The 72,089-nt window shown below is 40.0% G+C and overlaps 1 protein-coding gene and 1 non-coding gene across 2 annotated transcripts; one reads left to right on the top strand and one right to left on the bottom strand.

Annotated features, from left to right (window-relative positions):
* Positions 1-37,236: 37,236 nt before the first annotated feature.
* LOC137719945 (uncharacterized) lies at positions 37,237-60,537 on the bottom strand (the record flags this gene model as incomplete). The annotated part of the gene is made up of 9 exons (XM_068458923.1): positions 37,237-37,329; positions 37,469-37,560; positions 38,112-38,369; positions 40,447-40,549; positions 40,657-40,794; positions 40,865-41,053; positions 56,848-57,779; positions 57,900-57,993; positions 60,184-60,537. Coding segments are annotated over 9 exons (2,253 nt in total), but the record flags the coding sequence as incomplete, so codon positions are not given.
* Positions 60,538-61,489: 952 nt separating this feature from the next.
* LOC137721609 (small nucleolar RNA R71) lies at positions 61,490-61,600 on the top strand. Its single transcript, XR_011066680.1, has one exon. It is a non-coding gene; the product is annotated as a small nucleolar RNA R71 (small nucleolar RNA).
* Positions 61,601-72,089: the final 10,489 nt, after the last annotated feature.

Below are 72,089 nucleotides of genomic sequence, written 5' to 3'. Positions count from 1 at the left end.
TAACCGTCCCGACACCAAATTTATGGGCCGACGATTGAACCGGGGGCATTTTCACCTCATTTGTCACATCCCAGCTCGGGCGAGACCACTTCCCGGGCCCGCTCCACCACCGTAGCACGATATTGTCCGCTTTGGGCTTACCATTCCCTCACGGTTTTGTTTTTGGGAACTCACGAGCAACTTCCCAGTGGGTCACCCATCATGGGATTGCTCTAGCCTCCTTCTCGCTTAACTTCGGAATTCCTACGGAACCCGAAGCCAGTGAGCTCCCAAAAGGCCTCGTGCTAGGTAGGGATGGGAATATACATTTAAGGATCATTCCCCTGGGCGATGTGGGATGTCACATCATTTCTCTGCAGATTTGACATTTTCCAACTCAAATCTCATGGCCGGAGTTTACCACACTTCCACTACTCAAGGAGACGCATTCCGTCCAAACTCTTCCAACCTAAATGGCGAACAACATTTGTCTCTACAAGTCATAGAATTGACGAGCCCCCTCGCACAGCGGATGAACTTGGTGAATCAATTATTGCAGTGCACCGAGATGCAACGTGCCCCAGACGAGGTGTCCTGAAGTAGGACAAAGGCAAATGAATAACCTCTCCAGCAGCATCTCGACATGCAGCCACTCAGCCAACCACGAACCGAGTGTTCCAGCAGTGTACACTTCCAACTAGGCCCCCGAGATAGCGTATACTCCCGTCTTAGCGAGCGAAGGAGTGTGCACTCTCGATTAAGCCCACAGACGAGCATACACTCACGGTTGGGACCATATTCCGACAATCAACATGAGCAACCTTCTAGGTGAAGTGTTCATTCACGGTTAGGCCTACAAGGAGCATCTTCCACCTCATATTGGAGTAAGTAGCACGACAGATGAGGAGAAGCAGTCACTTAATTCGGCTTGAGTTCAATCGACAACATGCAAAGAATTCCCTCTCCTGCAAGGAATGAACCACATACACCGCCACTGTGACATCGACGAGCAGAGAAAGTGGAAGAGCAACCTAGACCAGTAGGTCAGGATCAGGGGCAATCGAAAGCTCTGCTGCCCCATCAAAGGCAAATTTAGGAAAAAGTAGAGAAGCTCTTGAACGAGCGGTTACGTGATTTCCAACGCAATGAAGTCACTGACGAAGTGCTACGATTAAACATAACCAACATGAGCAGGTCACCCTTCACTGACGAGATAGAGCAAACTGAGCCTCCACACAAGTTTAACATGCCACACATCTTTCAAAGGAGATGGAGACCTGGAGAGGCATTTGAAGCATTACCGAAGTGCAATGGTTCTTTATCAAAACAATGATGGCCTTATGTGCAAAATATTTGCCACCACTTTACAAGGTGAGGTGCAAGATTGGTTCTACACCTTACCGCCACGATCCATCCGGAGTTTTGATGTTCTTTCCTTGGTTTTCACCAAAGAATATTCGTTTTACCGCTTGATCAAGAAGAAGTTCAACCACTTGTTCAAAGTGAAGAAAAACCCAAAGGAGTCGCTTCGCGACTACGTGAAGCAGTGTTCTAAAAATTGACCTAGGCGGCGCTTAGGCATTGGACGACGGAGCTCCGATCTGATTTCGACCAAATCATTCACTTAAGACGGAAAGGATTTAGGTGGCTGTCTAGGAACTCACTAGGCGGTCTAGGCGGTGCTAGGAGCCACTCTAGGCGGTTGCAAATCCTAAATGCGCAGCAACTCTGAATCTACAAGTTCCGATCTCGGCGAGCTTATGTAGCTTTGTCGTCTGTGAGTAGATGAAGGAAGAGAGAGTATGGGCAGAGAGAGAGAGAAAGGGTATTTGACATTTCAGCCGTGGCGGTGCGACCGTGTGAGCTGTAGTTTCTGTTTCACTTTATGGTTCTAATTCTTCTGAAAGAGATAAGGAAGACGAAGAAGTGAACAAATTTAATGGGAAATTAGGAAGGTGTTTTACTTTATTTAGGCTCTACCTTGGGTAATGTGAGAGGTGGAGTGCACGTTCAATGGATTTTAATTACATAACAACCCACTACGTGGGCTTTTATCTTTCAAAAGTTTATATATATTAATGTTTTATCTAAATGCCATTTAGTCTATACCCAATCTAATGCAAGGATCATAAACAAGAATAATTTAGTCTATCATCCAAGAATACTTCTCATTATGATTATATGCTTACCATTTTTTAAATATTGAACTTATTGGATGGATGTACTTTGTGTATTAGTTTTGTATTTTATCATTATTTTATTATCCATACAAGTATATTTTTTTTAGTGTAAATAAGCACTTATTTAGAAGATATATAATAAATTTACATAAATCCGCCTAGGCCCTTGCCCTTGGCCGACTAGCGCCTAGGGTTTTTCAGAATCTTGACGTGAAGAAACTTAAGGCAGAGAAGGAGAAAATAGTTGGATGCAACGACTCAATAGCAAGTGCAACCTTCCAAAAATGACTCCTAGCAGACTACCCGCTGTTTAAGGAGTTAATCATGAAAGAATATCTAACTATGGCAGACTCTTTCGCTCTGGCAAAGAAGCATGCTCTCTAGGATGAGGCTCGGCAAGCAGATAAGGCGCTTGAGCAACCATGGAAAGAGTCGGCAGTGGTTGAAAAGAAGGAGGATAAGAAGCAGTACAACCAAGCAGGCAGGAGGCTAAGCGTAGGGATCAACCCATGACTAAAGAAGGTTTAACATCCAAAACCTACTATGGGTTCTCGATCCTAATCCACCAAATCCTCCACGACATCAGGAGCGAACCATGGTTCGAGCTACCAAAGCAATCAAATAGAGATACTTCCAAGTTGGACCATACCAAGTACTACGCTTTCCACCAAGGTCCTGGTTACACAATTGACGACTGCTACACTTGGAAGAATTACCTAAAGAAGCTCATGAAGGAAGGCAAGGTTGATAGATACTTGGACAAGCCGGCTGCGCAACCTAGAAGGAATGCGGATGCTGACGAAGAACCACCCAACAAGACGATTCGGATTAACGGCATCTTCGCTGAATCTCAGTGTTCTAAAAAGCAGCCTAAGCAGCCGCCTAGGTAGTAGTTGTCTGTCAACCGATGCGATTTGCCTATAATCGGACCAAAAAAGGGATAGCTAATTAGGCGGCAGTTGGACGAAGTTAGGTGGGATTAGGCGGCGCTAGACGAAGTTATGCGGGGCTAGGCGGGTTTATGTGGAAATCGAAATCTGCAAAAAAAAAAAGAGTTGCAGAGCAGCAACAACTCGCTAAAGAAGACAAAGCCGCCTTCTTCTTGAAGTTTCCTTTTACCTAAACGGGGTCGTTTGCAAAAGATATCGATTAATTTTGCTAACTTTTCGTTTGTATACCTTGGTTTTCTAAACTAACTGTACAGAATCTCGACCCCACCATTTTATTCTTTTTCTAATCTTTCTAAACCCACCTTTCTTTTGTCATTTGATTACCCATTTTCCCTTATTTTTTCCTTCAACGTTCTTTTTTTCCGTTTATTTATCCATTTATCATTTTTAAAGATTATTTATTTATCCTTTGTAACTTTTATTTTCCTTCTTTATTCTATTTTGTATTTTAAGACTCTACCATATTCTCTTTAAATTAAACTCTCACATTATATACATATTGTGTTATTTCCTTAAAAAAAATAACATAAGTATTATTTGATGTTTATTTATATAATATATAGTAAAATATAATTAAATCTAGGCTCCCGCCTAGGTGCTAGACCCCAGTCTGTTGCTCGACTAGTGCCTAGCGTTTTTTAGAACTTTGATTATCTTATCTATGGATTTCATACAAGTATAATTTTTTTATAAGTGTCAATATGCACTTATTTACAAGATATATAACAAATTTACCTAAATTTTCCTAGGCCACCTAGGCGTCTACCTAAACCCCGCCTAGCCGCCTAGGCGTTAGGTTCCAGCCCATCGCCCGACTAGTGCCTAGCGTTTTTTTAGAACCTTGCTAAATCTGAGCACTTGGGGGCTACCAACAATTCAAAGAACATGAACATCCAGGAGGCTCTACTAGTCTCGCAAGTCCAAACAGTCGACACCCGACCTGGACCCATCATTAGCTTCATTGAGTAAGATGTTGAAGGTGTCGATTTCCCCACACGATGACACACTAGTGGTATCTGTCCAACTAGCCCATACCATAGTCGACAGAATGATGGTTGACAATAGAAGCGCAGTCAACCTACTTCAACTCTCAATAATTTAAAGGATGGGCTTGGAAAGCACAATCATATGTGATAGGAGCATTTTCATGCGACTTAAATGGCTTGTTCTCGTGCATTTACGTTATGTTTCTTTAGTTATTTTAGTACTTTAAGCTATTTTCGTGTGTTTGTAGGTCGAAAGGGCTAAAGGAGCAAAAAGATGCATTTTGGAGACTTTTGGAGCACTTTTGGGCTAAGGACGGATAGCTTATGCTTGAAGCCAAAGTGTTGGACGAAATTGAAGACCTAATTGGAGCCAAAGTGTTGGAACCTTGTTCTCTTTAGTTTTAGGACATTTAAACCTTTCCTAATCCCAATCATGCCATGCATAACACACATCCATTCTAACACATTGTCATTGCACATGCATTTCCTTCATTAGTTAACCCACATGCACTTATCACTTATCATCACCACATATCATATCACTTAATCACTTATCACTTATCATCACCACTTAACCACTTATCATATCATAACCACATATCATATCACTTATCACTTATCACTTAACATATCATCCACCTACTTCACCTACAACATCCACTTCACCTACAACATCCACCTACTTCACCTACAACATCCACCTACTTCACCTACAACATCCACTTCACCTACAACATCCACCTACTTCACCTACAAATGACATAGCCATATGTTCCCTCCACTACTCCTATAAATACCCTTGCATTCATTCATTCATGGACATCTCAATTTCATACACAACACACCACAAACACATTCTCCCTTCCCTAGCCGTGAGCTTCCCATCTCTCCCCTTATAATCCAAACACCATTTTTCCATTCCACACTTCCATCCCCCAAACCAATTATCCCTAGACCTTATGCTATTGTGCCGCAACAAAGAAGGAGAAAGAAGAGAGGAGAAGCCTTGGACGTTTTGGCTATTCAAGCTTGGATTGTTGGAGCGTTTCTAGGTGTATTCAATCTTTGTTTTCAATGTTTAATTTATATTCTCTTTGTTCTGTTGTAAACATGAGGAGCTAAACTTGTTTTAGCTAGGGGAGACTTTGAAACCATGATTATATTTGCAATATGAATTGATTAATTCCAGTTGTGATTTCATAAATTGTGAATGCAATTTACTTAACCGTTTGATGGATAACTTATTCTTGTTTGTTGATTAAGGGTGCACACTTAGTTTGCATGCATGAATTTGGGGCTAGAATATAAGGGAGTTTCACATAATCGTTACAAACTTATATTCACAAGTAGTTAAGGTTGTTTTCACAATCATGTTAAGTAAATTCCTAGCATGAGTATCATGATGTCATAGTTACAAGTGCTTTGTCAATACTTATGATTTTCATAGAACGTAATGATCTTTGATTGTATCTCTATTATGATGTCATGTAGGGGACTTTTGAAGAATGCTTTGGGTTGTCGTATGATGTCATCCAATCCAATAACTTAAGGAAAATCTGAGGGTTAATTAGTGATGTCACGGTTAATCTAGGGTGTTGAGGTTCATGGTTTATCGAAAAGCAACTGGAAATCAATTTGTATGCAAGTGTGTCATGTGTGGAGAAGGACCCTTTAGCTAGCTTCCCATCCATTCATTTCCGTCAAATCCATATTTACAATTTGTTTTAATTGCAATTTGTTCATTTAGTTTAATTTTGTCAAAACCTAAATCCCCCTTTACTTTAATGTCAAATTAGTTAGAAATCAATTTAGTTTGTGTTTTTAAAAGTTTTGAGTCTTTTGAACTTGTTAGAATCTGTTTAGTTTATGTTTTAAAGTATTTTTGAATTCTTTGAGTCTAGTTTAGTGTTTTATATTGTTTTTACGTTTTTAAGTCAGTTTCCAAGAGATTAACAATCCCTCCTAATCCCCGGTCCAGAACGATCCCTACTTATACTTATACTACAATTGTCAAAAAGAGGGTTTAATTTATGCGCGTATAATTCTCGCATCAAATTTTGGCGCCGTTGCCGGGGATTAGCAACTTTGCTAATCCCTTGGTTCTTTTCTTTTTTTTGGTTTAGTTGTTTTCGTTTTAGTTTCTAACTTAGTGTTGTTTTCTTTGTTTGTTGTTACTTTTGATATTTGATTTAGTTCTCTCTCTTTGATTTTAGGTACTAGAGAAGTAAGATATGGATTTTGCTAGCATTCAAGCTCAATTGGCAAATCTTACTTCTAAATTGTTGCCGTATGCCGAAAGGACCACAATGCAGAGTGTCCCTACATTTGGTGCTTCATATAGGCAAGGATTTCAAGCCAATCAATGTCCACAAAGAGATTGGAGGGATCATTCAAACTCTATATGGTGGGAAGATCAACAAGTTCAACGTGAAGCATATTGGCAACCATATGAGGAGTTCTATTCAAGACCTATGCAACCACCACAACTTCATATGCAATATGCTCAATTAAATTCAAGTTCGCCAATAGATTATATTCAAATTCTTAATGAAATAAATTCTTTGGCGCAGGGGTCACAAAATCAAGCCAAGGAGGCTCAACAAGAAGCATATTGGCAACCATATGAGGACTTCAATACAACACCTATGCAGCCACCACAACCTCCCCCACAACAATTCCAATCAAGTTCAAGTATGTCCATGGATAATGATAAAAATTTTCAATTACTAACCTCTTTGACGCAGGACGAACAAAATCAAGACAAGAAGTTGGGTAAATTGGACGAGCAATTTGGGCAGATTATGGAGTTCATGAAACAAATTCAAGAGCAAAGTGAACTTTCCAACTCAACTATTGAAAACTCGAAGGAAGATTTTGAAATCCATAATGCTATCACTTTGGGAAGTGCTATGGAGGTTGGAGCTGACCTAAAAATGTCCAAACATAGCCTAGAAGTGGATGAACAGCTGTTAATTGAGGAGGAGAAAGAAGACATGCACACGGCAAGGGTAGAACAACCCTTGCCGCAGCCCCCTAAGCCCTCTAAACCACCCACCACCAGTAAGGACGTCCCAATTCCATGTTATTCTGATGTTATTCCACCCAATGTCCCTTTTCCTAGCAGGTTTTTGATTCCCAACCAAGAAGAGAGTAAAAAGGACATCGTGGAAGCCTTCCCAAAGGAGCAAAATGCTATTCAAATTCTTGGTGCAACACAGCAAGTTTTAGATGGTGTTGAATTCTTCAAAGGACTTTGTACACCAAGAAGAATGATTCAAGAGAAGGTAGTGGCTGGAGAAGATGTAGAAGGCATCAAAGAGGACATATTTGAAACCACAATTCCCAAGGAAGTTGGATTTTATGACACAGGACAAGTCATAACTTTCGAAGGGGTGTTTATTCTGGAGTTCATTTTGGAGCACACAGGTAAGCCGCCTCCCCGAATTTCAATTTTCTTTTATACTAACATGTGGTTAATGATTCAGGCACCCAATCTGGAATTTAAACTATTATCGGATCATTTCAAGTATCACCGCCCATTCAAAGATAAATTCCATGCCGTTTGATTTTATTTATGTGTAAAAAAAAAAAAAAAAAAAAAAAAAAAAAAAGATACTAAACATGGAGAAAGGTGGAGCTTCACAAAGGTTGTTTACGTGAAGCCCCACTACGAGGCGCAGAAGCGGAAGGCGCAGAAGCGGGAGGCATAGAAGCGAGAGGCATCGGAGCGGAAGCCATCGGAGCGGGAGGCATCGGAGCTAGAGCATTCCAGGCCTCAATACTTGGCCAAGCGCTGGATGACCCAGGAAAAAGGTGCCTCTGGAGATAAGACGCAAGCCTTTGACGGTCATTGTGAATTCGACCCTCAGATTCTTGCAGCTCATCAAGCTTCCTCTTCATGCCCGTCGAATAGTTGTTGGCAAGTACGTGCAAACTTCTATTCTCATGCTTAAGCAGTTTGATCTCCTGCTTGAGACTTTCCACCTCTGCCATCAATGATTCCACCTGACGGGAGCGGGCAAGCAGGCGTTGGCCCATGTTGGACACAGAACTCGCACACTGAACACTAAGTGTAAGGGACTCTTGAACGGCCAACTCATCGGACCGTCCTGACAGCAGCCTACTATCTTTTGGTGTGAGGAGGTTCCTAGCTACTATTGTAGCTGTTGTGGCGTCCTGCATCACAGAGTCTTCACCTGAAAGAGGACCGTTAGAAGATAAGAAAGAAGGGCGCCATACGTTACCTTGACGCGGCGCGCCCGTATCACTGCTAAGGCTCAATTCCAAGCTAAGGTTCGATGAGTTTGCCATTTTTTAAAAGTGTTCAAAGAGAAGGGATGGAGTTAAATTTCAAAGGGCCGGAGTCAATTTTCAAGAATGGGAAATCTTCAGAGTGTGTTTGTTGTGGTGATCGATAGCTCAATAAGAAGCCAAGGCGACGCGTCCACCGATTCAAAAAGCCGGAATTTCCGGCGTAATTTAGGCGACGCTTTCTCAGCTTTTCAGAAGACGTGTTCAACTTTGTCAAAAAAGTTCTTCTTTTCAGACAACACGTGGAGGCCATCATCGCAACTACACATCTTTAGCCGACAAGCGCAAAGTTCGGCGACGCTTTCTCAGCTTTTCAGAAGACGCGTGCAGCTTTGTCAAAAGGAGCCGCATCTGCACTACCACGTGTCGTTCAGAAAGCGAAGGGGCGTCGTTCAGAAATCGAAGGGGCGCCTGCTCAGAAATCGAAGAGGCGTGTTCAGAGATCGAAGAGGCGCCATTATTTCAAAAAGCCGAATTTGCGGGATCAAAACGTTTGTCGACAAAGGTAAAAAGTACCACCACTTGATATTATCTCTATATATGTCGACCTTCGTCTTTTATGGCAGGGCAAACCTGAAGAAAATGCCCAACTCTCCCTCACCTCTGAGGGCGCACTCCCAGCAAAGCCTTTCGAAATACTCAATTCTTTCTTCTTCCCCAAAGATGATACCAGATGCCTGGAGTACATATGACCCAGGAGGAAGCAGCACAACAAATACATGTGCTGATTCATTCACCGCTTCTTCAAAAGCAAAGGTATCTCATATCATCAAGGTCAAAAGCAAAAGTATCTCATATCATGCTCTTTCCCTGTCTTTTTCTTTGTCCTTGTTCTTACTCGCATGGCAAAGTAAAAGAAGCAATCAGCCGGCACTTGGAGTCAGTCTTCCATTCTGGAGCCAACTGCCTGGAATCTATTCCTGATTGCTTACCTAGCGTTGCTCTCGAGTAGTCATCTTCAACGGTTGATACACTTCCAGAGAAGGGACCACTTCTGCAAAGAGGAGCGAGTAAGGCAAGTGAAAATGATACATTGAAGCATGTGGAGACAAACATAGGCTGAGTTATCCTCCAACCCTTTTCAATACGAATTGGAAAGATTGAACAAAGAAACAGACCAAAGGAGTAAGCTCAGACCTTCGGGGGAGACCAAAAGAATCCTGCTGCCCAGTTCAAGAGTAGCACAAAGGAAAATCAACGATGGGAGGAGCCCCTGTGGAATCAACAACATCAAGCCTCAATGAAATCAACAAGGAGAAGATGGAATTTACATTCCACAACCAGATTTGCGTCTCTAAACTCTTCTCTTTGTTATTTACATTCTGCCATGTTTAGTATGTTTAAATGCTTTTTGTGTGTTTACTTATGCTTTGTATGATTTTAAGCTTAAAACATTGAGGACAATGTTTGATTTAAGTGTGGGGGTAACTAATGTTGTTAATGCAAATTCGTGGGATTTTATCGCCCATAACTTTAAAGGTTGTTCCTTACTGTTTTAAGGTGTTTTTAAGATGTTTTAGAGTGTTTTAGTATGTTTTGTTTTTATAAATCCGAAAATCACATAAAAATTTGAAAAACATGTTTTGAAAAACCTAAAAAGAGTGTTTTGAGTCGTTTTTGTGTGTTTGTGTCTTAGGGTACCTTCCAACACAATGATGAGGATTTGGTTTGTAATTGCATGACTGTTAAAGAGAATTATAAACATGGATGAAAGTTTGATTTACTCTTGGTATATGTTTGGTTATGGTTATAATGTATGACTTCACATGCAATCATAAAAGAAAAATTCGTTTTTGTAACATGCTTGAAGGAAGGAACTCAAACAAACGCTACAACCCTGTGAGACTCGAGCCATTACTTTCTTTGGAGAGTTATTTTCTGTGATTCTTTGTTTTCTAAAGTTGTTGCATGATCTCATTATTCCTTGCTTGGTTGCTACTTAGAATGCAATTGTATCATGATAGAACTAAATGCTAGAACTTATATCCGTTTCATTCAAAGCATGATATTGATTGCATAACATATATCAAGATGAAGTTGTGTAGTTGCCACCATAGCCAAATAGCCTTACTTCCCATATTTCGTATATATTGTAAGTCTTAACCCCGTTGAGCCTCGTTTAACCTATTTTCTTTGCTAACCACATCAACCCTTACCTAGCCTAGATTAGGACCATCCGTACCCTTGTTCTTAAAAGATAGTGAGCATGACTTAAATGAATTCCTTTTGAGTACATTATGAAAGAAAATGAGTGTGGGGGAGAGAATGTTTTGTTCTTAAGCGTTTATGTATGTTTTGAGAAAAAAAAGAAAAAAAAAAAAAAAAAAAAAAAAATTGTGAAAAATATATGTAAAAGAAAAACAGAAAAGAAAAGAAAGAAAGGAAAAAGAACTTGTTCCCCCTTGATCAAAAGTTGAGTTTTCATTCAAAAGTGATTTCTACGTTAATTCAAATGCTTTGCTCGCTATTTCTTTGAGAACCTTTGTTTTCCATATACCTTCTTTAGCCAAACACCTTTAGCCCCGTTACACCCCTTTGACTTCTATCTTGATCGTTATGTGTTTAATAATGTGGAGTTTGGAATTGATATGAGCTTATGGAATCACTGGTTCTCATTCTAAGTAGTAGCATTCCATTCATGAGATCATATTCATGTCGTTATCGTAAATTCAGAAAATGCTTTCCTTGTTATAACATATGTGAGTGTTCGTCTACATGTTTACATCAATCTTCTCACATATAACTAGTGTAGGGTGTGTAGTCAGAAAATCTATGTGAAAATAGAGTGCATTCTAGTAAGGAATTGAGGGAATTCTCTAAGGCATGTTACTACATTCAAAACATGGTTTTAAATGCTTAATTGTGAACTAGTATGTGGTGACTATGAGTAAGAATGTACTTAAGTGTAAAAATGGCTAAAATCTGTGGGAATAATGATTTTTAACTTGTCATGTGCTTTGGAAATCCCCGAGACGTTTGTTGGAAGGTTTAGGTTGTGTTTTACTTGTTCGTTTTGTTTTGTTTCTGGTTTCTTTTGTTTTGTTTTGCTCGAGGACTAGCAAAGATAAGTGTGGGGGTATTTGATAGGAGCATTTTCATGCGACTTAAATGGCTTGTTCTCGTGCATTTACGTTATGTTTCTTTAGTTATTTTAGTACTTTAAGCTATTTTCGTGTGTTTGTAGGTCGAAAGGGCTAAAGGAGCAAAAAGATGCATTTTGGAGACTTTTGGAGCACTTTTGGGCTAAGGACGGATAGCTTATGCTTGAAGCCAAAGTGTTGGACGAAATTGAAGACCTAATTGGAGCCAAAGTGTTGGAACCTTGTTCTCTTTAGTTTTAGGACATTTAAACCTTTCCTAATCCCAATCATGCCATGCATAACACACATCCATTCTAACACATTGTCATTGCACATGCATTTCCTTCATTAGTTAACCCACATGCACTTATCACTTATCATCACCACATATCATATCACTTAATCACTTATCACTTATCATCACCACTTAACCACTTATCATATCATAACCACATATCATATCACTTATCACTTATCACTTAACATATCATCCACCTACTTCACCTACAACATCCACTTCACCTACAACATCCACCTACTTCACCTACAACATCCACCTACTTCACCTACAACATCCACTTCACCTACAACATCCACCTACTTCACCTACAAATGACATAGCCATATGTTCCCTCCACTACTCCTATAAATACCCTTGCATTCATTCATTCATGGACATCTCAATTTCATACACAACACACCACAAACACATTCTCCCTTCCCTAGCCGTGAGCTTCCCATCTCTCCCCTTATAATCCAAACACCATTTTTCCATTCCACACTTCCATCCCCCAAACCAATTATCCCTAGACCTTATGCTATTGTGCCGCAACAAAGAAGGAGAAAGAAGAGAGGAGAAGCCTTGGACGTTTTGGCTATTCAAGCTTGGATTGTTGGAGCGTTTCTAGGTGTATTCAATCTTTGTTTTCAATGTTTAATTTATATTCTCTTTGTTCTGTTGTAAACATGAGGAGCTAAACTTGTTTTAGCTAGGGGAGACTTTGAAACCATGATTATATTTGCAATATGAATTGATTAATTCCAGTTGTGATTTCATAAATTGTGAATGCAATTTACTTAACCGTTTGATGGATAACTTATTCTTGTTTGTTGATTAAGGGTGCACACTTAGTTTGCATGCATGAATTTGGGGCTAGAATATAAGGGAGTTTCACATAATCGTTACAAACTTATATTCACAAGTAGTTAAGGTTGTTTTCACAATCATGTTAAGTAAATTCCTAGCATGAGTATCATGATGTCATAGTTACAAGTGCTTTGTCAATACTTATGATTTTCATAGAACGTAATGATCTTTGATTGTATCTCTATTATGATGTCATGTAGGGGACTTTTGAAGAATGCTTTGGGTTGTCGTATGATGTCATCCAATCCAATAACTTAAGGAAAATCTGAGGGTTAATTAGTGATGTCACGGTTAATCTAGGGTGTTGAGGTTCATGGTTTATCGAAAAGCAACTGGAAATCAATTTGTATGCAAGTGTGTCATGTGTGGAGAAGGACCCTTTAGCTAGCTTCCCATCCATTCATTTCCGTCAAATCCATATTTACAATTTGTTTTAATTGCAATTTGTTCATTTAGTTTAATTTTGTCAAAACCTAAATCCCCCTTTACTTTAATGTCAAATTAGTTAGAAATCAATTTAGTTTGTGTTTTTAAAAGTTTTGAGTCTTTTGAACTTGTTAGAATCTGTTTAGTTTATGTTTTAAAGTATTTTTGAATTCTTTGAGTCTAGTTTAGTGTTTTATATTGTTTTTACGTTTTTAAGTCAGTTTCCAAGAGATTAACAATCCCTCCTAATCCCCGGTCCAGAACGATCCCTACTTATACTTATACTACAATTGTCAAAAAGAGGGTTTAATTTATGCGCGTATAATTCTCGCATCAATATGCCGAGCGGAGGTACTCACTAGATTCAATGGACACACCTCGACTACCATCGGCCATATCACACCTAATGTGAAAACACCTCCAGAGTTCTCAAAGTAGACATTCACAATAGTAAGTGACCCGTCTCCCTACAATAGGATTCTATGGAGACCTTGGCTAATAAAGCTGGATGCCGTCACTTCCGTCAAGTATCAAAAAATTCGATTCTGCATCCTAGGAGGTGGAGTCGGAGAAATCAAGTCTGACTAGGTCGCATCTCAACGATGCATTGTGCAAGTATTGAAATCAAAGAAAAAGACATTTACCTCTATAGAGGCTACCAAGGTCCAAAATGATGATGAAGCTACAAAATAGCAACTATAGCAAGCAGATCAAGAAGATGGTGTTCAAACTAACATGCCAGCAGACGAGACGGGATGGAAACCTGAAAAGGATGCCGAACACATCATTCTTGATCCCCAGCAGCCGGAGAAGACTGCTAGTATCGACTTATGTCTGAGCCCGAAGGAAAAGGAAGAACTCACGATTTTCCTTAAGCAAAATCATGACATCTTTGCGTGGTCACCTTTCGACATGCCCTTCATCGACCCCAAGATAGCTTGCCATAAGCTGCACGTCGACCCTACTGCCAAACCGATGATCTAAAAAAGAAGGCATTTTGCACCCAAACGAGTGACGTTCATCGAAGCAGAAATTGACAAGCTACTAAAGGCCGGATTCATAGAAGAGGTAGCACACTCAACATGGCTTGCCAACATTGTGCTAGTAAAAAAGAAAGAGAATGGCAAATAAAGGGTTTGCGTAGACTATGCCGACCTCAACAAGGCATGCACAAAGAATCCTTATCCACTTCCTCGAATCGATCTATTAGTAGATCGAACTCCTAGGAACCAGCTGCTCAGTTTCTTGGATGCATACTCCGGCTACAACCAAATAGCCATGTACGTGCCCGACAAGGAGAAAATCACGTTTGTGATCGAGCGAGGCACCTATTGCTACAAGGTCATGCCCTTTGGCCTCAAGAACATGGGAGCCACTTGCCAAAGGTTAGTGAACATGATATTCAAGAAGAAAATTGCAGTAACCATGGAGGTCTACGTCGATGACATCATGGTGAAAGGCAAACAAAAATCAAACCACATCGGCAACTTGGCAGAAACTTTCGACATCCTTAGAAAGTACAAGATGAAGCTCAATCTCACCAAATGCACATTTAGAGTATCTTCAGGCAGATTCTTAGGGTACCTAATAACCCAACGAGGAATCAAAGCACATCCCATAAAAAACACATTAAAAACACTTAAAAACAGTGAGTAACAACTTTAGAAGTGATAGGTGATAAATCCCACGAAAATCAGTGAAAAATCATTTGTTTACCCCCCTCCCCCCACACTTAAACCAAACATTGTCCTCAATGTTTCAAACATAGACTCACAAACAAACAAACAAATAACACAATTAACACACACAACAATAATGGCAAAGTAAAAGCAATAAAGAGTAGGGTTTAGGAATGCAAATCTGGTTATGGAGTGTTGGAGATTCCTAGGTCTTCTTTATTTGAATGCATGGGTTGCCTCCCAAAAAGCGCTTGCTTTAACATCTTCCAACCGGACGATACCTCCTTTTAAGCTCCCCTAGGTCCCATGGCATGGAATTGATCTTTGAATGGGAGGTGATACTTGAAATGATCCGGTAATGGTTTAAATTCTTGAGTGGGTGCCTGAATCATTAACAACATATAAGTATAAAACAAAATTAAAATTCGGGGAGGTGGCTTACCTGTGTGCTCCGACATGAACTCAAGAATAAACACCCCTTCGAAAGTTGTAGGATTAGAAAATTCAGCCAGATTTGGTGTTTTGAGAGTTATAACTTGTCTCGTGTCATAAAATCTAATTTCTTTGGGAATTGTTGTCTCAAGTATATCCTCTTTGATGAATTCTAGACATTCCCCAGCCACTTCTTTCTCTTGAATCATTCTTCTTGTTGTACAAAGTTCTTTGGACAATTCAACACATTCTGAAACTTGATTTCTTTGCATCTTTGGAAGGGCTTCCAAGATGTATTTTTCACTTTCTTATTCCTTGGAAATCATGAACCTGCACGGAATAGGGACATTTGGTGGAATGGGGCTAGGAAGAATTGAATTTGGGCTTACCTTGGTTGTAGTGGACGACATATAGGGCATATAGGGTTGCGGCAGGGGTGGTTCTTCGAGCAGCGGTTGTTTATCCATATTTTGGCTTGGTTTAGACGTCTTGGGTTCATCTCCAACCTCCATGCCACTTTCCAAGGTGATAGCTTCAACAATTTCAACAGTTGAGTCGGATAGTTCACTTTGTTCTTGCATTTGCCCCATGAATTCCGCAATCTCTCCCATTTGATTCTTCAATTTGCTCATCACTTGGGGATTGATTTTGTAAATCCTGAGTTAAAGAAGTTAGTATTGGAAGAATTTTATCATGATCCAATGATGAACCTGAATTTGGTTGGGATTGTTATAAGGGAGGTTGTGGTGGCTGCATAGGCATTGTATAGAACTCCTCATATGGCTGCCAATATTCTCCTTGTTGAGCCTCCTTGGCTTGATTTTGTGAGCCATGTGCCAAAGAAACTAATTCATCAAGAATTTGAGCACAATTTATTGACGAACCTGAGTTTGGTTGGGCATATTGTATATGAGGTTGTGGTAGCTGCGCAGGTCTTGAATAGAACTACTCATATGACTGCCAATATCCTTTGTGTTGAACATGTTGAGATTCCCACCACATAGAGTTTGAATGATCACTCCAATCTCTTTATGGACACTGATTTGCTTAATATTCTTGCCTATAAGAAGCACCAAATGTAAGGACACTTTGCATTGTGGACCCTTTGGCATATTGTGACAATTGAGAAGTAAGATTCGCTATTTGAGCTTGAAGATTAGCAATTGCCATGTCTTGCTTCTCTAGTACCTGAAATCAAAGAAATAAAACTAAATCAAATATCAAAAGAAAAATAAACAAACAAACAAAGGGATGAGCAATTTTACTAATCCCTGGCAACGGCGTCAAAATTTGATGTGAAATATTCTAACACTCAAATTCAAAACCCTATGATTGTAGTATGTGTAAGTAGGGATCATTCTAGGCCGGGGATTAGAAGGGATGCTAATTTACTCAAATTAAACTCTAAAACACTAAACTAGACTCAAAAAGAGAAAACTAGACTCTAACAACTCAAAACAGCACAAAATAATCAAATAGCCTCAAACTAGACACTAAAGGATTATTTGGATGAAAATTACTTTTAACTTGACTCAAAACACTTAAAAACACAAGTTTGGACAAATTCTAACTAAAAGACACAACCAAGTAAAGGGGGATTGGATTTTGGACGAAATTAAGGTAAAAACAAACAAAATTAAAGACTTAAATAACCTTGGATGAAATTAGGGAAAAATATGGGTGATAAGCTACCTAGAGGGTCATTCTCCACACATGACACACTTGCATACAAATTGATTTCTAGTTGCTTTAGATTTTCCTTAAGTCATTGAATTGGATGGAATACGCATCGGCAACTAAATTATTCTTCAATAGTTCCCTACATGAACAACATAATAGAGATACAATCAAAGATCATTAAGCTTTGTGAAAATCATAAGCATTGACAAGGCATTCGTAATTATGAACAACATGATACCAAGAATTTACTTAACACAATTGTGACTAGCAACCTCCACTACTTATGAATATAAGTTCATAACAATTAGGTGAAACTCCCTTATATTCTAGCATCAAATTCATCCATGCAAACTAAGCGGGTCCTCTTAATCAACACACAAGAATAAGTTCTTAATCAAACAGTTAAGTAAATTGCTTTCACAATTTATGAAATCACAACTAGAAGTAATCAATTCATTTTGCAAATATAATCATGGTTTCAAAGTCTCTTCTAGCTAAAATAAGTTTAGCTCCTCATGTTCGCAAAGCAAAGATAATTAAACTTAAACATTAAAAACAAAGATAGAATACACCTAGAAACACTCCAGGTGGCTCCTCCTTCCTTCCTTGCTGTGCACAATGGGGATTTGTGTGAATTTAGGCTCTTGAGGTGTGGTGGATGGTGTGGTGTGAATTTGGGGTAGAGGGTGGTGGTTTATGAGTGTTGCGGCATCATGTATTTATAGGGTGAAGGAAAGGCATGAAATTGGGCTAAAAAGGAGAGGAATTCGGAATCTAAATCACCAAAGAACAAGGGCACTGTCAATCAGATTCCAAGGAGGACAAGGAATGGTCCTTGTGGTAGATTTTATAACTTCTAGAAGGGTTACATGTCGCATAAACTTAGGGCACGAAAATAGGGCTTCTAGAACCTGATATTTAGGTGATTTAATGTGAAAATGAGTCCTCTTTGAAGCTAAAATTAAGGTAGGAAAAGATTAGGATAGGATAAGATAAGATAAGGTTGGATAAGGTTTGGATAAGATAAGGTAATTTGGATAATAGTCCTTCTTTGTAGCTGATTCCTTATGTTCCAAGTCTTCAATTTAATTCCTCCAGATGTTAATCACATTCCTAGCCTCTCATGATCTTCAAATTCGTCCATCCACCTTGCTTCATGCATGTGCAATCCATTCCAAGCCCAAAACTGCTCTAAAATGCTCCAAATTGCACTTTCTTGCCAACTTTGTCAATTGAACCTGAAAACACATGAAAGTAGCTTAAAACACTCTAACAAGTAGAAATTAGCTATGTAAATGCAAGAAAACAAGCTAACTAAGTCACATAAATATGCTCCTATCAGTAAAAGCAGAGTCCATGACAACTGATGCGAGAATTATGTGACACACAAATTAAACCCTCTTGTGACAATTGTAGTATAGATATAAGTAGGGATCGTTCTTAACCGAAATTAGGAGGGATTGCAAAATCACTTGGAAACTGACTCAAAAACGTAAAATAAAGTTTAAAACACTTAACTTACTTAAAGAAAACTCAAAAGAAGTTCACAAGACTCCAAATACTTAAAAACATAAAATAAGATAGATTTGAATGACTAAGACTTAACAAAATATGGGGGGGGGGGGATTGAGTTTTTGACGAGATTAAATTAAATGGACAGATTATAATTAAGGGCAAAATGTAAATATGAATGCGATGAAAATATGGATGGAATGCTAGCTAGAAGGTTCTTCTCCACACATGTTACACTTGCATACAAGATTGATTTTCAGTTGGTCTTTCGATAAATTATAAAACTCAACACCCCGGGTTAATTAGGTCCGCTTAAATTAACCGTCAAGTTCTCCTTAAGTTAATGAATTGGATGGGTTTGCGCAACGCAATTCACAACATTCTCCAAAAGTCCTTTACGTGAAAAGCACAATAAAGATACAATCAAAGATCATTAAGCATCATGAAAACTATAAGTGTTGACGAGGCCTTCGTTACTATGATAAGCATGAAACTAGTGCCAAGAATTCATTTAACGCGATTGTTTATAAGCAACCTCCACTACTTGTGAATATAAGTTCATAACTATTAGGTGAAACTCACTTATATTCTAGTGTCATATTCATGCATGAAAATTAAGCGTGCACTCTCAATAAACATACATAAATAAGTTATCAATCAAACGGTTAAACAAATTGAATCCACAACTTATGAAATTCCAACGAAAGGTAATCAATTCATATTGCAAGCATAAACATGGTTTCGAATCACCCCCTAGCTAAAGGGGGTTTAGTTCCTCATACGTACAAGATAAAGAGAATTGAAATTAAACATTGAAATCAAAGAAACACCTAAACATTCCAACAACTCAAACTTGAATTGTATGAACGTTTAGGCCCTCTTCTCTTCCTCTTTGTTGCGGCACAAGGTCTAAGGATAGGTTTTGGGGTGGTGTGAACTGTTTTGGAGGGATGGTAAGTGGTTGGAGTGGCTGCAATGGAGGAGAAAAGAAACAGGAAATGGAAGGGGATGCACGGCAAGGATGGGATTGTTTTTGTGTTGGTATGTTGTGTGTTTGTGAATGGATGGAATGGTGCCTCAAGGCATGGCACCAAGGGCTTGTTTTCTTGTTGGTGAGGGAATGCATGGTTTTATAGGGAGAATGGGAGGATATGTGGCTGAAATAATGAAGGAAATGCATATGAGTGACAACTAGATTTGTTGGTGGAAAGCTGGAATTGCAAAAGGGGAATGCATGTGGCTGCAAGGTGAGTGAATGATTATGGGTGCATGTGGATGTGGCTAGGTTGGAAAGACATGTGGAATGGCTGGAATGAAGGGGGAAGCACGGCATAAAGGTGGAGAATGAATGTGTGGCTGCATGGTTGAATGATTAAGAGTGAATGCATGTGGAATGACAGCTAGGTTGCTTGGTGGAAAGCTGGAATTGAATGGTTATGCACGGCAAAGGGAAGTTTTTGGTGCATGTGGCTGATTTAAAGAATGGGAAAGCATGTGGCTGCAAGCTAGGGTGAATGATGATGAATGCATGTGGATTAAAGAGGAATATGGAAGTGAATGTGCTGAAATGATAGAATGGGGCTGCAAGGTTAAAGGGCTAGGGTTTAAGTCCATAGAATGGGCCTAAAATAGGGTGGTTTGCATGGCAAGGGAAGGGGATAAGGGATAAGCCACGGCAAGGTTATGTAAGTGGGCTAGGGCCATTGTTTTGTGTCCTAAAGTGCCTCAATTTCGTCCAACACCTTGGCTCCAAACATAATCTATCCATCCTTAGCCCAAAAATACTCCAAAAGGCACCAAAATGCACTTCTTTGCTCCTTAAGCCCTTAGAACCTGAAAACACACAAAAGAAGCATAAAGGACTAAAATAACTAAAGAAACATAACATAAATGCACGAGAACAAGCCATTTAAGTCGCATGAATATGCTCCTATCAACAACCACGAGTCAGATGAACATAGAGCACTTCATATGGAGGAACATCATTTGCTGATTTGGCGAACTTCTTCCAAAAGTATGGCATCAAGCAGCATATGTCCACGCCAAGGTATCCTTAAGGCAATCGGCAAACCGAAGCATCCAACAAGATGATTCTCGACTGCCTCAAGAAGTCTCTCTCTGATAAGAAGGGAAAATTGCCAGATGAACTCCCCAGATGTCTATGGGCATATCGCACCACCAAATAACGAGCCACCGGTGAGACTCCTTTCTCTTTGGCATTTGGTTCAAAAGCAATCATTCCTCCCAATGTCATCGTGCCAAGCATCAGCACTCTACTGCCAAGCATCGAGCGAAACAGTGAGGAGATGGCCACAAGCTTAGATCTAGCAGAGGAGAAACGTAAGCAGACCATCACCCATATCGTAGCCTACCAGCAGCAACTCCTCTCCAGCTACAACAAAAAGGCCAAGATCCAGTAGTTCCAACATGGAGATCTAGTCCTAAGAAAATCCTTCATCATTGCCCGCAAAAGAAGGCTCCAAAAAGATGGATCCCATATGAGAAGGTCCGTATAAGATCAGTAGACTAAACGGCAAGGGTAATTACACCCTCGCAACCATGAACTGATGTGATAGAAACTAGCACACAAATTAAACCCTATATATTTTGCAATCGTAGTATGAATAAGTAGGGATCGTTCTAAGCTGGGGATTAGGAGGGATGCTAATAAACACAAATTAAACTTAAAAACTGAAAACTAAGCTAGACTAACACAAAATAAGAATTGAGGGGGATTTTTGACGAATTTTAAGAAACAAAAGTAAATAGCAGCAATTAAATTGAGTTATAAAGGGAATATGGGTGAAAAGCTAGCTAGAGGATTCTTCTCCACACATGAAACATATGCACATAAATCAATTTCCAGTTATTCTTTCTATAAACCATGAATAAAAAAGCCCCAAATTAATTGTGAGTGCACTAATTAATTCTCAGACTTTCCTAAGTTCATTGAATTGGACTCAGTGACACAACCAAATTATCCTTTTCAAGTTCCCTAACTATGAAAAGCGTGATAGAGACACATGTCAAAGGTCATTAAGTTCTATGAAAATCATAAGCATTGACAAAGAATTTGTAACTAAGCAAGGATAGAAAAAACTCTAAAATCTCCAATGATTGAATGACAAGATGGGACACAATCCTTCTCCTTTGGTTCTTGCAGGTTACGGCACCAATTTGGAATAGAACATGCGGCACCAAGTTTTCTCCCCCACAATTGTTGCGGTAGAAATACATATATATAGGGTAGAGTTTGGCAGAAACCAAGGAGAAAAAGGATTAGGGTATTTGAATGGATTATCACTCCTAGAATCAGATGGGAAGTATTTTAAATAAGATAAGGACTGCTTTTGTAGCTGGAGATAATATGAGATAATGTTGGATAAAGTGGAATAATGTTTGGATAAGATAAGTTTGGATAAGGTTGGATAAGATTATGTCTTTCCTTGTCTTCTAAGCTTCCAAATTTGATTCCTCCTAATTTTAGCACATATTTAGCACATGTTAAACACCAAAAACGTCCAGCCCTACTGCTCCACACGCATGCTATCCAATCCAAGTTCAAAACTGCTCCAAATTGCTCCATTTAGCCATTTATTGTCATCTTTACCAATTGGACCTACAATAATACGAAAATAACTTAAATTACGATAATAAATGGAAATTAACTAAGTAAATGCAAAGAAATAAGATAACAAAGTCGCATAAATATGCTCCTATCATGAACAACAAAGAGATCGAAAAGCAATTGAATGCCTACAATATGAGGAAGTACCATGTGTGACCTCTACATAAAAGCCCAAAGAACTCAAGGAGCTCAACGGGCACCACCTCACGAGCCAAGGATTATCCAGTTGTTATGTAGTCTTTACTTTATAGCTAAGTTTTCATTCATTTCACTCGTCTTTCAATGAGGAATTCCAAAGTAATTTACAACTTGGCTTTCGACTACATGTTTACAACAACTGATCACTCATGCACTTCAAAAGAAGACCGCACTCTTCTTAGAGACTCATCGCAGGAATTGCACCTTTCTGAGGGACCAACCATGCTCTCTAGTGTGAAAAGGTAAACCAATTCCCTAACACCCACATGGGTCTGCTCTCCAAAACGAGAGGATAAACTCTACACTCTAAATATCCAGACATGGATGAGATGGGTTGCTTTAGTATAACTAGATGCACAATGACTTGCGCTGGGATTCCCAGAAGTAGCCACAATGGTCTATTTCAAGGCTTAGCTAATGGAAGGATTTTGGGTTTCTTGGCCCAATCAGTGAGAAACCGGGGCACAGAGACGAATGGGGCACATTACGCATGACGTAGTACGTCATATGGATGGCTACCCTGGAACCCTAAAGCTACTACTGAGTGCACTAAGGTAGCCTACGGTTTTCAGAAGACTGCCTACGGCTAGCCTTTCGAGCAGTAAGCCGTGCTAAACCTATACTGTTGGAAATGTGCCCTAAAGCCAGTCGTATGATGATACTTTACAGACATTTCACATGTTAAACTAATCTAGTTTAATATAAAGGGCAAAGATTATTGTTTAAAGTCGTCTCATATAAATGTTATTTGCTTAAACGATAAGTCCAAGGAATATGTAATTGGGAGAATGTGATCTAAAGAAGTTAGATTCATGAGACCAATTTTTTTCGCATACATATCCTAAACGTTCCTGATCATAGGATTGCCAATTGGGCATTGACAGTCCGTTAAGATCAGTATGTGCTATGTCTTCTCTTAGGGAGAGTGACTAGTCTCGAGTCATTGGTGTGATTGACACCAAGACAAGCATGTAGGTGCTCAATAGAGAATGAGTCCACTGAACGCGATCAACAAGGAGTTCTCATACTCATGTCACATGAGAACTCATGGTTGAGATAATGCAAAGTAGTCCTTCGACCTGAGGCATCATAGTTGTCTTGTGGTTAGGTCCTTGATCTTTGACTATGTCAAAGTCACTCCGTCAAAGGGTGTCCATGGCATAGTTGAGGTTAAGCCACTTAGTCATGGAGGCAAGTGAATGTACAACAAGGGATCTCTAACCTTCAAACCGTTTGAGGGAGAATACTATGATATGATTAAGAATATCTGGCCAAAGTATGAATGAGATTTAGGAAGCTGTTCCAAATCACATTCAAGGTAATCATATAAGTAAATAATCACATTGGATAGTAGACAGGAATAAACTATCAAACCAAACAATGTGGTCAAGAGTATTGTATTAGAGAAATACCATATTGCATTGTAATCATTAACTGAATAGGTTCTCCACCTGTTCTGATTAGCTTGGGTATCCATGATATACTGCTAGGTGTCACTCATGGTTTGTGGAAGCCCTAAGGGTGTATAATCACTAAAGGGAGAATTGAAAGTATGTTTCAATTCACAATCGATTTGAAGAGTTCTAATCGCCCACTGCCTCACTAAAAGGAACCTAATGGATCGTACACCGTGTAAGGTAAAGATTGAAGAAACAATGGAGATGAGTAAGGATAATTAAATGGTTTAATTATTTATGGCTAGGATTAATTAATATGTTAATTAATCAAACGAATAAGTTTGTATTAGACCTTGGATTAGTTTTGGGCCTCAAAGTCCAATGGGATTTGAATGTTAAGTCCAATAACTCAAGTTGTATGACAACTTGAAAACATAAAGGGCTTAAAAGCCCAATAAACACCATAAGAGTGAGGGGTAGTGAACTTGGCTTAATTGCAAGTTTGCCACTCAAATGTGAGGTGGTATAAATGCATCTTTATAGCCATTTCACCATTAAGGGTCTTCTTTGAGGAAATTGGAGAGAACACAAGCTTTTCTTTTCTCTCGAAGAGGTTGGCCATCCTAGAGGAAAATAGCTAGCAATCTTTCTTCCTCTGGTCACTCATCTCTTCCTTAATGCTCTCCTTGGTGTGGAGACTTAAAAGTTCCCTATTTTGGGAACTTGGAGAATCCATTCCTTCATATATCCAATAAGTCATGGAGCCAAGAAGCAAAGTTCCTCCATCCACATCCATGGAGTCAAGGAGCAAGGAGACTAAGGAAAGAAGGCCCTCGCATGGGTGAATATCATTTACTAACCAAAGAGGTGCTTCAAAGGTATAAAGGTTTTTCAACTCTTTTCTTTAAGATTTGAGTTGAGTCTAGGTTCACCATAATTACTAGGCCTTGAATTTCTTGGGTAAAGTTTTGTTTTTGAGTGCATACAAGCATGATTTCGCCTTTTAATTGTTAATTGCGAGCCTATATGTTGCTCAAATGAACTAGTTTTCACAAATATATCCTTCATATACAACCGCACATTTATGTGGAAGGTTAAACAAGTTGGCATGCATATACAAAGCTTCATCCACTGCCAACATGTTACGCAGTCGATGGGCTTCATTTCTGCCAAAGCGCGGAACGACCTACCCCAGGTCCTAAAGTGTTGTGATTCTTACAACACAACTTATGGAATTGGAGAAAACCAAGGTTAACAGACAAGTGGTCACGCAGACTCGTCTGCTTTTGTAAGTAAGGCATTCGGCTGCCGACCCTATGGTTACCAACTTTGCAAAAATTCTAAACCAACACCTACAGCTGTATGGGCTACATGGGCCTATCTGCTTATAGAAAAGCAGCACGCCTGCCGCTGGTCTAAAGGTCAAAGGTTAGGCGTAAACAAAAGAAACAAAGATGAAGGAAAGTGAAGGAAGCAAGTGTAGACATTGAAATTTCAGTGAAATAAATGTTAACCAATGTATTAAAATTACAACATTTATTTATTTCACCTACATCACATACTCATTTCACCTACAACTTCCACTTACTTCACCAACCTCACACACTTATTTCACCTACATCACACACTCATTTCACCTACAACTCCATTTACTTCACCTACAACATCCACTCACTTCACCAAAAAAATGGATGGTAGTGATTCACTCTCAAAAGCCTATAAATAGGCTTCTCCATCAAGAGAAAGGGGGAACACACCAAAACTTTGAAGCCTTGAAGCTCTAAAGCCCTCAAGAAAATCCCGAAGGATCAAGAAAGCAATCTTTGTTCTTTGTCAAATCCTCATTCAAGATCAAGCCCCAACGGCCCTTGAAGAACTCCCACCAACTCAAGATCAAGCCCCGACGGCCCCTTGAAGAAAGTGTTCATCATTCATCATCCGTTCATCCTAAGATCAAGCCCCAACGGCCCTTTGGATCAACGACCTCAACAAACCCATACACCCATTCTTCAAGATCAAGCCCAACGCCCCTTGAAGATCCATTCATCAACTGTTCATCCCTAGATCAAGCCCCGACGGCCCTTTGGATCAACAACTCATCCACAAATCGACACCCTACGAAGATAGAATCAGAGGATCAAATTACAAAGAGATTGTAACCCTAAAAATCATTAATACAGAAATATTATTTTTGTACACGTATTCTTGTTTCTTGTTTCAGGAATTTTTCGTGTTTACAAACTTGGCATGCCCAGTGGGACATCTCTACCTGTCATCTCTATCCTCAAATCATCGAAAAACGCAAATGGCATCAAGAAAAGATCAAGTTGTTCCCGCAATCAAAGTGAAGAACAAGAACATCATCGCTGCAAGTGGTGATATTTCGGGCATCACAACCCGAAGTAAAGCAAGAGCTCTTTTTGCCGCAGCTTCCACCCCTGCATTAACTCTGTCAAAAGAACAAGAGCACCTGAGGCACGAGCCTGTGATCACCCTAGCCTCGTTAAGGGCGTCAAGAGGAGAGAGCCCGAGGAAATACTTAGAGTCCCTACTCTCCGACGTTGATTCGAGCGGCAGTACAACCATGCAAGTCATGACCACTGGAGCAACTTCAATCGAGGAGCAGTTAGCTCAGATGAATGAAGCAATCGCAAAGCTCACACGGACTATGGAAGAGAAGGACTTACAGATTGCCGCACTTGTCAACCAACTAGATGCGCGGCCCGACGTGAAAGTCTACCCAAATGTTGGCCTAGTAAAGAAAGAAGTCGACGAAGAAGAGGAGCCTCCATCGGAGAAAGTCGAAGAGAAGTTGAAGCTAGACCAAGCAACGGCGTTCATAGGATCTCTCTCTATCCAGCAGCTACAGGAGATGATTGCAAGCACTATCAAGACACAATATAAAGGAAGCTCACATGACTCCGTACTGTACTCAAAGCCTTATTCCAAGAAGATTGATGCTTTGAAGATGCCAAGGGGTTATCAACCCCCAAAATTTATGCAGTTCGATGGAAAAGGAAACCCGAAGCAACATGTTGCCCATTTCATTGAAACTTGCAACAATGTTGGGACAGAGGGGGACTACATCGTCAAACAATTCGTGCGTTCGCTGAAAAGTAATGCTTTTGACTGGTACACCGACCTCGAACCCGAGTCTATCAACAGTTGGGACCAGCTAGAAAGAGAGTTCCTCAACCGCTTCTACAGCACTCACCGTACGGTAAGCATGCTAGAGCTGACCAGTACGAAACAATGGAAAGATGAACCTGTCGTCGACTACATCAATAGATGGCGCTCCTTAAGTCTAGATTGCAAAGATCGGCTTTCTGAAACCTCTGCCATTGAGATGTGCGTTCAAGGCATGCACTGGGGGTTACATTACATCCTCCAAAGCATAAAACCAAGAATATTCGAAGAGCTAGCAACTCGTTCCCACGACATGGAGCTGAGTATCGCTAATCACGGGAAAAATGAGCCGATTACTAACTTCAAACAAGGATAAAGTATTCGCCCCAAATGTAGACAAGACCGGGAAGAAGCCCGCTAAGGAAGCTTTCACCGTCAACACTACCCCCATCAAGACCTCCTCAGCGCCCATCAAGATCTCCTCCAAGAAGAAAGCGAAGGAGATAAAGACAAGTGAGCATTCTCGCACCCAAGACAGATACAAGAGCACCTTGAGAGAGTTGGAATAGAAAACATACCCTTTTCCTGACTCTGACATGGCTGCCATGTTAGATGACTTGCTGGAAAAAAAGGTGATTGAGCTACCCGAATGCAAGCGTCCTGAAGAAATGAATCGCACAAACGATCCTAGGTACTGCAAGTACCATCGTATTGTGAGCCATCATGTTGGCAAGTGATTCGTTCTTAAAGAACTCATGATGAAGCTAGCACAACAAGGGCAAATTGAGCTCGACCTTGAGGACACGGCCGCAACGCATACCACTACAATTGCGTTTGGATCGTTTAATCCTATGCTTCTCCAAGCAACACCTGACCATTCCCGTGAATGCTCAAGATGCACGGCACCTCCTACACAACCATCACTAGAGGGAAGCGACCAAGATGCACATGCTGATAATGAAGAAGGATGGATATTGGTAACCTACAAAAAGACAAGGAAACCAAGACCACGAGTCATACAGCCAAAGGTGGAACAAAGAAGAAATCACCACGGCCGCAACAATGCGAAGCCTAAAAGAAACGTAAAGCATGATAAAACAACATATGTTGGGGAACCTATGGAGCAGGAGCCACGCATTCCCGTTTCCTTGCATGAGTACTTCCCGAATGACTTTTTCCAACAGTGCACTACCGTGGCCTGTCACATGGTTGAGGTAGAAATAGAAGAGCCCTCAAAAGGCAAAGTTATCGCCACTGAGGTAGAAAAGACCCTCACACCTGAAGAAGGTCTGCCAACACACTTTAGCATCAGGGAAGCGCTACCGTTGCCAAAAAAGATGCGAAGAGCACTGGCAGCAGTCTTGGCAGGTCCCGACGACCACGAAGTGCAAGAAAGTAACGACGAAGGGTCGAAGCTTTAGCCACATGAATGTGCCACATGTTGTGCCACCCATAAAGCAATTAACTTCACTGACGAAGACCTACTGTTGGGATCAAAGCCTCACAACCGTCCTCTCTTCGTCTATGGGTACGTAAGGGAATACAAAGTCAACCGCATGCTTGTGGATGGTGGGTCGGCCATAAACATCATGCCAAAATCAACAATGACCATAATCGGCATCAAGGTGAATGAACTATCCCTGAGCCGTCTGCTGATCCAGGGTTTTAACCAAGGAGGACAAAGGGCGATGGGCATGATCCGAGTAGAGATGACCATTGGTGAGCTCAAATCAAGCACGATATTCCACGTGATTGATGCAAGAACTTCTTACAGCTTGCTCTTAGGAAGACCTTGGATCCACGCAAATGGGGTAGTGCCGTCCACCCTTCACCAATGCCTAAAATTTTACCGAGAAGGAGTGAAGGTGATCCAAGGTGACACCAACCCATTCACCGAAGCCGAATCACACTTTGCAGACGCCAAGTTCTACATGGATGAAGACATGGTACCCGAAGCCCTTCCAGGAGAGGTCAAATCCACGGGTAGAGCAGCACCTAAAAAGCAGGAGTGGCAAGCCATGCCTAAAAGGAAAAAAGAGCAAGCCGTGCCATCTTCAAGCAAAGACGATGACAAGTTTGCTAAACCTGCAACAACCAAAGGGAGTAGGATGCCGTCAGAAGGACCGCACACACCCATATTCCAGTATACCCCGATGTCAAGAAGAAAGAATGGTCAATCTCCATTCGAAACTGGAACAAGAAAAGCCGACACACAATGGCACACGGATAATGTGAAGTTGCTCAAGACAAATGCAGTTTTGCCTCTGACACTAGGGGGTGCTAAGGTCGCAAGACTACCACAAGGCTTCATAAAAGCTCTACCAAATAAGGTGGAATCAAGCTTTCTTCCAACCAAGAGGACCGAGGAAGGTTTCGACCCAAATGCCTACAAACTCATGTCAAAGGCCGGGTACGACTTCGCTTCTTCTGCGGCGGCTGGAAAGAAGGTTTCAAACACTGTCAATGACGAAGAACGTAACCTCACCAAAACTCAAAAGAAGTTGAAAGAGCATGGTTACGGAGTTGACAACAACAAAGCCGTGAAGGAAGATTTTTGAAAAACAAGTTCATTTGAGCAACATCAACAACATGCAATTAACAATTAAAAGGCGGAATCATGTTTATATGCACTCAAAAACAAAACTTAACCCATGACCTTCAAAGCCTAGTAGATAGGTGAACCAAGACTCAACTCAAAACAAAGTGAGTTGAGAAATCAATACCTTTGTAGATTCCTCTTTGCATAAGCAAAGGCTAATCACCCAAAGAGAGGGCCTTCATTCCTTGCATCTTAGATCCATGGATTTGGATGGATGAAAAGGTTTCTCCAAGTTCCCAAAATTGAGAACCTCTAAGTCTCCACACCAAGGTAAGATTGGAGAAGAAATGAGTGACCTTGAGGAAGTAAGATTGCTAGATATTTTCCTCAAGGGTGGCCGGCCATTTCTAGAGAGAAATGAGAGTTTGTGTTTCTCCAATTTCCCCAAAAACAACCCTAAATGAATTTTGGCTATAAAGTCACACTTATACCTTAATTCATTTGAGTGGCAAACTTGTAAATAAGTCCAAAACCCACTCTTTCTCTAAATGGCCGGCCTTAGGGTATTCATTGGGCTATTTGGGCCTTTGTGAATCATTATTCATTAAGTTGTCACACAACTTAAGTCAATGGACTTGACGTTCGAAGCCCATTGGGCCTTAAGGTCCAAAACTATCCCGAGGTCTTTTAACGAACTTATTCGTTTGATTAATAATCATATTAATTAATCCTTGCCATAAATAATTAAACCATTTAATTATTCTTACTCATCTCCGTTGAATCTTCAATCTCTACCTTACACGGTGTACGATCCATTAGGTTCCTTTTAGCGAGGCAGTGGGCGATTCAAACTCTTTCAAATCGATTGTGAATTGAAACTTACTTTCAATTCTCCCGTTAGTGATAATACACTTTTAGGGCTTCCACAAACCATGGTTGACGCCTAGCAGCATGTCATGGTTACCCAAGCTAATCAGAAGAGGTGGAGAACCTATTCAGTTTTAGGATTACAAATGCAATACGGTCTTTCTCTAATACAATACTCTTGACCACATTGTTTGGTTTGATAGTTTATTCATGTCTACTATCCAATGTGAGTCTTGTGCTTATATGATTACCTTGAATGTGATTTGGAACACATTCCTAAATCTCATTCATACTTTGGCCAAAGATTCTTAATCATATCATAGAGTATTCTCCCTCAAACAGTTTGAAGGTTAGAGATCCCTTGTTGCGCATTCACTTGCCTCCATGGCTAAGTGGCTTAACCCCAACGATGCCGTGGACACCCTCCTGATAGAGTGACTTTGACATAATCAAAGATTAAGGACCTAACCACAAGACAACTGTGATGCCTCAGGTCAAAAGACTAATTTGCATTATCCCAACCATGAGTTCTCATGTGACATGAATATGAGAACTCTTCGTTGATCGTGTTCAGTGAACTCATTCTCTATTGAGCACCTACGTACTTGTCTTGATGTCACATACACTAATGACTCGAGACTAGTCACTCTCCCTGAGAGAAGACATAGCACGTACTGATCTTAACGGACTGTCAATGCCCAATTGACAATCCTATGATCAGGAACGTTTAGGATGTGTCAACGAAAGAATGGTCTCATGAATCTAACTTCTTTAGATCGCATTCTTCCAATCACATATTCCTTGGATTTATCGTTTAAGCATATAACATTTATATGAGACGGCTCAAACAATAATGTTTGCCCTTAATATTAAACTAGATTAGTTTAACATGTGAAATGTCCATAAAGTATCATCATATGATTGGTTTTAGGGCACATTTCCAACAAGCCGGACTTGGCTTCACACCAAATGCACCTGTGATGATTTCAAACAAAGCGAAAAACACTAACACTCAATACGTCAGCGTGAGCATTGAACAAGACCAAGAAGAGCCTAAACCCACCCCTCGGACGTCGGTCTTCGATAGGATGAGCCATTCAAGCTCCAGAATTTTAGTGCTTAATCGCACTGGTGGTCAAGACCGAACCTCTGTCTTCAAGAGGCTTAACACGCCAACATCCCAAAGCTCTGTTTTTGAAAGGTTGTTAAAGCCTAAGAAACAAAGCAACACAACTATCTCTTCTCTGCGACGATCAGCTTCGGAAAGATTTGAAGATAATGAGAAGCCTTTTGGAAAGAGGAAGACAACACCAAAGGAAGAAAAGCTCGATGGGTTAGCAGAAAAAGGTGACGTTCGAAGCTTGATTCCTTCAAGGATGAAGCGCCAAGTAATCCTAGAGGTCGACACAAAGGGACCACTGAAAGTAAGAAGGCGTACTATCATCCACACCAGACAATCCTTATGCCAACAAGCTCGAGAAGACAACACTGAAGAGGAGATCCAAGATGTTTTCCACATCACAGTTCAAGAAGGTAAAGAAGACGAAATCCCCGAGGAAGATGTCACTGCTGCACCACCACAGCTAAAAAATGGGGGGCAAGCCACGGTCGATGATCTGAAGGAACTCAACTTAGGTACAAGCAAGGAACCAAAGCCTATCTTCGTAAGTGCATTATTAAGCACAGATGAGATAGAGGAGTATTATCAGCTGTTGTTAGAGTACAAAGACGTCTTTGCCTGGACCTACAAAGAAATGCCCGGCCTGGACCCTATCATCGCTGTTCATCATCTTGCGGTCAGGCCTGGAACACGACCGATAAAGCAAACTCAAAGACGCTATCGATCTGAGCTTATCCCACAAATCGAGGTCGAGATCGACAAGCTAATCAAAGCAGGCTTTATTCGAGAAGTGCAATACCCTAAGTGGATCTCCAACATCGTCATTGTCCTTAAGAAATCAGGACAAATACGTGTTTGTGTAGACTTCCGGGACCTCAACGATGCTTGCCCAAAGGATGACTTCCCTTTGCCAATCATTGAAATCATGGTGGATGCAACCACTGGCCATGAGGCATTATCATTCATGGATGGCTCTTCTGGGTACAATCAAATTCGCATGGCCCTCGAAGACGAGGAACTAACAGCCTTTCGTACTCCAAAAGGTATCTACTGCTACAAGGTGATGCCCTTTGGTCTAAAGAACGCTGGAGCTACGTATCAACGCGCAATGCAGAAAATCTTCAATAACATGCTACACAAAAACGTAGAATGTTACGTAAATGATGTGGTGGTTAAGACGAAGAAAAGATCAGACCACTTGAAGGATTTGCGAATAGTGTTCGAAAGGCTGCGAAAATACAACCTCAAGATGAACCCGTTAAAGTGTGCGTTTGGCGTCACCTCTGGAAAATTCCTCGGCTTCATCGTCAAGCACCGTGGTATTGAAGTAGACCAATCAAAGATCAAGGCCATTCAAAGCATGCCCGAGCCAAGAAACCTGCACGAGCTGAAAAATCTACAAGGATGGCTAGCCTTCATCAGACGATTCATCTCCAACCTCGCAGGGCGTTGTCAACCGTTTAGTCGCCTTATGAAGAAAGATGTTCCATTCGTATGGGACAAAGCATGCCATAATGCTTTTGAAAGCATAAAGAAATATTTGTTAAGTCCACCTGTCCTGGGGGCACCTGTGCCCGGGAAACCGCTCATATTGTATATTGTTGCTCAAGAAAGTTCAATCGGAGCACTCTTGGCGCAAGAGAATGAATCCCAAAAAGAAGGAGCACTTTACTACCTCAGTCGAACTCTCACTGGCGCTGAGTTGAACTATTCCCCAATAGAAAAGATGTGCCTCGCTTTGGTGTTTGCCATTCAGAAACTCAGACATTACATGCATGCTTACACCATCCACTTGGTTGCTAAAGCCGACCCTGTCAAATACATTATGTCTAAGCCAGTCTTGACAGGGCGACTCGCTAAATGGGCTTTGCTTCTTAATCAATATGAGATCATCTACGTCCCAGCTAAAGTCGTCAAGGGACAAGCGCTAGCAGACTTCCTTGCCGATCATCCAATCCCGGCTGATTGGAAAATCTCGGACGACTTGCCTGACGAGGAGGTGTTCTACATCGACATCTTCCCGACATGGACGATGTTCTTCGATGGATCCGCACGAGCAGATGGAGCGGGGGCAGGAGTAGTATTCATGTCGCCACAAAGGAAAATACTACCTTACTCCTTCCAACTGAGTGAGCTATGCTCCAACAATGTTGCTGAGTACCAAGCATTGATCATCGGGCTCCAAATGGCGATCAACATGGAAATCACAGCTCTGGAGGTATATGGCGATTCCAAGCTCATAATCAATCAACTCTTAACTGAATATGAGGTGAGGAAAGATGATCTCGTCCTATACTTCCGGCTAGCGACTCAACTGCTACAAAAGTTCGAAGCCGTGACACTAGAACATGTGCCAAGAAAGGAAAATCAAATGGCAGACGTTCTTGCTAATCTAGCCTCGAGTATGACACTAGGAAAAGATGAAGCTGCAGACGTGCCAGTTTGCCAAAGATGGGTGATTCCGCTCGTTAATGAAATGTCACTAGATGATACAAATGTCATCTTAGTACTTCCAGTCGATGCTGAAGAGTGGAGACAGCCGCTGATCGACTACTTAGAGCACGGAAAGCTTCCAGATGATCTTAGACACCGTTCTGAAATACGTCGATCAGCACCTCGCTTCCTTTACTACAAAGGAACACTCTACCGACGCTCTTTTGAAGGAGTGCTCCTGAGATGCCTAGGTAAGGAAGAAGCTAATCAAGCCATGGAAGAAGCACATTCAGGTGTGTGTGGGGCACATCAGTCTAGACCAAAGCTACATTTCCAGCTTAAAAGAATGGGTTACTACTGGCCGAGCATGGTGAAAGACTGCCTGGAACACGCCAAAAGGTGCCAAGCCTGCCAATTCCACGCCAACTTCATACATCAACCGCCTGAACCATTACACCCTACAGTTGCTTCATGGCCGTACGACGCATGGGGATTGGACGTTGTAGGACCAATTACGCCAAAGTCATCTGCAGGGGAAGCTTACATCCTAGCTGCAACAGATTACTTCTCTAAGTGGGCTGAAGCCATACCTTTAAGGGAAGTCAAAAAGGAAACTGTTGTTTGTTTCATCAAGGAGCATATCATCCACCGATATGGGGTGCCTCGCTACATTATCACTGACAACGGAAAGCAGTTCTCCAACCGACTCGTGGACGAGCTTTGCGACAAATACAAGTTCAAGCAGCACAAGTCTTCCATGTATCATGCTTCGGCCAACGACCTCGCGGAAGCATTCAACAAGACGCTGTGCAACCTCCTGAAAAAGGTAATCGGCCGAACAAAGAGAGACTGGCATGAAAGAATAAGTGAAGCACTTTGGGCATATAGGACTACACATAGGATTCCTACCCAAGCTACACCTTATTCTCTCGTATATTGCGTAGAAGTTGTTCTACCGCTCGAAAGTCAAATGCCCTCACTAAGGATGGCTATACAAGAAGGCTTGACTAATGAAGAAAATGCAAAGTTGCGCCTTCAAGAGTTGGAAGCGCTGGATGAAAGAAGGCTCGAAGCTCAACAACACTTGGAATGCTACCAAGCACGGTTATCCAAGGCATTCAACAAGAAAGTCCGCCCAAGGTCTTTCCAAGCCGGAGATCTCATGCTAGCATTGCGTAGGCCTATCATTACAACTCACAAGACAAAAAGCAAGTTCACATCAAAGTGGGATGGACCCTACGTAATACAAGAGGTCTACACCAATGGCGCCTACTTAATCATGGCAGAAGACGGGTTGAAGATCGGCCCCATCAACGGTAGATTTTTGAAGCGCTACTACCCCTAAAGCAAACGCACCACGCTCCTGGCCCGCAAGAGCATAAACTATGTACGGCAAAATCATCACCAAAATCACCATTAAAAAAAAAAAAAAAAAAACCATCACTCATTTGAACTACGTCATGACTTGATCCCTCCTCAACCAAGGGTACGTAGGTAACTTGAAACTTCAAAACTTCAAGTACAGTCACATCATCAACAAAAACACAAACACTTTGGAGAATAAAGAGCAAATTCAAGAATGCAAACACTTTATTTCTTTGAAGGAAAAAGTCTGATTACAAAATAGAAGGCAGAAGACACTACTCGAAAACTATGTCCCTAAAACTGCGGAGGGGATCTTCAAGCAAGCCTTCCAAAGTCTTCAAAGTCTCTACCTCGGTGAGAGACAAGATGGGCAACTCCATAGCCATGTCTTTCTCTTGTTCTAGGCGTGAAATCTCCTCCTGGCATTGAGAAAGTGTAGCTCCCCGCTCCCCGAGAACACTTTCAGGTCGTGATGCTTCGATGCCCAATTGTTCTTGCTCTCGTATCAACGCATCTAGACGTACTTGGACGGAAGCTAAAGAAGTTTCTGTGGCTTGATAATCTCCCGAAGCAGCTTGCTGAGAAGACTGGACTTGGGTTAGTGACAAGTCTATTGCAGCAAGCTGGTGAACTCTAACATCTGGACTTATCTTCTTCAAGGAAATAGCATGCAAGGAAGAATACTCAGTTATCGGCAGTGCAGGATTGCAGGACAGGGCAGTCGGGATGCGAGAAAGCAAGCAATGCAGTGGCTGTGCAATGGTTGTGCAGTGACGATTCGATCCGATATAAATACATACATATATATATATATGTGCACATGAACCCAGAGAAGCGAATGAAGTGCAACGACTGTGCAAATAATGTTGCAGTGACTCTGCAAATAGCAACCCGCATGCAGTGAAGAATGTAATGAGATGATTGTGCAAACAGAAATTCGCATGCATTGAAGAATGTAATAAGATGACTGCAAATAAATAAAAAAAAAAAAAAAAAAAAAAAAGTCTGCATGCGGTGCAGCAAGGAACCCAGCAATGCCAATCTACCATACTCGTCATCAGAACAATGTACATGCACACAAAAAAAAAAAAAAGGTGCAAGCTACTGTTAGCAAATCAAGAAGAAAAAGGAAAAGAGATGGGGGTGATAGAATCATTGAAAATAAGAAAATAGGGGAAGGATGGTGCACGGCACCAGCTTGCAAAAGTATCATTTAAAAAATAAAATAAAATAAAATAAAAAAGAAAAAAAAAAGGAAGGAAGTAGCACATCTTAATATGTTTTGCTTGTACTTAACACAATACGCTAAATGAAATAAAGCATGTCCATTGATCTCCGAGAAATTACAAATGCGTACAAAAAAAAAAAAAAAATGAAGCTTTCACAAAGGCTACTCACGAGAAGGCCCACTACTTGGCAAAACTCCAGGAGTGGGAGGCATCAAAGATAGATCATTCGAGGCCTCAATACTTGGTTGAACGCTAGATGACGAAGGAAAAAGGTGCCTCTGGAAGAAAGCCGCAAGCCTTTGACGGTCACTTTGAATTCGACCTTCAGATTCTTGCAGCTGATCAAGCTTCCTCTTCATGCTCGTCGAATAATTATTCGCAAGCACGTGCAAATCCCTATTCTCGCGCTTAAGATGTTTGATCTCTTGTTTAAGATTTTCCACCTCCGCCATCAATGATTCAACTTGACGGGATCGAGCGAGTAGGCGTTGGCCCATGTTGGACACAGAGCCCGCACATTGAACACTGAGAGCTAGGGACTCTTGAACGGCCAACTCATCGGATCGTCTTGAAAGCAGCCTATTATCTCTAGGAGTGAGGAGATTCCTAGCTACTACCGTAGCCGTTGTTGCATCCTGCATCACGGAGTCCTCACCTGTAAGAGGGCCATTAGAAGATAAGAAAGACGGGCACCATATATTACCCTGCCGCGGCGCACCTGTATCACCACTGAGACTCAAATCTAAGCAAATGTTAGATGGGTTAGCCATTTTCAAAGATGTTAAGAGAAAAGGGTGGGACAAAGTAAAATCTAAAAAAAAATACACCGGAGATGATTTTCACAAGCAGGTAATCTTCAAAGTGTGCACGTTGGATGTGATCGATACTTCTATAAAAGGAGAGGCAACACAACCACCAATAAAAAAAATAAAATTAAAAATAAAAAATCGAAGAGACGCCACTTTCCAAATCTTAAAAGCCGGATTTTCCTGCATAAAGTTCGTCAACGCTCTTCAGACGCAATCTCAGCTTTTCAGATAATGCGTGCAACTTTGTCAAAGATCTCTGACAAAGTTGAAAACGCGTGAAGGTCATTATCCCAACCACCACACTTTTGCTGACAAGTGTGGGTGACAAAGCCGCACCCGCACTACTACTTGCCATCAAAATCCCTATATATGTCAACATTCATGGCAAGGCATACATCCAAAAACGCATGACTCTTCTTCTCGGCCGAGAATGTAGCTACAACCAAACCTTTCAATATGCTCAGTTTTCTTCTTCCCTTGAGAGCACCTATTCAACCAAGTCTTCAAGAGCAAACATATCCCATATCATTAGGGTTGAAAGCAAGAGTATCTCATAGCATGCCTTTCCCCCGTCTTTTCCTTTGTTCTTGTTCTTCCCTGAAAGACAAAGAGAGAGAGAGAGATCAGTCGGCACTTGGAATCAAGCTTCCCATTTAGAGCCGACTGCCTGGAATCCCTTCCCTAATTGCTTATCCAGCTCTGCTCTCAAGTACTCATCTTCAACCATTGATGTACCCCCCAAAAAAAATACCAGATGCCTGGAGTACAGATGAGGCAGGAGGAAACGGTAGATCGAAGCATGTGGAGACAAGCGCAAGAAATATATGTGCTGATTCATACGCTGCTTCTTCAAAAGCAAAAGTATCTCATATCATCAAGGGCGAAAGCAAAGGTATCTCATATCATGCTTTTGCCCTGTCTTTTCCTTTGCCCTTGCTCTTGCCTCCAAGACAAGGAGAAAGAAAGCAATCAGTCGGAACCCAAAATCAAACTTCCGATCTGGAACTGATTGCCCAGAACCTTTGCCTGATTGCTTACCTAGCTTTGCTCTCGAGTACTCATCTATAATTGTTGGTGAGTCTCGAATTCCCTCAGCGCATACTCCAGGACAGGTGACGGAGTGTCGGCTCTTTACACTGAAGCTGCCAAGCATAGATGAATTACTGAGAAATGATGCCCTGAAAGACCATTTAAAGGCAAAGGGTTGCGCACCACCTCGGGCTATGTAAAAGAAACAAGCAGAGAATAATGCGGTACAAGGAGCTGGAACAAATTGCTGGAGCGCGACGCCTTCCCCTGCAGAACCATCCAGACAGAGGAGTTTAAGTCAAATCCAAGCTCGACATCATTGTTCTAATCAAAGAGCTCAAGAAGCCTCAACAACCCTCCGCTGGCGTCGTCGCCAAAGAGCAAAGCCTCGCCGCGCGACGCTGTTAAATCATCAACACTTCTTCAAAAAGCAAAAGTATCTCATATCATGCTTTCTCCATGTCCTTTCCTTTGTCCTTGTTCTTACTCGCAGGGCAAAGAGAAAGAGAGCAATCAGCCGGCACTTGGAATCAATCTTCCGATCTGGAACCGATTGCCTGGAATCTATTCCCTGGTTGCTTACCTAGCGTTGCTCTCGAGTAGTCATCTTCAACGATTGATACACTTCCAGAGAAGGGACCACATCTGCCTGGAGAACAGCTAAGACGAGTGACAATGAAACATCAATCTTGTGGATCGTTAGGAAACGCAACAACTACATATGCTGAGTCATCCTCTAACCCTCTTCAATATGAATTGGAAAGATTGAACAAAGAAACAGGTCATCACCTCCACCTCGTGCTTGCCTGCCATGTGTCTGAATCCTGAAACCGCTCATGGTCCTATCTTCACTCAAGATCAAGCCTCGACGGCCCTTGAAGAAATCACAAGTCCAATTCAAAATCAAGTGTTCACCACCCTTGAATCAAATTCAACTCCAGATAAAAGGATTAAGTTCAAACCTTCGGAGGAGACCAAAAGAATCCTCCAGCCCAGTTCAAGATTAAGCCTGTGGAAAATCAACGATTGGAGGAAACCAGAAAATCTTCCAGTCGAATTCAAGTTCAAGCCCCGATGGCCCTTGAAGAAATTTCCAGCCCAATTCAAGATCAAGCCTCGACGGCCCTTGGGTTGACATCTACATTAAGGGACTTCAAAACGCATCTTCTACACGTGACAAGCACATGTATACGACGCGCCTTGAAGTGGGGGCATTTGTAGACATTGAAATTTCAGTGTAATAAATGTTAACCAATGTATTAAAATTACAACATTTATTTATTTCACCTACATCACACACTCATTTCACCTACAACTTCCACTTACTTCACCAACCTCACACACTTACTTCACCAACCTCACACACTTATTTCACCTACATCACACACTCATTTCACCTACAACTTCCACTTACTTCACCAACCTCACACACTTATTTCACCTACATCACACACTTATTTCACCTACAACTTCCACTTACTTCACCAACCTCACACACTTATTTCACGTACATCACACACTCATTTCACCTACAACTTCCACTTACTTCACCAACCTCACACACTTATTTCACCTACATCACACACTCATTTCACCTACAACTCCATTTACTTCACCTACAACATCCACTCATTTCACCAAAAAAATGGATGGTAGTGATTCACTCTCAAAAGCCTATAAATAGGCTTCTCCATCAAGAGAAAGGGGGAACACACCAAAACCTTGAAGCCTTGAAGCTCTAAAGCTCTCAAGAAAATCCCGAAGGATCAAGAAAGCAATCTTCGTTCTTCGTCAAATCCTCCTTCAAGATCAAGCCCCAACGGCCCTTGAAGAACTCCCACCAGCTCAAGATCAAGCCCCGACGGCCCCTTGAAGAAAGTGTTCATGATTCATCATCCGTTCATCCTAAGATCAAGCCCCAACGGCCCTTTGGATCAACGACCTCAACAAACTCATACACCCATTCTTCAAGATCAAGCCCAACGCCCCTTGAAGATCCATTCATCAACTGTTCATCCCTAGATCAAGCCCCGACGGCCCTTTGGATCAACAACTCATCCACAAATCGACACCCTACGAAGATAGAATCAGAGGATCAAATTACAAAGAGATTGTAACCCTAAAAATCATTAATACAGAAATATTATTTTTGTACACGTATTCTTGTTTCTTGTTTCAGGAATTTTTCGTGTTTACAGCAAGTTTATTTAATTTTCTAGCAAAATTGATAAAGAAATAGCAAAGGCCGAAGGAGTTCAAGCAAAGCAAAAAGCAACAAGGAAAACAAAGAAAATTGTAAAGGCTACCTAGAAGACCACTCTTCACCACTTTTCGGTCATCACACCTTTAGTAGCCGCCACATTTTCAGTAGCGACATCATCCAGCGCTTCACCCCCGGCTGCCTCAGCCTGGGCACCAACTTCTCTGACTACTTCACCAATGGAAACCTTAAAAGTAAAGGCAAGCAAGCCTTTCGGAGAAATAAAGAAGGTCTTAAAGTCTTTCCCAACAAATTCAAAGCCAGATGGCCTACCAAAGAAATGATCTACATAACCCAGCTTGTAGAAATCGGCCTGACTCTGAACAAGCGAAGCCTCGAGCCCAGCCTCGTGTCCTTCAGCTGCTCGTTCTCCTCGAGCAGACCAACGCGGACACGCTGCAACTCATCCACTTCTTCCAAACTTTCGTTGATCTTCAGTGCACCTTGGAGTTCTAAACACTTGAGGTTTAAGCCTATTGACGATCTTCTTAAAGTGGTTCACTTGATTATAAGCAACAATCAGCTCTTCATCCTTTGCATAAGCAACATAATGAAGCTCAAAAATGGCAAGCTCAAGATCTTGAATCTGAGGTATGTAACAGCCAATCTCATTCTCTGCACTTTCATACTTAACTTGGATTGCGTCAAGCCTAGTCTTTAAGTCAAAAATCTCTTGGTGAGTGGCCTCAAGCTGCAGAGAAGTGGGGGCAGAGATATTGGACCCCTTTAAAGCGACGAGCTATGATAGGAGCATATTTAGGCGACTTAGCTAGCTTATTCTTGTGCATTTGTGCTATTATTTCTTAGTTACTGTCGTATTTCAACTCATTTTCGTGTGTTTGCAGGTCCAAAGGGTTAAAGTACCAAGAAGGTGCATTTTGGAGCAGTTTTAGGCACTATGTGGATAGCTTGCATATGGGCCAACATGAATGGACGAATTTGGAGTTCAAGAGGCTAAAAATATAATGAGAAGATGAAGGAACTAAACTCAAGACAAAGTGGATAAGGAATTAGCTCAAAAGAGGAAACCTTAAAAGACGCACGGGAAAAAGGAAAAAAAAAAAGAGAAAGAAAAAAAATGTGAAAAAGAAGAAAAAGAAGAAGAAAAGAAAGAAAAGGAGTTAAAAATAAGTGAGAACGAACTCACAAGTGTTGGTTGTTGAAGAAAGGGTCCAAAAAGTTGAATATTGCCCTAAGTTGTGTGACTTCCCCTTGCGTGTTCAAAGTTGATTTCTGCATTCTAAAGTGAATTCTAAGTGCCTACTTCATTACTTTGCCCACTATTGCTTTAAGCACATTTGTTTATCCTTTACCTTTCATTGTTAGCCAATACCTTAGCCCTGTTACAACCCTTATACTTCTATCTTGATTGTTATGTGTTTCAATAGGTGGAGTTTAAAATTGGTTTAAGCATATGGTATCCCTGGTTCTCGCGTCTAAGTAGTAGTATTCCATTCATGAGTTCATATACATGTCATTGCCATAATTCCAGAAAATGCTTTCCTTGTTATAACATATGTGAGTGGCTAAGGGAATGCAATTACTAACTTCTATGGCGCAGGGAATGCAAAATAGGGACAAAAGGGTTGATGAATTAGAGAAGCAAGTAGGGTAGATTGCAGAGTTCAAGGGCCAAAGAGCAAGGCAAGTTGCCTAGTTCAACCGTTGTCAACCCAAAAGGAGGATTCGAATCTGCCAAAGCAATCATGTTGCGAAGTGGAAAACAAGTTGGAACGGCCTCACAACCTTCTAAATCAGCCCCAACGGAGGACGAAAAGTTGAAATTTGAGGAGGAAAAGCAAGAGCAAGCCACGGCAAGGGTAACACCACCCATGCCGCAGCCACCCAAACAACCCCATTCGACTTCCAAGGGTAAGGAGGTTCCAAATTCGATTATTTCTAATGTTATTCCTCCAAATGTACCATTTCCTCATAGATTCATGCAAACGAAGAAGGAGGAGGCTGAGAAGGACATTTTGGAGACATTTAGAAAAGTACAAGTCAATATACCACTTTTGGATGCAATTAAGCAAGTTCCAAGGTATGCTAAGTTTTTAAAAGAACTTTGCACTACTAGGAAGAGAATTTCGAACAAAGAGGTTGTAAAGGTACATGAAAATGTCTCAGCCATCTTGCAATGTAAATTGCCCCCTAAATGCAAAGATCCGGGTAGTTTTACAATTCCTTGTGTTATTGGCAATAATCGTTTTGAACATGCCATGCTAGACTTAGGTGCATCTATTAATGTTATGCCTTACTCAATTTATGCATCTATGAACCTAGGTCAGTTAAAAAATGATGGTGTGATTATTCAATTGAGCGATAGATCTAATGCCTATCTAAAGGGTGTTTTGGAAGATGTTTTAGTGCAGGTCAATCATTTAATCTTTCTGGCTGATTTTTATGTGCTTGAAATGGAAGACTCGGTTCATTCTCCACCCTTGCCACTCCTACTTGGAAGACCATTCATGAAAACAACTCAAACAAAGATTGATGTGGCCAAGGGAGTATTAACAATGGAGTTTGGTGGTGATATAATTAAATTCAATGTTTATGACTCTATTAAGAATCCTAATGATGTTCGTTCTTGTTTTGCCATTGATGCGCATAAGGATATAGGGCAGGAACAATCCACACCTATCAAGAATGATGCATCAAGAACCACCATTGAAGAGGGAATTGGAGTGGTTGCCCTAAAACCACCCAATCTAGCCGAGAGTAGCCATAGTGACATTGTTGATAGGGCTGCCACTTTTGAGCTTCCATCACAATATGTTTGTAAGTCTCCAATCTCAATTCCAATTCCCATTTCAACTAATAGGTTGTTACCTTCTTTGGTATAGGTACCCAATCGATTTCAAGGTGGTGGGAGCATTTACATGGACTTTAGGAACCAAAACACCATAATCAGGGAGGATCACTATCCCCTTCCATTCATAGAGCCATACTATGAGAATTTCAAGGAACATGTTGTGGATGATGTACCCCTCCATGCCGTGGGCTCCAATGAAGCCTAAAAGGAGGTATCGTCCGGCTGGAAGACGGTAAAGCAAGCGCTTCTTGGGAGGCAACCCATGCATTCGACAAGGAGAAGATGGAACTTCCACTCCAAACCCAGATTTGCGTTTCTAAACCCTTCTCTTTGCTGCCTTATTTTAGTATGCTTAGTTGTTTGTTATTTGTTTGCTTTTGTGTGAGTCTTTATGTGAAACATTGAGGACAATGTTTGATTTAAGTGTGGGGGGGTAAACAAGTGTTTTTATGCAAAATTCGTGGGATTCTATCACCTATCACTTCTAATGTTGTTTCTCACTGTTTTTAAGTGTTTTAGTGCATTTTGAGCTGTTTTAGTGTGTTTTGAAGTAAAAATCCGAAAATTTGAAAAAAAATGGAAAAAAGTGTTTTGAAAAAGCCAAAAAGAGTTGTTTTTGTGTGTTTGTTTGTGTCTTAGGGTACCTTCCAACACAATGATGAGGATTTGGTTTTTAATGCATGACTGTTAAAGAGAGTTACAAACAATGATAGAAGTTTGATTTGCTCTTTGGTTTATGCTTGGTTGTAGTTATAGTTTACGAATTCACATGTAATCACAAAGGATAAAATCAGTTTTTGTAACATGCTTGAAGGAAAGAACTCAAACAAACGCTACATCCCTGAGAGAATTGAGCCTAAATGGTTATTTGGAGAGTTATTAATCTGTGCATTCTTGTTTTCTAAAGTCGTTGCATGATCTCATTATTCTTGGCTTGGTTGCTACTTAGAATGCGTTTCATCACTATAGTTCCAAATACTAGAACTCATACCCATTTTATTCGAAGCATGAAATTGATTAGCATAACAAATAACAAGATGAAGTTGTTTAGTAGTCACCACCATACCCAAATAGCCGAATCCACCCTTGTCATTTGTATTGTAGGATTAGCCCCTTTGAGCCTTATTTAGCCTATTTTCTTTGTTAACCACATCACCCTTACCTAGCCTAGAATAGGACTTCCCATACCCTTGTTCTTGAAGTATAGTGGAGCATGACTTAGAAGGAATTCTTTTTGAGTGACATTCTTGCAGAAAACAACTGTGGGGGAAGGGATTTTTTGTGTGTATGTGTGTGCCAAAGTCTTAAAAGAGGCACGGGAAAAAAAAAAAAAAAAAAAAAAAAGAGAAAGAAAAAAAAATGTGAAAAAGAAGAAAAAAACGAACTCACAAGTGTTGGTTGTTGAAGAAAGGGTCCAAAAAGTTGAATATGACCCTAAGTTGTGTGACTTCCCCTTGCGTGTTCAAAGTTGATTTCTGCATTCTAAAGTGAATTCTAAGTGCCTACTTCATTACTTTGCCCACTATTGCTTTAAGCACGTTTGTTTATCCTTTACCTTTCGTTGTTAGCCAATACCTTAGCCCCATTACAACCCTTAGACTTATATCTTGATTGTTATGTGTTTCAATAGGTGGAGTTTAAAATTGGTTTGAGCATATGGTATCCCTGGTTCTCGCGTCTAATGATGTGGTAAAAGATAACACTCACATTAAACCCTCTTTTTGACAATTGTAGTATAGATATAAGTAGGGATCGTTCTAGGCTGGGGATTAGGAGGGATTGCTAATCTAATGAAAATTGACTTAAAGATGTGAAAATAGGCTTTAAAACACTTTAAATAAACTCAAAAGACTCAAAACAAACTTTAAAGACTCAAAACAACTCAAAACAACCAAACAGACTCAATTTAGACTCTAGGACTCAATTTGGACGAAAATACAATTAGTTTTGACTCAAAAGACTCAAAAGGACTCTTTTGGACAGATTTGGAACAAGTAAGAAAAGGGGTTTTGATTTTGGACGAATTTAAAAGAAACCAAGTAACTTAAAACTTTAAAACAGATTTTGGACGAATTTAAGAAAAACCAATGGATGATGGGATAGCCAAGGGATACTTCTCCACACATGATACATTCAAACATAAATTGATTTCCAGTTGCTTTTCCGATAAACCATGAACCACAACACCCCAGATTAACCGTGACATCACTAATTAACCCTCAGATTTCCCTTAAGTTAGTGGATTGGATGACATCATACGACAACCCAAAGCATTCTTCAAAAGTTCCCTACATGACATCATAATAGAGATACGGTCAAAGATCATTACGTTCAATAGAAATCATAAGTATTGACAAAGCACTTGTAACTATGACATCATGATACTCATGCTAGGAATTTACTTAACATGATTGTGAAAACAACCTTAACTACTTGTGTATATAAGTTTGTGACGATTATGTGAAACACCCTTATATTCTAGCACCAAATTCAAGCATGCAAATTAAGTAGGCCTCCCTAATCAACATACAAGAATAAGTTATCCATCAAACGATTAAGTAAATTGCATTCATAATTTATGAAATCACAACTGGAATCTATCAACTCATATTATAAATGCAATCATGGTTTCAAAGCATCCCTAGGCTAAAACGAGTTTAGCCTCTCATGTTCATAACAAAACTAAGGAAAATAGAATTAAACATTGAAAATAAAAGATAGATTACACCTAAAAACATTCCAACACTCCAACTCGAATGCACAAACGCCCAAGGCTTCGTCTTCCTTGTCCTCTTCCTTGCTAAGTCACGGCACAAGGTCTAGGGTGGTTTTATGGATGATTTTCTGGGTTTTGGATGGATTTAGGCAGGTGTGGTGGTGCGGCAAGGGTTGATGGTGGTGTACGGAGGTTGGGATGAAGGTTTGGAAGTAGGGGAATGATGGAAAGTTGGTTGTAAGGTTGCGGCAAAGGATGGATTTCTGAATGAATGAATGAATGTTGTGTGGAAAGGTGGTCATTAAATGGTGCGGCATAGGGCTGTTTATATAGGCTAATTTGGCACACTTAGTGAAGGATAAGGATTGCACAATCCCATTGAAAAAGGGTTAATTCAAGGCAGAAACCAAAGGGGATTGGGATAGGTAGTGCATGGCATGGATTTAGGGAATTCTAGAAGGTTAGGTGCGGCACACATGTAGGGAGAGGATAACGTGTTCTAGTGATAGGAGCATATTTAAGTGATTTAGTTAGCTTGTTTTCTTACATTTATGTTGTTAGTTCTTAGTTATTTTAGTATTTTAAGCTATTTTCGTATGGTTGTAGGTCCAAATGGTTAAAGTGGCAAGAAAGTGCATTTTGGAGCAGTTTTGGGCATTAAATGGATTGCACATGCTTGGAGCAATGTGGATGGACGAAATTGAAGTCCAAAGGAGTCTAAGAATCTGCTAAGAAGATGGAAGAAATTAATTCAAGACTTGGAAGAAAAGGAATCAACTACAAAGAAGGAAACATGAGTCAAACTTCCTTATTTTGACTTAACTTTCCTAATCTCTTCCTACCTAAGTTCCAGCAACTTTGAAGGGTTCCTAATTAATTTAGGACACTTAAATATATGTCTAGAAAACTTAGTCATACTTCCTAATCCATGCCGCACCTATCTTTTCTAGATTTCCCTTTTTATTGCAGCAAATCACATTCCCATTCTCTAAAACATTATTGCCGCAACTTTCCCTTTCCCTTTTCCCAATTCCTTGCTGCATATTTTGTTTCCCTTTTTCCTCTTAGAATTCTGATTTGTTACCCTTTTTCCTTGAGGATTTGGAGCTAAAAACCTTCCCAAATTGATTACTTATTGCCCTAACCTTTCTTCCTCTATATATACATAATCTGCCGCACTTATGGGAGATTCTAGACAGCCATACACATCCATACGAATTTTCTCTCATTCTCTCCATTCATTCAGCCATCATCCACCCTCTACCACCATCCAACCTATCCATCCATCACCATAATTCATACCCAAACACCCTTGTGCCGCAACAAAGAAGGAGAAAGAAGAGAGGAGAAGCCTTGGATGTTTTGGCCATTCAAGCTTGGATTGTTGGAGCGTTTCTAGGTGTATTCAATCTTTGTTTTCAATGTTTAATTTATATTCTCTTTGTTTTGTTGTAAACATGAGGAACTAAACTTGTTTTAGCTAGGGGAAACTTTGAAACCATGATTATATTTGCAATATGAATTGATTAATTCTAGTTGTGATTTCATAAATTGTGAATGCAATTTACTTAACCGTTTGATGGATAACTTATTCTTGTTTGTTGATTAAGGGTGCACACTTAGTTTGCATGCATGAATTTGGGGCTAGAATATAAGGGAGTTTCACTTAATCGTTACAAACTTATATTCACAAGTAGTTAAGGTTGTTTTCACAATCATGTTAAGTAAATTCCTAGCATGAGTATCATGATGTCATAGTTACAAGTGCTTTGTCAATACTTATGATTTTCATAGAACGTAATGATCTTTGATTGTATCTCTATTATGATGTCATGTAAGGGACTTTTGAAGAATGCTTTGGGTTGTCGTATGATGTCATCCAATCCAATAACTTAAGGAAAATCTGAGGGTTAATTAGTGATGTCACGGTTAATCTGGGGTGTTGAGGTTCATGGTTTATTGAAAAGCAACTGGAAATCAATTTGTATGCAAGTGTGTCATGTGTGGAGAAGGACCCTCTAGCTAGCTAATCACCCATCCATATTCCCCAAATTCGTTCATAACTTTGTCTAGTTTAGTTTCTGTTTTGTTTTAATTCAAATTCGTCAAAACCAAAACCCCCCCTTTGTTTTAAGTGTCAATTAGGTTAGAATCTGTCCTAATTAGTGTTTTTGAGTATTTTGAGTCAAAACCAAACCTATTTTCGTCCAAAGTAAGTCCTAGAGTCTAGTTTGAGTCTTTTTCATTGTTTTGTGTTGTTTTGAGTCTTTTGAGTTTGTTTTGAGTCATATAAGTTTAGTTAAGAGTCTTTGAGTTTCTTTAAGTGTTTTTAAGCATATTTTTGTATCTTTGAGTCAGTTTTCATTAGATTAGCAATCCCTCCTAATCCCTGGCCTAGAACGATCCCTACTTATATCTATACTACAATTGTCAAAAAGAGGGTTTAATTTGAGTGCTATTATATATCACATCATCTAGAAGGAGTGTTTAGGGAAGATTCCTAAACCTAAAGGGACAAGAACATGTGGTATAAGTGTAGGAGAAGGATTGCAATTCCTAAACCTACAAGGAATGGTGTTCATGCGGCATACACTTGGATAAGGCTTCTAGAAACTGAAATAGGTGTTCAACTATGTAATTAATCCCCTCTAATTAGCTAGGTTTAAGTCCTAACCTGATTTGGATAGGATAGGATAAGATAATGTTAGAGTTAGGAAAGGATAAGGTTGGATAGGAGAAGATAAGGTTGGATAAGGTTCCTTGTTTCTTGCTATTTCCTTATCTTCTTTGCTTTAGGACTTCATCCACCAGATTTGTAGCCTTTCCTAGTCCTTCTTGACTTCAATTTCGTCCATCCTCTTTACTCCATGGTTAAGCTATCCAATCCATGCCCAAAAATGCTCCAAATAGCCTCAAAATGCACTTTCTTGCTCCTTTTGCCATTAGGACCTAAAAACATACGAAAATAACTTAAAAGACTGAAATACATAGTAATTAACTCACTAAATGCAAGGAAACAACATAACTAAGTAGCATAAATATGCTCCTATCATCTAAGTAGTAGCATTCCATTCATGAGATCATATACATGTCATTGTCATAATTCCAGAAAATGCTTTCCTTGTTATAACATATGTGAGTGGCTCGTCTACATGTGTACATCAATCTTCTCACATATACCTAGTGTAGGGAGTGTAGTCAGAAAATCTGAGTGAAAATAAAGAGTATATCTAGTGAGGAATTGAGGGAATTCTCTAAGGCATGTTACTACATTCAAAATGTTGTTTTAATTGATGAAATGTGAGCTACTGAATGGTGACTATGATTAAGTATGCTCGAGGGTAAGGATTGCTTAAATCTATGTGAGTGGTGATCTTTGACATGTTATGTTTCATTGGAAATCCCTGAGGCAAACGTTGGAAGGTTTAGATTGTTTGTTTTGTTTCTTTTGTTTGTTCGTTTTGCTAGAGGACTAGCAAAAGATAAGTGTGGGGTTATTTGATAGGAGCATATTTAGGCGACTTAGCTAGCTTATTCTTTGACTAGGAATTTTTCTACTTTGATTAGGAATTTTTCTTTGACTAGGAATCCTTCTTTGATTAGAAATCCTACTTTGATTAGGAATCCTTCTTTGATTAGGAATCCTAACATCTTTAAGTCTTCAATTTCGTCCATTCCTTTTGCTCCAAGCATATGTTATCCATTCCAAGCCCAATTTTGCTCCAAAATGCTCCAAAATGCACCTTTTTGCTTCCTTAGCCATATGAACCTAAAAACACACGAAAATAGCTTAAACTACTAAAATAACTATGAACTAACAACATAAATGTACGAAAATAAGCCAACTAAGTCACCTAAATATGCTCCTATCAGGTACCCTCTTGGTCAAGGAGCATAGACTCAGCTGCCAAAATCGCCATTTTCTGCATCATAGTAAGCAGATCAGTCATTTTATATTCGGTCGTATGCTTCGCAAATGAACTTGGGCAAACAACCCCTCTAACGTGTTGATGTTTTCCTTCCTAGTGCTAAAACATGTTTAGTATAATGGCACAAGTAAGGGTGTCGAATCCACAGGGACTAATTGGACCTATATAATCACTTGTTTTGCAAGAACTCGTTACTAGAGAAATAAAACTAATCAATGTAGGCAGATTTGTAGTTGTAACTTGAAAGCATAATGAAATGAAGTAAACACAAATAAATGAATTAACAACTAATAGAATGGGATAATATCAATGGAGATGAAGCTAGGGATTCGATTTCACCATTGCTAAACCAAGTCCATGTTTGTTAAATTAGTTTATACTCAGTCATCTACCTATTTCTTGAGTTTGTTTCACTTGGATATGATCAACCATATGATGTGTGGATTTGATCAAATGTCTCTAATCATGAGCCTAATTGTGATATGCAACTTTGGTTCCTAATCAAGAATATGTAGTGCACAAGAAACTTTCACAAAACCAAAGGGAATACTCGGCAGGATGTTTGCAAAACATTCCCTTCATTCATTCCCATATCCACCAAGATTATGCATGATGTGTGCTTTAATCTTGGCTAAACAACCTGTGGTTAATTCAAATGATGATCAAGCATTAAAATCAACACACTAAGTCACAATTAAATCGGAGAATGAAACAAGAAATAGATAGATTAAATGAGAATTCTGAATTAACTACATGGCAATCTTGCAAGGCTACATCGAATCCCTAGAGAGAGATTAGTTACACTTCATGTTTACAAAAGGTTTGACATAAAAATATATAACATGAATGAACATAGAATTAAGGAGAAAGAACCCTTGAAGCAAAACTGATGTCGAAATCCCTTAAGAGTTGCCTTCGGTGTGGTGCTCCAAGTGTGTTGTAAAGGAAGGTGGAGCGGCTAAGGTTGAATGGTTTCTCCGATTGGGAGAGTGGATGGAATGAAGCCTAGAAGAAGTTGTGTAGAAATGGAAGGGGATTTGCGGCAAAGGGGAAGTGTTTGAGTTGTGAATGGAATTGAGATGTTGAATGGAAATATAAGGGAATGGGAGCTCACGGCAATGAGAGAAGATTGGATGTGTTTGTGGTGTCTTGTGTATGAAAGTATGAGATGATTCTTGAATGAATGAATGCAAGGGTATTTATAGGAGTAGTGGAGGGAACATATGGCTGTTTGTTTAAGCATGCATGTGCTGGAATGTGGTGGAAAATAGCTAGGAAAGCTGGAAAGCACAAGGATCCCACGGCAATGACAGTTTTTGATGTTGGATTTGCATGTGTATGCTGGAAATGGTGTGTGTATGCATGTGTTTGGGAAGCTTTCTTGCTCATTTTCTGGATGCAATGATGAAGAGTTTAATAATTAATGCATGTAGGTGGCTGAAATGATGAAGAATGAGTGGTGGAAATGAAAGGGAAAGCTAGAAAGACATGTGAAGATGCTGGAATTGTGAGTAGGCCACGGCAATGTGTTTTCAGGATGGTTCTTTGTGGTTGTGATGCATGTGATTGCATGTGTTGATTGCTAAGGTGTGTGATGATGAGTGTAAGTGGAATAAAGAATGAATGAAGGCATGTGAATTAGGTGGAATGCTCGAATGATGAAGGGGATACACGGCACAAGGTTTGGAATGTGGAGAAAGGGGTGTGAATGATTATGGGATGCTGGAAATCTGAAAAGGCACGGCAATGATGCTTGTTGTTGGTGAAAATGTGGCTGAATGGATGGATGGAATGGTGTGATTGAATGATTAAAGTGCATGTGTAATGAATTGGAGTGACAACTAGGTTATGAGGGGAATGCATGTGGCTGAAATTGCATGTGGAAAGGTAATGAATTATGCACGGCAATGATGTTGAGAAAGAATGTGTTGGCTGCATGGTTTGTGAATGAATGGGGTGTAAATTATGGTTGCTGCATGTTTAAATGATTAAATGTGCATGTGGGTTGAAATGTAAAGGGAATGCAAGGTGAATGAATAATGAATGCATGTGTTAATGAAGTTGCATTTGGAAGGGTTGGAAAGTGGAAGGGAAAGGCACGACAAAGAAGAATGTTTGGTGCTTGAAATGCATGTGAATGCATGTGAGTGCATGTGTGTGTAAATGGGTGAAAATGTGGGTTAAAGTGATGCATGGCTAGGAAATGTGAGTGAATGATGTGCATGTGTGTGAATGCATGTGGAATAAAGAAGAGTATGGAAGTGAATAAATCATAATATGGCTAGTTTAAAGGGCTAGGGTTTAAGTACATAGAATGGGCCTAAAATAGGTTGGTTTGCATGGCATAGAATGTTTGATTTGGGCTAGAGGTTTTCCATGGCTCAAATGATTTGTTTGATTGGGCTAGGCCCTTTGTTTTATGTCCCCAAAGAGCATACAAGGCTTCAATTTCGTCCATCCTCTTTGCTCCATGATTAAGCTATCCAATCCATGCCCAAAAGTGCCCCAAATAGCCTCAAAATGCACTTTCTTGCTCCCTAAGCCCTTAGAACCTGAAAACACACAAAAGAAGCATAAAGGACTAAAATACTAGAGAAACATAACGTAAATGCACGAGAACAAGTCATTTAAGTCGCATGAATATGCTCCTATCAAACTCCCCCACACTTATCTTTTGCTAGTCCTCGAGCAAAACAGAATAAAAACAAATAAACAAAACGACACTAAACACGTAAAACACAACCTAAACCTTCCAACAACCGTCTTAGGGATTTCCAATGTACATGACATGTTAAAAATCATCATTCTCACAGATTTTAGTCATCTTCACACTTAAGTACATTCTTAATCATAGTCACCATATACTAGTTCACAATTAAGCATTTAAAACCATGTTTTGAATGTAGTAACATGCCTTAGAGAATTTGCTCAATTCCTTACAAGATATGCACTCGATTTTCACTCAGAATTTCTAACTACACACCCTAATCTAGTCATATGTGAGAAGATTGATGTAACATGAAAACGAACACTCACATATATGTATCACAAAGAACGCAATTTCTGGAGTTAATAAGCATGTTTAGATATGATCTCATGAATGGAATGCTACTACTTAGACGCGAGAACCAGTGACACCATATGCTCATACCAAGTTCAAGCTCCACAAATTGAAATACACAACACTCAAGATAGAAGTCAAGGGTTGTAACGGGGCTTGGGGTATGTGGATAACAAAGAAGGGATATGGAAAACAAAGGTTCTTAAAGAAATAGTGAGCAAAGCATTTGAATCAACTTAGAATTCACTTTTGAATGAAAACTCAACTTTTGAACAAAAAGGGAGAATTTAGACAATTTACGTCCAGAATTGGTGTTTTGGAACCTTTCTTCAATCACTTATTCTTTCATTTTATTTTTTTTCAAGCTCTTTTTTCTTTCTTTCTTTCTTTTCTCTCTTTTTTTTTTTCTTTTCTTTTTCTTTTCTTTTGAATCTCAAAACATAAACACTTAAACATTCTCTCCCCCACACTTATTTTCTTTCATAATGTAACTCAAAAGGAATTCAATTAAGTCATGCTCACTATCTTTTAAGAACAATGGTGGGGATTGTCCTAAACTAGGCTAGGTGAGGAAAATGTGGGTAAACAAAGAATAAAGGCTAAACAAGGCTCAACGGGGTTAAAACTTACAACAAATACGAAGTATGGGAAGTAAGTTTATTTGGCTATGGTGGTGGTCACTACACAACTTCTTCTTGAATATGTGTTATGCAAATCAATAACATGCTTTGAATGAAATGGGCATGAGTTCTAGCATTTGGAACTATATGATGAAACGCCTTCTAAGTAGTAACCAAGCAAAGAATAATGAGATCATGCAACGACTTTAGAAAACAAGAAATCACAGATTATACTCTCCAAAGAACGTTATAGGCTCAAGTCTCTCAGGGTTGTAGCGTTTGTTTGAGTTCCTTCCTTCAAGCATGTTACAAAAACGAATTTTTTTTCTTTTATGATTGCATGTGAAGTCATACATTATAACCATAACCAAGCATATACCACGAGTAAATCAAACTTTTCTCTATGTTTATAACTCTTTCTAACCGTCATGCAATTATAAACCAAATCCTTATCATTGTGTTGGAAGGTACCCTAAGACACAAACACACAAAAACGACTCAAAACACTCTTTTTAGGCTTTTCAAAACATTTTCTTCAAATTTTTATGTGATTTTCGGAGTTAAAAAACAAAACACACTAAAACACTCTGAAACAATTTAAAAACACCTTAAAACAGCAAGGAACAACATTTGAAGTTATGGGTGATAAAATCCCACGAATTTGCATTAACAACATTAGTTACCCCCCCCACACTTAAATCAAACATTGTCCTCAATGTTTTAAGCATAGATTCACACAAAACATAAGTAAACACACAAAAAGCACTTTAAACATACTAAACATGGCAAAATGTAATTAACAAAGAGAAGAGTTTAGGGACGCAAATCTGGTTATGGAGTGTAAATTCCATCTTCTCTTTGTTGATTGCATTGAGGCTTGATCTTGATGATTCCACAGGCTTACTCTCGAACTGGTTGCCGCCCATCGTTGATTTTCCTTTGTGCTACTCTTGATCTGGGCAGCAGGATTCTTTTGGTCTCCCCCGAAGGTCTGAGCTTACTCCTTTGGTCTGTTTCTTTGTTCAATCTTTCCAATTCGTATTGAAAAGGGTTGGAGGATAACTCAGCCTAAGTTTGTCTCCACATGCTTCAATGTATCATTTTCACTTGCCTTACTCGCTCCCCTTTGCAGAAGTGGTCCCTTCTCTGGAAGTGTATCAACCGTTGAAGATGACTACTCGAGAGCAACGCTAGGTAAGCAATCAGGAATAGATTCCAGGCAGTTGGCTCCAGATCGGAAGACTGACTCCAAGTGCCGGCTGATTGCTTCTTTTACTTTGCCATGCGAGTAAGAACAAGGACAAAGAAAAAGACAGGGAAAGAGCATGATATGAGATACTTTTGCTTTTGACCTTGATGATATGAGATACCTTTGCTTTTGAAGAAGCGGTGAATGAATCAGCACACTTCAATCCGCCGTTTCCTCCTGGGTCATCTGTACTCCAGGCATCTGGTATCATCTTTGGGGAAGAAGAAAGAATTGAGTATTTCGAAAGGCTTTGCTGGGAGTGCGCCCTCAGAGGTGAGGGAGAGTTGGGCATTTTCTTCAGGTTTTCCTTGCCATAAAAGACGAAGGTCGACATATATAGAGATAATATCAAGTGGTGGTACTGTTCTTTTACCATTGTCGACAAATGTTTTGATCCCGCAAATCCGGCTTTTTGAAATAGCAGGCGCCTCTTCGATTTCTGAACGACGCCCCTTCGATTTCTGAGCAGGCGCCCCTTTGCTTTCTGAACGACACGTAGTAGTGCGGATGCGGCTCCTTTTGACAAAGCTGCACGCGTTTTCTGAAAAGCAGAGAAAGCGTCGCCGGACTTTGCGCCTGTCGGCTAAAGATGTGTAGTTGCGATGATGGCCTCCGCGTGTTTTCTGAAAAGAAGAAATCTTTTGACAAAGTTGAACACGTCTTCTGAAAAGCCGAGAAAGCGCCGCCAAAATTACGCCGGAAATTCCGGCTTTTTGAATTGGTGGACGCGTCGCCTTGGCTTTTTATGGAGGTATCGATCACCGCCAATAAACACACACTGAAGATTTCCCATTCTTGAAAATCGACTCCGGCCCTTTGAATTTTAACTCCATCCCTTCTCTTTGAACATTTTTTTGAAAAATGGCAAACCCATCGAACCTTAGCTTGGAATTGAGCCTTAGCAGTGATACGGGCGCGCCGCATCAAAGTAACGTATGGCGCCCTTCTTTCTTATCTTCTAACGGTCTTCTTACAGGTGAAGACTCCGTGATGCAGGACGCCACAACAGCTACAATAGTAGCTAGGAACCTCCTCACTCCAAAAGATAGGAGGCTGCTGTCAGGACGGTCCGATGAGTTGGCCGTTCAAGAGTCCCTCGCACTTAGTGTTCAGTGTGCGAGTTCTGTGTCCAACATGGGCCAACGCCTGCTTGCCCGCTCCCGTCAGGTGGAATCATTGATGGCAGAGGTGGAAAGTCTTAAGCAACAGATCCAGCAGCTTAAGTACGAGAATAGAAGTTTGCATGTGCTTGCAAATAACTATTCGTCGGGCATGAAGAGGAAGCTTGATGAGCTGCAAGAATCTGAGGGTCGAATTCACAGTGACCGTCAAAGGCTTGCGGCTTATCTCCAGAGGCACCTTTTTCCTGGGTCATCCAGCGCTTGGCCAAGTATTGAGGCCTGGAATGCTCTAGCTCCGATGCCTTCCGCTCCGATGGCTTCCGCTCCGATGCCTCCCGCTTCTATGCCTCCCGGTCCGACGGCTTCCACTCCGATGCCTCCCACTTCTATGCCTCGTAGTGGGACTTCACGTAAACAACCTTTGTGAAGCTCCATCTTTCTCCATGTTTAGTAGCTTTTTTTTTTTTTTTTTTTTTTTTTTAATCAAATCAAACGGCATGGAATTGATCTTTGACTGGAGGGTGATACTTGAAATGATCCGGTAATGGTTTAAATTCTAGAGTGGATGCCTGAATCATTAACAACATATTAGTATAAAAGAAAATTGAAATTCGGGGAGGCGGCTTACCTTTGTGCTCCGACATGAACTTACAAATAAACACCCCGTGTCATAAAACCCTTTTTCATAGCAACCTAATAGTTTGTCTACAAACATAGCCCTCATATACATTCGTATTAGTAAGCAAAAACACACTTAACCACAACTAACACAAGGCAAGTAGGCAAAAAATATGGAATGGTGACAACATAAACACAAAATGAGGAAAGAACACAAACCACACTAGGTTGCCTCCTAGTAAGCGCTTTATTTAATGTCTAGGCAAGACATGGTAGCTTGTTCACGGTGTTGTAAACTCAAGAAAATCTACAACTTGATAAACTTGCTCTTCCTCCACTTTCTCCAAATATGGTTTCAATCGCTGCCCATTGACTTTAAAAGAGGTGCCATTCTTCATGTTCTCTATCTCCACAGCTCCGTGGGGAAATGTTTGCAGCACCTTAAATGGTCCCATCCACCTAGACTTCAATTTACCTGGAAAAAGTCTCAAACGTGAGTCATACAACAGTACTTTCATACCTTGGTGAAACTCCTTCCGTAGGATGGCCTTGTCATGATAGAGCTTAGTCCGTTCCTTGTAGATTTTGGCATTCTCATATGCTTCATTTCTGAGTTCTTCCAACTCATTAAGTTGGAGCTTCCTTGCAATTCCCGCATCCTTGTAATCAAAGTTGAACTTCTTGATGGCCCAATATGCACGGTGTTCAAGCTCCATTGGCAAATGACAAGCTTTCCCAAACACAAGGCGATAAGGACTCATGCCAATGGGGGTCTTATATGCTGTTCTATATGCCCATAGTGCATCATTCAACCTCAGCGACCAATCCTTCCTTGTAGGGCTTACGGTCTTCATCAAAATGTTCTTGATCTCCCTATTGCTAATCTCCACTTGTCCTGAGGTTTGAGGATGGTACGGGGTTGCCACTTTGTGGTTGATGTTGTACTTCTTCATCAAGGATTCAAAGGGTTTGTTGCAGAAATGGCTGCCACCATCACTAATAATAGCTCTTGGGGTTCCAAACCTACAAAAAATCACATCTTTAAGAAAATTCAAAACAACCTTATGATCATTAGTTATTGTAGCAATGGCTTCAACCCATTTGGATACATAATCTACTGCCACTAATATGTATAAGTAACCAAAAGAGGATGGAAATGGTCCCATGAAATCGATTCCCCAAACATCAAAGAGCTCCACCACCAAACTGTTGTTCAATGGCATCTCATTTCTTCGGCTAATGTTCCCCATTTTCTGGCACCTATCACACTTAGAACAAAAATCAAAAGCATCTTTGAATAAATTAGGCCAAAAGAAACCAGATTGTAAAACCTTTAGAGATGTCTTTTTGGCACCAAAATGTCCTCCACATGCCAATGTATGGCTGAACGTTAGAATGCTTTGTTGCTCACTCTCTGGGACACACCTCCTAATGATTTGGTCAGGGCAATATTTAAACAAATATGGTTCGTCCCAAACGTAGTGCTTTACCATGGCAAGGAACTTCTTTCTTTCCTGAAAAGAAAGGTCATTTCTAATTATACCACAAGCAAGATAATTTACAAAATCAGCATACCATGGTTCTTTTTCTTGAATAACAAGGAGTTGTTCATCTGGAAATGATTCATTTAGAGGCAAAGGTTGTCCAACTCCATGGTTTTCATTGAGCCGTGACAAATGGTCAGCCACAACATTATCACTTCCCTTCTTATCTCGAATTTCCAAGTCAAACTCTTGTAGTAAGAGTATCCATCTAATTAAGCGTGGCTTAGCATCCTTTTTTGTCATCAAGTACCTAAGGGCTGCATGATCAGAAAACACAATAACTTTAGATCCAACAAGATATGACTGAAACTTCTCTACGGCAAAAACAATAGCAAGCAACTCCTTTTCAGTTGTGGAATAGTTAAGTTGAGCATCATTTAGAGTCCGGCTTGCATAGTAGATCACGTGTGGGAGCTTGTTCACCCTTTGCCCTAAAACTGCACCAATAGCATAGTCAGAGGCATCACACATTAATTCAAAAGGTAAAGACCAATCTGGTGCCATAATAATAGGGGCCGAGGTTAATTCATGTTTCAAAGTAGTGAATGCATCCATACAAGCTTTATCAAAATGAAATACAACATCTTTAGCTAACAGATTGCATAATGGACGAGTGATCATTAAAAAGTTCTTAATGAAACGACGATAAAAACCCGCATGTCCCAAAAAACTTCTTACTCCCTTCACGGTTGTGGGAGCTGCCATATTGGTGATGATGTCAATTTTGGCTTTGTCCACCTCCATTCCTTGGCTAGAGATTACATGCCCCAACACAATTCCTTGTTTCACCATAAATTGGCACTTTTCCCAATTGAGAACCAAATTTGTTTCCTAACATCTTTGAAGTACTAAATAGAGATGGTTAAGACATTCATCAAAAGAGGAACCAAACACTGAAAAGTCATCCATAAATACCTCAATGAATCTTTCTACCATGTCAGAAAAGATTGCCAACATGCATCTTTGGAATGTTGCTGGAGCATTGCAAAGTCCAAAAGGCATTCTCCTATATGCAAATGTGCCAAACGGGCAAGTAAAGGTAGTTTTCTCTTGATCCTCCGGAGCAATTGCAATTTGATTGTAACCTGAGTAATCATCAAGAAAACAATAGTGTGAGTAACCTGCCAATCTCTCAAGCATTTGATCTATAAAAGGCATAGGAAAGTAATCTTTTCTAGTGCTAGAATTCAACTTCCTGTAATCGGTGCAAACACGCCAACTAGCCGTGGGCTTTGTGGCTACAAGCTCTTTGTTTTCATTCTTCATCACCTTGATTCCCACCTTCTTAGGTACCACCTGAATAGCACTCACCCATTTGCTATCAGAAATGGGATATATGATTCCCACATCTAACAACTTCAACACTTCATTCCTCACAACTTCCTTCATGTGTGGATTGAGCCTTCTTTGTGGTTCCCGGGTTGACTTTGCTCCTTCTTCCAAAAGAATCCTATGCATGCACATGGTAGGGCTTATTCCCTTGATATCTGCAATAGACCAACCAATAACTGATTTGAACTATTTTAACACCCTAATTAGTTTATCTTCTTCATTTGGGGTGAGGTCAGAAGTTATGATAACTGGAAGAGTTTCAAATTCAGCTAGATATGCATACTTTAGATGTGGTGGAAGTGGTTTAAGTTCAAGTTTTGGTGCCTTAACAGTGGAAGGGGTTAAATGTGACCTCGATGGTTCTAAAGGCTCTAAAAGAGGTAAAATATTCAAAGGATACGGTGCCAATGCTTCCAAGGCAGCTACCTCTTCCATAAGTGCATCTTCTTCATCAAACTCATCTTGAGATTGACTCAAAACAGTTTGTAATGGTTCATTAGATTGTGCCTGCAAGAATTTAGAGAAAACAAGCGAATCAAGCACATCAATGGCATAACAATCAAGAGATGAAGAAGGATGTGAAAGAGACTCAAACACTTTGAATTGAACGGTCTCTCCTAGCACTGTCATAGTGAGGAGTTCATTTTGCACATCAATGATGGTCTTGGCCGTGGCCATAAACGGTCTCCCAAGCAAAATAGGTAACTCTCGGTCATGTATAGGTGCTTCCTCCATGTCCAACACTACAAAATCCGCAGGCAAGATTAGTTTATCAATTTGAACTAGAATATCCTCTACTATACCTCTTGGATATTTCACGGATCTGTCCGCAAGTTGTAATGAGATGGTGGTGGCCTTCAATTCCCCCAAACCTAGTTGAAGGTACACGAAATAAGGCATTAAGTTGATGCTAGCACCTAAGTCAAGCATCGCCTTCTCTACCTTCTTGTCCCCTATGGTGATGTTGATAGAAAAACTTCCTGGATCCTTGAGCTTTGGTGGAAGTTTTCTTTGCAACACGGCACTTACATTCTCGGACACCACTACCTTCTCATGTGGTCCATACTTCCTTTTGTAGTTGTTTAACTCTTTGAAGAACTTCCCATAAGCTGGCATGTTCCTAATGACATCAAGCAAAGGTAAGTTAACATTTACCTTACTTAGAATATCAAAAATCTCTTTAAATGACTTATCCTGCTTGCTCTTGGCAAGTCTTCCAGGGAATGGTATTGGTGGAGTGTAAGGTTTCTCGGCCTTGTGAAGATTTGGTGCTTCAAACGAGGGAGTAGCATGGCTTGGTTCCTCATTTGGTTTCTCATTTTCTCCTTGAGTAATCCCTGCATTCACATGATCAGATTCATTAGTAACTTCATTGCCAACTCTATTATTGATAACCTTACCATTTTTAAGCGTAGTGATTGCTTTGGCTTGCTCTTGGTTCCTTTGGAGTATCACGGGTTGGCTTGGAAACTTCCCAACCTCTCTTTGGTTCAAGGCATCTGCAATCTGCCCCAATTGTGTCTCCATTTTGGTTAGGGCTGCCGAATGTTGTTGGAGAGTGCTATTTGTGGAATGTTGGAATTGCAAGGTGTTTTGGGCTAACAACTTAACCGTATCCTCTAGAGTAGTGGCAGGTTTTGGTTGGAAATTTTGGAAATTGTTGCTCTTCCACGAAAGATTGGGATGGTCTCTCCAACTTGGGTTATAAGTATTGGAATACACATCATTCCTTGGCCTTTGATTGTAAGAATTCATGAGGTTCACTTGCTCTTGGACATATTCGGGATAAGCCTCCCTAGATGGACATTGATGAGTAGGATGGCTTGGTATGTTGCAAATGGCACACACTTCATTTGATTTTGGCACCATGTTGAGCACGGCTTCAAGCTTCCTTTCTAGGTTAGCTACCTGAAACAAAAGATCATGATTAGAGCTTGTTTCATAGACTCCAACTTTCTTACCCCTTAAATCTTTGTGTTGAGCATTAGACCCCAACATCTCATAAATGTTATATGACTCTTGGGCATTCTTTTTCTTCAATGCTCCACCTGCTGCATTATCAACAGTTGATTGACATGTTTGGGTTAGTCCATCATAGAAAATTTGCATTTGTAAGTGAAAAGGTAACCCATGGTGTGGACATTGCAGCAAAAGGCCTTTAAAGCGCTCCCAACACTCATTGAAAGGTTCTCCATCATCTTGTTTGAAGTTGAAGATTTGTCCCCTTAATGTGGCTGTCTTTTGAGTGGAAAAGAACTTTTCCAAAAACTTCTTAGCCACGGCATCCCATGTGGTGAGTGAACCAGGTACTAGAGTCATCAACCAACCTTTGGCCCTATCTTTCAAGGTGTAAGGGAACACTCTCATCCTCAGATTTGCTTCACTTACTCCCTGCAAAGGCAAACCACTCACAACATTGTAAAACTCTTTAATATGAGCTAAAGGGTCTTCATTAGGTAAGCCATAAAAAGAGGGAAACATATGGAAATGTGAAGATTTAAGATCATAGTTTCTAGCTTCTGTGGGCAGCAAGATGCATGAAGGTGAATTTGGTATGATTGGTTGAGCAAAGTCCTCCAAAGCTCGAAGCTCATCTAGGTTGCCCGCCATCTCTTCTTCTCTTTCCCAATTAAATTGCTCAGATTCCTTACTTGTTGAACTAGGTGAATTCCCTTCCTCTTCCTCACGGCTAATGGATGAACTTGATGGCACAAAGTTGTCCAAAGTGTGGCCCTTCAACCGTTCAATTCTTTGGCCTAACTCAACAAGTCTATTTGACATATACTACCTGAAACAAAGTAACACAAATTTGAATGAAAATCAAGAATCTACCTACAATGAAAAGAACAAAGTTTAACTAGCAAACAACAATGAAATGAACAAATTTTAAGTAGCAAACAAGTAATTACAAGGGACTGAAATCAGTCCCCGGCAACGGCGCCATTTTTGTTGATGTTTTCCTTCCTAGTGCTAAAACATGTTTAGTATAATGGCACAAGTAAGGGTGTCGAATCCACAGGGACTAATTGGACCTATATAATCACTTGTTTTGCAAGAACTCGTTACTAGAGAAATAAAACTAATCAATGTAGGCAGATTTGTAGTTGTAACTTGAAAGCATAATGAAATGAAGTAAACACAAATAAATGAATTAACAACTAATAAAATGGGATAATATCAATGGAGATGAAGCTAGGGATTCGATTTCACCATTGCTAAACCAAGTCCATGTTTGTTAAATCAGTTTATACTCAGTCATCTACCTATTTCTTGAGTTTGTTTCACTTGGATATGATCAACCATATGATGTGTGGATTTGATCAAATGTCTCTAATCATGAGCCTAATTGTGATATGCAACTTTGGTTCCTAATCAAGAATATGTAGTGCACAAGAAACTTTCACAAAACCAAAGGGAATACTCGGCAGGATGTTTGCAAAACATTCCCTTCATTCATTCACATATCCACCAAGATTATGCATGATGTGTGCTTTAATCTTGGCTAAACAACCTGTGGTTAATTCAAATGATGATCAAGCATTAAAATCAACACACTAAGTCACAATTAAATCGGAGAATGAAACAAGAAATAGATAGATTAAATGAGAATTCTGAATTAACTACATGGCAATCTTGCAAGGCTACATCGAATCCCTAGAGAGAGATTAGTTACACTTCATGTTTACAAAAGGTTTGACATAAAAATATATAACATGAATGAACATAGAATTAAGGAGAAAGAACCCTTGAAGCAAAACTGATGTCGAAATCCCTTAAGAGTTGCCTTCGGTGTGGTGCTCCAAGTGTGTTGTAAAGGAAGGTGGAGCGGCTAAGGTTGAATGGTTTCTGCGATTGGGAGAGTGGATGGAATGAAGCCTAGAAGAAGTTGTGTAGAAATGGAAGGGGATTTGCGGCAAAGGGGAAGTGTTTGAGTTGTGAATGGAATTGAGATGTTGAATGGAAATATAAGGGAATGGGAGCTCACGGCAATGAGAGAAGATTGGATGTGTTTGTGGTGTCTTGTGTATGAAAGTATGAGATGATTCTTGAATGAATGAATGCAAGGGTATTTATAGGAGTAGTGGAGGGAACATATGGCTGTTTGTTTAAGCATGCATGTGCTGGAATGTGGTGGAAAATAGCTAGGAAAGCTGGAAAGCACAAGGATCCCACGACAATGACAGTTTTTGATGTTGGATTTGCATGTGTATGCTGGAAATGGTGTGTGTATGCATGTGTTTGGGAAGCTTTCTTGCTCATTTTCTGGATGCAATGATGAAGAGTTTAATAATTAATGCATGTAGGTGGCTGAAATGATGAAGAATGAGTGGTGGAAATGAAAGGGAAAGCTAGAAAGACATGTGAAGATGCTGGAATTGTGAGTAGGCCACGGCAATGTGTTTTCAGGATGGTTCTTTGTGGTTGTGATGCATGTGATTGCATGTGTTGATTGCTAAGGTGTGTGATGATGAGTGTAAGTGGAATAAAGAATGAATGAAGGCATGTGAATTAAGTGGAATGCTGGAATGATGAAGGGGATACACGGCACAAGGTTTGGAATGTGGAGAAAGGGGTGTGAATGATTATGGGATGCTGGAAATCTGAAAAGGCACGGCAATGATGCTTGTTGTTGGTGAAAATGTGGCTGAATGGATGGATGGAATGGTGTGATTGAATGATTAAAGTGCATGTGTAATGAATTGGAGTGACAACTAGGTTATGAGGGGAATGCATGTGGCTGAAATTGCATGTGGAAAGGTAATGAATTATGCACGGCAATGATGTTGAGAAAGAATGTGTTGGCTGCATGGTTTGTGAATGAATGGGGTGTAAATTATGGTTGCTGCATGTTTAAATGATTAAATGTGCATGTGGGTTGAAATGTAAAGGGAATGCAAGGTGAATGAATAATGAATGCATGTGTTAATGAAGTTGCATTTGGAAGGGTTGGAAAGTGGAAGGGAAAGGCACGGCAAAGAAGAATGTTTGGTGCTTGAAATGCATGTGAATGCATGTGAGTGCATGTGTGTGTAAATGGGTGAAAATGTGGGTTAAAGTGATGCATGGCTAGGAAATGTGAGTGAATGATGTGCATGTGTGTGAATGCATGTGGAATAAAGAAGAGTATGGAAGTGAATAAATCATAATATGGCTAGTTTAAAGGGCTAGGGTTTAAGTACATAGAATGGGCCTAAAATAGGTTGGTTAGCATGGCATAGAATGTTTGATTTGGGCTAGAGGTTTTCCATGGCTCAAAGGATTTGTTTGATTGGGCTAGGCCCTTTGTTTTATGTCCCCAAAGAGCATACAAGGCTTCAATTTCGTCCATCCTCTTTGCTCCATGATTAAGCTATCCAATCCATGCCCAAAAGTGCCCCAAATAGCCTCAAAATGCACTTTCTTGCTCCCTAAGCCCTAAGAACCTGAAAACACACAAAAGAAGCATAAAGGACTAAAATACTAGAGAAACATAACGTAAATGCACGAGAACAAGCCATTTAAGTCGCATGAATATGCTCCTATCATAACGTCATTAAGAAACTTGGCACACGCGTCCATGTCTTCAAGCAGATCTGGTTTCAAGAGCGAACAAATCTCAGCAGCCTCTCTAGAAATAGGCTTAGTGGATTTCTCACAACTGCCCACGTGAAATAGGCCTTGGCGCCACTTAGTAGGTGAACCAGTCTCAGCATCAAGAGAAATAGGCCTTGGCGCCACTTAGCAACAAAGTTCACCTATCATTTTTCATAGTAGCAAAAAGATGAACTGGACTTAGCTCCCAACAGACGTCTAGGTACAGACTTCAGCACTGAGGCATGGTAGAACCTCTAGAGTGAGCAATCCTATCAGCAATTGTACTAGCCATTTTCAACATGGCAGACATCACAGGGTCAGATCTAGCAACCTCATTTTTCTTCCAAGTGGAAGAAGTCAAGTTAATCACAGCCCTCTTGGCAGCAGACGGACCCTTACGAGCAGCAAACGAAGTCTTCAGTTTTTTTCTCAACCGACATTTCTTGAGTAGGCAAGGAAAATCTCTTCTTTCCACCTTCATTCATAGTAGGCTCCACGATAGCAATCAGATGAGCCAATGTATCCGCCTTGATCCTTTTTATCTCCTCTATCGGGAGCAGCCCACCTTTCTCCTAGCGAAGAGGACTAAGCAGCCAACGTCATTCACAGTACTCAGTAGGAGAGCTCAACCCATGTTGGCTTTTCCCTCATCTTTTCTCTCGGACAAGCAGGCAAGAAGCCTACATGCCCAGCATTCTAGCAGACCATGAGGCCACGACCTCCTCATTTTTCTCAATTGTTGGCTTGGCCTGCATCAAGTCCAAGAGCCCAAAGGTCATGAGCTATGCAGCTCGCCTAGCACTGCGCCCCAACGCCTCAATCCGCAGCCCCAGCCACACAGCTACCCTTGGCTTTAGCCAAGTGATAGGAGCATATTTAGGCAACTTAGTTAGCTTGTTTTCTTGCATTTAGTAAGTTAGTTTCCATTTATTATAGTGATTTAAGCTATTTTCGTGTGTTTGTAGGTTTAAATGGCAAAAGAGGCAAGAAAGTGCATTTTGGTGCATTTTAGAGCAATTTTAGGCTGGAATGGATAACTTGCATATGGAGCAAGGTGGATGGATGAATTTGAAGTTCAAGAGAGGCTAGGAATGTGCTTAGTATCTAGAGAAACAAATTTGGAAGCTTGGAAGATAAGGAATCAGCTAAGAAGAAGGAAACATTATCCAAACTACCTTATCTTATCCAAACCTTATCCTAACCTAATCTTATCCCACCTTAATTCCAGCTAAAAGGAGGACATCTAAATGACATTAGGATACCTACAAATCAGGTTTCTAGAAGCCTTATCCTTCTCCTACATTGATGTCGTACCCCTTATCCCTTGTTCTTCTAGAAACCTGCCACAATATCCTTTCTAGAAGCCTAGTTTCTGCTGAATTACCCTAGTCCTTTTCCTTCTCAACTTATGCCATGCCCTATCTTTGTCCTCCAAGGCTTTGTGCCGTGAAACCCTAGGATATAAATACATATTTATGCCGCATAATTCATACAACACACATGAGAGAAATTCAGACAAATACAAAGAGTGTGCCGCATGTTTCTAAGAGTTTTTAGAGACTTTGTGCCGTGCAAGGAAGGAACGAGAGGAAGAGTGCTATGCCTGCCACCATCCAAGGGAGTGCCGCTGCCTGCTTTGGAGTGTTAGAGCGTTTCTGGGTTCTTTATATCCTTAGTTTTAGTTCGATGTTTATTTTAATTTGGTTTTCAATTATGATGAATATGAGAAACTAAATTCTTTTTAGTTAGAGGCGAATTCAAAGCCATGAACATATATGTGATATGAATTGATTTCCTCAAGTTATTGTTTCGTAAAACATGAATGCGATTTACTTATCTGTTTGATTGATAACTTATTCTTGTGTGTTGATTAAGGATGCATACTTAGTTTGCATGCATGAATTTGATGCTAAAATATAAGGGAATTTCACCTAATTGTTATGAACTTATATTTATAAGTAATGGAAGTCACTAGTCATGATTGTGTTAAGTAAATCCATGGTAGGAGTATCATGCAGTTCATAGTTACGACTACCTTGTCAATGTTTATGATTTTCATAGAACTTAATGATCTTTGATATGTATCACTATCATGTAGTTCATATAGGGAACTTGATAAGAATAATTTGATTGCGTCGTTGAGTCTAATTCAATGAATTTAGGGAAATCTGAAAGTTAATTTGTGCTTCTCATGATTAATTTGGGGCATTGTCATTCATTGTTTTAAGGAATAATAACTAGAAATCGATTTGTGTTGCATGTGCCATGTGTGGAGAAGGACCCTCTAGCTAGCCTTTCACCCATTCATTCACCCAAATTTGTACCCTTTTACTTTGTTTCTACAAGTTTGTTTGTTTTAAGATTAAACTTCGTCCAAATACCCCCTTAGTTCTTATTTGTGCTAGTTTAGTTTAAATTTGTCAGAATCTATCCCCATTTAGTATTTTGAGTCTTTTTAGTTTAATTTTCGTCCAAATCACTTTCTAGTACCTGTTTTGAGTCAATTTAACTTAGTTTGTGTGTTTTGAGTCTATTTAGCTTGTTTTAAGTTGTTAGAGTCTAGTTTTCTGTTTTTGGGTCTAGTTTAGTGTTTTAGAGTTTAAATTGTGTAGATTACCATCCCTTATAATCCCCGGCCTAGAACGATCCCTACTTACATATACTACAATTATAGGGTTTAATTTGTGTGCTATCTTTTATCACATCACCAAGTTGAGCAACCAAAGCAATGGTCCCTGCCACAACACCTCCTCGGCCCATGCCAAGCCAACTCCTGGCCCCTGTCAGCCGACGTGCCGCACCATCCCAACGGCTGCCCCGCGACAACACTATTCAAGAAAAAGACAAGAAAAATTAATTTTTTCTTACCTCGATGCGGTGTGAAGAAGACAAAGAAAGCAACGAAAGACGGTCATTTGAACGGGCAAGTGTAGAAGATTGCTAGGGGAGGGGGAACAAATATCCTCTAGCTTTCTCTCTCTTGTAAGGTAGAATAAATTGCTCTTAGAAGTTGATTTAATAATCTACTTAAGGTAGACTTAAGTAGACTTTAGAAGTAATTTATTTCCCTTTTCTAGAAGGATATAATTTCCCATTAAAGAGGGAATCTACATCAAAACAAGAAACAATCCTCTGTTTCCTAAAGCAAAATGATCTCTACATTTGTTGCCCTTTCCTGTGAGTAGCCCAACAGGTGTTGGGGCATTTGTGGAGCCAAAAATAACCAAGAAAATTATGGAGGCGACACGTGGACTTTTGGGGTTAAAAAGACAAAATTATCCTTGAGGCACATCAGGACTCCCACGCGTATGCAACGAACAATAATAGCTCAATCGAGGTTAAAGATGATCAAAATGGTATTCTTTTAAAACCGTCTCATCACTCTTCATCAAATCTTCACCCACAAGGTAACTCCCAATTATTCTTTTCAAATTAGGATTAATTGCCAAAATTAATTGACTAATTACCTAATTGATTGCAAGATATTATATAGCATAATATCTTGCAATTAGAGCCAAATTACCACCATAAATGGCCGGTCCATATTTACCCAAATAGGGCGGACCACACCTCTATATATAGCCCCTCATATCTCCAAAAACCTATGTCCAATTCTCTTCTAAAATTCTCTCAACACTTTCTCTCTCAAATTCTAAATTTGGCATCGGAGATTCTTTGACCAAAGCCCCCTCATTCATCGTGGGCGCATAAGGCTATTGGCCTTGATCTTAGGTGTTAATTGTTTTGCATGTGCATTTTCGTCCAAGAATGAGAATGCGGAAATTTGCATCCACATATCTCAATCACACGTGATTGTTTTATTGATGGTGTTTCATGCCTACACAACTTCGGGTTGTGTGATGACTAATTAATATTGTTATCTTGAAAGACGTGTGGTGAGATTCAAAATTGAAGAACCATTCCTATATGTATTTAATGAGGTGTATGATGGTTAAGTTCTAAAATATGTGGCAATTGGATCTTTGTGACCATTCGGGAAATGATGAAAGGCGAATGGTGAGTCACAATCTGAAGAGAATGATGGAATGATAATGACGGTGACCAGAGTGACAAATTGATTCAGTATTCAAAGAAAGTCCTGTGTGGGCGTAGTAACTACTTTTACATTTAATCATTTGATTGGACTTATATTTACATATGTTGTATTATTATTATTGATGTGAAAATTAACTTGACACACAAATTAAACCCCAATGTTGTATTATTATTATTGATGTGAAAATTAACTTGACACACAAATTAAACCCTAATGTTAACAATTGTAGTATATATGTAAGTAGGGATTGTTCTAAACCGGGGATTAACTAGGGATGCTAATCAACACAAATAAGACTTAAAAACACTAAATTAGACTCTATAGACTCAAAACTGACTCAAAACAGCAGTAAACAGTAAAAAAGACTCAATTCTAGACCTAACAAGTGATTTTGACGAAAATAAGACTTAACTTGACTCAAGAGACTAAAAGAAAACAAATTTTGACTCAAATAACAAGACTCAATGCAAGGGGAATTGTTTTTGACGAATTTAAAACTTAAAACATAAACTTTGCATAAAACACTTTATAAAAACGTAATTGGTGAATTGAAAAGGGTGAAAGGCTAGTTAGAGGGTCCTTCTCCACACATGACATATGCATACAAACCAATTTCCAGTTATTATTCCTTTAGACTATGAATGACAACACCCCAAGTTAACTATGATAGCACAAATTAACCATCAGATTTTCCTTAACTCATTGAATTGGATGGGATACACATCACAACCAAATTATCCTTATCAAGTTCCCTAACTATGAAAAGCATGATAGAAAGACATATCAAAGGTCATTAAGTTCTTTGAAAACCATAAGCATTGACGAGGCATTCGTAACTATGAAAAGCATAATACTCATACCAAGGATTTACTTAACACGATCATGACTAGTGACTTCCACTACTTGTGAATATAAGTTCATAACGATTAGGTGAAACTCCTTTATACTCTAACATCAAATTCATGCATGCAAATTAAGTGTCGACCCTCAATCAACATACATAAACAAGTTTTGATAACTCAGATAAGCAAATCACATTCAAGACTCAATAAACAATAACTGGATGTAATCAATTCATATAAAACATATAACCATGTCTTCTAATTCACCTCCAACTATAAAGAAATTAGTTCCTCATGTTCATCATAATTTAAAACCAAATTAAAATAAACATCAAACTAAAATTAAGGATAGAAAGAACCCAGAAACGCTCCACACTCCAATGGCAAGCACGGCTCCCTTTGGATGGCAGATTGCACGACACTAGAGAGAATTAGGTGTATGTGGTGTGAATTATGGTGTGAGGTGGCTGAATGAATGAATGCTTGAATGAGTCAATGGATGGATGAGGGTGGTGGTGAATGAGTGTTGCGGTGTCATGTATTTATAGACACAAGGAAAGGCATGGCATAGGCTAAAAAGGAGGGGAATTAGGACTCCAAACCAACAAAGAACAAGGACAGTCTCAATCAGATTCCAAGGATGACAAGGAATGGTCCTTGTGGCAGGAAACATAGCTTCTAGAAGGGATAGATGCAGCACCAATGTAGGAGAAGGATAGGGCTTCTAGAAACCTGATATTTAGGTGTTCTAATGTCATTTGGATGTCCCCCTTGCAGTGATAGGAGCATATTTATGCTACTTAGTTATGTTGTTTCCTTGCATTTAGTTAGCTAATTACTACTTATTATAGTGTTTTAAGCTATTTTCGTGTGTTTGTAGGTCTTAATGGCAAAATTGGCAAGAAAGTGCATTTTGGAGCCATTTGGAGCAGTTTTGGGCATCAATTGGATAACTTATGAGTGGAGCAAGATGGATGGACGAATTTGAAGACCAAAGATGTCTAGGAATGTGCTAAAGAGTGAGAGAAGCAAAATTGGAAGTTTTGAAGATAAGGAATCAGCTACAAAGAAGGAACCTTATCCTATCTTATCCAAAACATTATCCAAACAAACCTTATCCCTTCCTAAATCTAGCATTATCCTATCTTATCTTATCCAAATCAATTTGTGCCTTAATTCTAGCTATTTAGAAGGGATTAGTTATACATTTAAATACATAACTCAGATTCTAGAAGCCTTATCCCTTATGTGCCGTATATATGCCATTCCTTGGTGGATTGGGAATTGTAATCCCTCTCTTATACCCTTGCCGCATGTGTTGGTAATTTGGAGTCAGAAATATGTTCTAAAACATCCCTTCTAGAAGTTTTAAAGTCTGCCGCACCTTCCTACCCTAATTCCCCTTGGTTTCTGGTTGTTATAACCCATTCCACTTGGGTTTTGGTTGCACAATTCTATTCCTATTCAGCTTATGCCTTGCCCTATCCTTGTTTTCCAAGGCTTTGTCGTGAAACCCTAGCCTATAAATACAATGTTATGCCGCAGGTTTCAGCAATCCATTCACTCATTCATTTATTAATTCAGCCATCAAACACCTAATTCACCCTAGTGCCGCAACAAGGAATGAAGGAGAAGAGGATATTCAAAGGGAGTGCCGTGCTTGCCATTGGAGTGTGGAGCATTTCTGGGTTCTTTTTGTCCTTAGTTTTAGTTCAATGTTTATCTTAATTTGGTTTTCAATTATGATGAACATGTGGAACTAATTTCTTTATAGTTGGAGGTGAATTCGAAGCCATGATTATATGTTTTATATGAATTGATTACATCCAGTTATTGTTTCTTGAGTCTTGAATGTGATTTGCTTATCTAAGTAATCAAAACTTGTTTATGTATGTTGGTTGAGGGTCGACACTTAATTTGCATGCATAAATTTGATGCTAGAGCATAAAGGAGTTTCACGTAATAGTTATTTGCTTATATTCACAAGTAGTGGAGGTTGCTAGTCACAATCGTGTTAAGTGAATCCTTGGCATGAGTCTCATGCGTTTCATAGTGATGAATGCCTTGTCAATGCTTATGATTTTCATAAAACTTAATGATTTTGATATGTATCTTTATCATGCGTTTCATATAGAGAACTTGAGAAAGATAATTTGATTGTAATGCGTATTCATTCAATTTAATGAAATATGGGAAATCTAATGGTTGATTGTGCGATGCAATTAACTTGGGGCATTGTTATTCATTGTCTA

Source organism: Pyrus communis, chromosome 16, assembly GCF_963583255.1.
Source record: "Pyrus communis chromosome 16, drPyrComm1.1, whole genome shotgun sequence".
Classification (NCBI taxonomy): Eukaryota; Viridiplantae; Streptophyta; class Magnoliopsida; order Rosales; family Rosaceae; genus Pyrus; species Pyrus communis.
This window is presented reverse-complemented; position numbering and strand designations above follow the sequence as displayed.